General features: G+C 24.6%; 1 pseudogene; it reads left to right on the top strand.

Annotated features, from left to right (window-relative positions):
* Nucleotides 1–51769: 51769 nt before the first annotated feature.
* Nucleotides 51770–52462, top strand: LOC145846554 (E3 ubiquitin-protein ligase arih1l pseudogene; annotated as a pseudogene).
* Nucleotides 52463–63666: the final 11204 nt, after the last annotated feature.

Genomic DNA, 63666 nt, shown 5'->3' with positions numbered 1-63666 from the left:
CTGAAATTGTCTAGTTAATGTTTATTTGCTCCTTTCTAGTTGAGCTCTTTACTGGGATTATAACTCAATATAAAGTTAATACAAAACAAATTACTCACTTTTTCCACTACTTTACGGTACAAAGATTGCTGGAGATGAAAAGAGTATCCTCTTGTTGTTCCATGAAAAATAAATTGAATGCTATTGATCGCAGCCTTTTCAAAATCTGATATCCACAGTTGTGGTTTAATTCTATTTAGTGTAGTCAAAAGCCTGGTGTATGTTTTTTGAGTTTCATTTCTAAGTAATGCAAATACCAATGGAAAAACTGCAGATTTTTCATCTGTAGTGGTTACCATTATTTCGCCGTGGATAGTATACAGCTGGCAGAAATGTCTAGGGGCGGTGCTGAACGTACCATCAGACATAACCTTTTTATACCTAGAAAGTAACTAAAGGTTTTTACTTGTGGCAAAAATTATTATTCTAGGGCCTTCTTCACCATCAGAATTATACTGCAAAAAGTTACTGCCATCATCTAGCTTGGTTAGAGACTCCGGCAAGACTAAATCACCAGGTTTTAGGGTTCGGGATCACATTTCCAGCTGTTCTTCTTACCCGTCTGTTCAATTGTTTTAGGGCGTTTCTGCTTTGAAGTTGCATACCACAATTTTCTCCAGCCACCTCCAGCGATCGATTAACAAAGCTTTCTGTTCTGACAAGTATAAATAATTTACTATCATTACTCTGAAATACTTTATCATATTAACAACTGATTTATCTATTTTGACTTCAAAACTGATATTTTTTCATAACGCTCTTGTAATTGTTGAAATAGTTTAATTCTACTTTTATTTATTTTTTAAAGCAGTTTAACAATATGTTACAATAATCAAAATTTTTCTTTAATTATTCTTAATTCTTAATTATATTTAACTTTTAGAACTTGAGTTATAGCGTAACCGAGCGAATTTTCTTTAACAGAGGACTAAATTTTCGTACTCATTGGTCGTAATATAAAATATAAACGTGCTCTCGAGTCACTTTTTTACAAGTATGGGCCACAGTTTGCCAAACCCTTGTGTAGATCATTAAATAATAGTTATCTCTGTGTAGCAGAGACATTTCTAGGCCTTTCAAATGGAAAAGCAACATCTTTTGTTTAGTTTAAAATGACTCTTCTTCTGATTATACATAAAAGTTGTCTTTTAAATATATAAGCATCTACTCAACTGTCAACATATTTGTCAATCATAGTATTTAAAAACATAATATTAAACTATCAATAACGTTTTGCAGTCAAATATCTATATTTTTTTTTGTCTTTTAGTTTCTCACTTAATAATCTTGTTAGTTTAAATAAATTTAACAACTATCTAACTCCTTTAATTTATCAAAACTAATAGCAATACATAAAGAAAAGACAAAATTGATTTGTAATATAAAAGAACGAGAGATAATTGAAGTTAAATGGCAAATTAAAGAACATGTAGTAATGTCACTACATAGAGGTCGTGTTTGAATAGTTTTGTAAAGTCTAAAGTCTTTTTTAACGTATAAAAATTAAAACTTGAATAATAATAAAAAACACACGTTTTAAGTATAACATGCTAAAATATGTGCTTGAATTAGCATGTATAACTTTAATAAATATGTAGTTAGAAGTAAAGTTGCAATATATAGTTGTAAATAACGCATAACTTAATGAAAAGTCTTCTTTACAAACAAAGTTTCAAAAGTTATAAGTCGTTTATGACACAATGAAAAGAAAATAAAGCTTTTTCTTATTAGCGCATATCACAAAAACAAACCTTTTTTACGATAAAATAAAAAGTTTGCGTTTTTTATTGCATTTAATCGTAAAAGTAGTTTTAATGCTCGTTGTTTTAACATTTACAGTTTTGGAAATAAAGCACAAGCTAAACAAGTAAAAGTTTATAAATAAACGGCTTTTTTAATTAATAAATGAAACTTTCTTTTTTTCTATATCGTCTTTTTTCATAGTCGCAAAGGCTCCAGGTATCCAGTCTAAACACGCCCCTGCAGTTAGGTACAGCTTATTGAAAATGAAAACAATAAAAGTTTGTTAAATTAATAATTTCTCTCATTAAAAGTTATTATAATTTTTTTTTATTAAACGTTATTAAAGAATACATTTTTTTTCGAAATATATGAGTTAAAATAAAATTTTAAACTTAAAAAGAATGGAACTTGACTGAAACTTATAATCAATTTTTCTTCTAAACTTTACATGTACAAAATTTAAGCGGATTAGAATTTATGCATAAAACTGTTAATCTGAACTAACTGTATAACATAAATAAGGGTTGATAATTATTTTATTTGAAATATCTATGAACTGGATTGAGTCAAATGAGAATTCATTTGAGTGATAATTTACCTAGATGGGAATTGAACGTGAGGGAATTGATCGGGTGGGATTTGATTTGGCCGGTATTTAATTCGTGTTGGAATTGTGCGGGTTGGATTTGATTTGGGTGAGATTTGATTCGGGTGGGATTTAATCGAGTTGGAATTGATTTGGGTTGAATTTGATCGGGTGGGAATTAATTCGGGTGGGAATTGATTCGGGTGGAAATTGATTCGGGTGGGAATTGATTCGGGTGGAAATTGATCGGATGGGAATTGATCGGGTGGAATTTGATCGGGTTGGAATTGATTTGGGTGGGAATTTGATCCGGGTGGGAATTAAGCGGGTGGGAATCGTGTGGGTTGGAATTGAACGCGGGTTGGAAATGTTAGTATACACTCCTACTGAGATATATTTAAAACAGCTATTATAATAAAATAACACAGTCTATAAAACGTAATTAATAACCATACAAAATAGCACAATTTTAAAACGGTAAAAAAAATTCTTTGTGAAAACAACTATTTTAAGAAATCTTAGTTGAATAAAAGAATGTATAAAGTCGACGGCTGCAAATCAAGGCAAGGGCTACTTAAAATTTGCTCAAAAAATAAAACTGTTTTATATAGCTTCGTAAAAAAATTAAAGAAAGTATCATAAAGATTAATTTTATTTTTCAAGTTCAAAAAAATTACTATAAAAATAACTATATAGGTTTAATGTTAAAAAATTACTAGCTTTTATTTTTCTGTCAAATTAAGGTTCTATAGACATTTTCATTTAAGTTGTCATTGTTTCAGCCTTTGCTAATATTTATGCAATATTGGTACATATTTTACAAAGCATTAAATTACAGTAAACTGAAATTAAAAATCAACTACATTTTTAAATATTTTAACAGAAAGTTTTAGTAAAGTTTTAAAACATTATAAAGATAAAACATTTAAATACTCGTTTATAAACAGTCGACAAAATTGATAAAAAATTTTATTACGTTATTTTTTAACATAAAAAGATACTATTCTTTGTTCATGGAGTAGTATTATTTGGAAGTTTGGTACTTTGTTATTAAGCAGCCTAATAACTACTATTAATATTCTTTTAAATTAAAAAACTGACTTTTTTTTAAAACTGCAGCTTTAAAAAACACAATAAACAAAAGTTTGTCTGTAGTCATATAATTAGCTGTTTGGTAAGTTCTATATTTCAAATTCGGGTAGCTGTCAAATTTTCACGAGCTTACAAAACTGCACGAGTAAACAAAATTACATGAAGGTACTTTTGCACGAAGGCACTTTTGCTCGAGTAGACAATTTTGCAAGGGTTGAATTTTTAATTTTTTATTTTATTAACTTTTTTTTTTTTTACTACCACTGACTGTTACGGTTACCCTTAACAAATACCCTCGGTTGGTAACTTATTTTTATTTTAGTATATATATTTATTATTATTGTTTTTTTTTTAGTTACGACTACTTTTTTTTTACTAACGCTGTTACCCCTAAACCTTACCCTTGATCAGTAACATTTTTTTTTTCTTTTTTTTTTTGTTAATTTATCTTTTAATTTTTTTTCATGTATTTTATTACTCTCTTCATTAACGTAACTCGTGCAAAGTTGACCCTTAGTCCAAAATTGTTTTCGTGCGAAAGTATCTTCGGTCTCGGTTTTATTAAGTTTTTAAATTTAAATGAACTTAAAAAACAATTTGTTTTCTATAAAAAATGTTTTGCTTAATTATGTATATAATTAGACACTAACATACAAAAAGATCAAATTTCAAAGTTGAATGAGCTGTTTACTGAACATAAAAAAGACAACAACAAAACGTCACAAAAACCAAAAGTTTATAAAACAAAACAATGTTTTCATTAAAAACAAAAAGTATAATTTACGCGTAAGTGAAAAGTTCTACTTATTTCTTTTACTTTTTAACAATTTTTGCAACATATCAAGAACTAAATTATATATGTCTGAAAATAAAAAAAAAATCAATAACTTGATTAATTTGTTTTTTAGATTTAAAAGTCTGGCAGAAATATAAAAAGATAAACATTAAATCTTTTTTTTTTAGATTAATTTTAATTTTTTTATTTTACAGAAACGTTCATGAAACTATTTGAAAGCAGTTTTACAAGCAGTGAACAAATAAAGTGTAACAAATAAAACTACAAAGTAAGTATTTTGTTTAGGTTATTTACTAAATAAGGTAAAAAGAATTAATTTCAAGTGTTATGTAAAAACGAAAAAAAAAGTAAAAAATAACTTGCTTGCTATGACATTTGCTTAATTTTTTGAAACTTAATAGGTCATTAGAGTTTATTTACAACAATATATTAAATTACTTTGACGCCAGCACATAAGCAACTGATAATAATAACTGTAATGTAGTAACATGTAAGCAATAATATTAAACTATAAACTTTTTAAAGTAAAAAATAGTATGTACTGAATCATTCACTATTTCTATGTATACATTTACTAGACTGCTGATAGTAAACAACAAATCTATGAAAAGGAGGTTAAGCTTTTGAACACCAATAAGGAAGAAGTTATATTTAAGAGTGAAGAAATTAAGTTTAAACCAAAATCAAAAAAAATATCTACTTGAGATAACTAACAATTGGAATGTTTTAGGAAAAGCATACAGCCAACTTGTTTTTGTTCCGGTAAAACATTGGTATAAAGTAATCTATGCATGTTTATAAGTTTTTTATTAAACTATTAATCTATATTTATATTTAAGGAAGATGATAAGTACCAACAACAGACATGTTATCTGGCAATCAACCAAATAAATTTAGATAATATTGATGATGTCACAATTATAAAACCTAACGATTGCGTATTGTTCAGAAAAAAATAATGACAAGACTGCAAGGATACAAAAATAAATTCAATTTGGATCGATGAAAAAATTTGCATTCGATTGTAGTCAAGCGTTGTTTATAACTTTGTAACAAAGTTTGATTCAATAAAAACTTCACATTCTTATTATAATTACGCAAAAAACGTTGAAAAGAAACTAAGTCTTAATAAAAGTTTTAATTTAGTTTCATATATCTACTTTTGTCGGTTACTCAAGTAAATACGACATAGCGTTTTTATTTAAGTTATTAAATTTTATTTTGCACCTGGCGGAATACTGTTTTATAAAGTTTAAAAAAAATCTAAATTCTACGACACAACTTGAATTCAAGTTTAATTTAGTCTGCTTAAAATAATTATATGTCGTTATTTTATAAATCAATCACTTTTAATTTTAATTTCTACCTTTTTAGTTACTACTGTATTAAAAATAAAATGCACAATATATAATTAATATTTTACTTTACTTGACACAAACTTTTTAATTTTGTTATTGAAAATTTTCCTAACTGTATGATATTTTTATAACAAACAGCTAAAAATACTTTTTCTCCTCAATAACTATATTTCTTTATTATATTGACTATATTGACCTTGTTAATTCAATTGAGTTGAAAGCATATTTAAACATAAATAAATTTTGTAAATCTAATTTAATTTTTAATAAGTGGAGTTCCTAAATTTAGCAAAAAATATATGAAATTATGTGATAAGGTTAAAAGTATTCTAGATACTTAATAATTTACCTATTATCTTTTGTGACAATTTTTTGTCTAATACCGCTATTCATAAAAGGTAACTTAAGTGTTTTAAATGTTTTAAGAGCTTATAAATAGTGAAGCAACAAGCTTAAATTTATTAATTCAAAGTGAAAAAGTTTAAACATTTTTTTTTCTAGTTTTTTATTTACTGTTTGGCTTAAATACAGTACAAGCGCTAAGTATTGAACACATAGTTCTTACTTTACTACCGTATTAGGACAAATGAGATATTTTTTAAACTTTAAAAAATGTCCTTAATTTTTTTATCTCTATGTTTACAAGATAAGCTGTGATAGTTGTTTGTTACAAGTTTGTATAGCACAACGTTTTAGTAACTATTATTATATTTTTACTCTATTATATGCAAATTATATGCTACAAAAACCGTAATTTAAAATAAAAAACAATTTTATTATTGAGTAGTTAGTGCCTTTTATTTCTAAATAAAGTTTTGTTTTAAAGCACTTTGAACTGAATAAAATTACTAAAGAAAATTTTATAAAGAAATGTTATTCAATGTATAAAAATGGTTTCACAAAAGCTTTTTTTAGTTTTATATGAAATTATAGTATTTTTGTTGTTACCAGATATACTAAATTGTATAAGTTTTTCTAAAAAATACACGTTTTATTAGGTACTGAGACGAAATAGACAGTAGAGATCTTACAAATGAACACTATAACTTGTTTAGTTTAATTTTAAAATTTGAACGTGACTTTGAAAACGTAAAAACAATACTATATAAAACTTTAAATTAACTAATTACCATAAATTACTAATAAAGAATAAAAGATAGACTTCTAAAAAATTCGGTTGAATTACAAAACTAAAAAATAAGTTTATTAAAATGATTAACTCAAAAAAGAATTGCATGTTTATATTTAAAGACTTCTTTGTCTAATCTAAGAAAAAAAACTATTCTCAATTTGAGTAACATCCAAAAAACTTGAATTCGAAGTTTTATATATAACTGAAAATATTTTAACTTGATAAATATAAACTTTAAAGTAGTAAGTTAACTTTTTAAAAAACTTATCTAAGTTTTTTTGGTTTTATATCTAACTTTATTTTAATTTACTTTAAATAAATAAAAATTTTGCAAATTTGATCTATGTTTTAGAAAAAGTTTCGAGAATATAAAAGAGAAGAGAACTATTTACAACAGAAAAAAAATTGACACTAGTTTGCTATATAGAATAGAAACAAATTAAAAGTTAGTAAGGTAATTATAGCGCATGTTATTTTTAACACAAAACTCAGATGTTAGCTGTGTTCATAGGTTAATAAATAGTTTAAATATTTATTTTCATAAATGCTTTTTAATAATTTTTTTTTAAATAGTAATTTTGATATATTCGAATATACTAAATTTATATTTTTAATTGGTGTATATATTTTAAATTGCAAAAAAAAAACAGCATTAAAAGCATTTAGTGTATTCTCATTAAACTTTTAAACTATCTCACACATCTGTTATCAAATGTTTTGTAAATTTTTATAGCTTTTTTAAACGTTTTTGTTATCAACATATGTTATGATGAAAATAGTTATAAACCGCAAAACTTGTGATAAGCTTGAAGTAATTTTATAAGTACAATTATAAAATTTTACATAGATGATAAAAGTTTATATAGAGTTTTTTTCTTGTATTAAGCATGTTTTTATTTATTCCTGTCAGTTATTTTTTAGTAAGTTAATAATATGTTTTATAGTATATATTATAAATTATTTGTTTCAAAAACAGTTTTAGAAAAACAACTTACTGAACCTATATATGTTTTTAAATTTATAATTTACAACTATAAAAAATTATGTGCCTAGTTTACCAAACCTTTTTAGCTAAAATCTGTTTTAGTTTGTAGACTATATTAAAAATTTTTGATTAAAAATACCAAGCAACTTGTTCATGTATTATTTTATGTTTTTCAAGCGAATATTTCTTGTTTTTTTGAGAACCATAGTCAAAAAGTATATGTGTTTGTGTTGAAAATACTAATTGTTTATTGTATATACATATAAGCTTAAATGTAAACAAAACTTTTAGTTGTGTTTAATTACCTTAACATTAATTGTAATTGTTTATATTATGTTTAACGATACCATGCTATAAATTTCACTTAAATGTTTTGCTTAAAGTGAAAAAACAAATGACAAGATAAATAGTTTTAAACAGCTATTTTAGTTACGTTTTATTTTTATGTGTAAAATTGTAGTAAAAAAATACATTTATAAAATTGAATTTAACTATGTTTATATCATTTTGATTATTGATTTTAAATAAATTGATTCATAATAAAAATAAGTAAATATTTTTTTTCTTATATATTTAATTTACTTTGCTAAAGAAAAATTAGTTAGAAACTAATTTATGTGATTTTAAATTATGTAATAAAGTTAAGCTATTAAGTGTATAAGTTTATAAACAGTCTAATTAGTATTTTAAACCGTTTAAGTATTTAAAATTATTGTATGAAATTAAAAACAATTATCCTATAATTCTAAGTAATTAGTTAAAGTGAAAAACAACTTCTTTTTTGTGGAACATTTTGTTCATTGACTGAGCTTAATTAAAACAAAAAGTTTAACATTTTTGAATAAACTTCTAGTGCGTAGTAAGATTATTGCTAAGTAAATTTTTTCTAAACTTTTTAATTAAATTTATTTTTTTTTTCAGAAAATTTATGTTTCTTTAAGCAGTTTATGTTCTTAGATTAAGTTTATAAACAAAAAAATGAAATAGTTTTATTTATTTGTACTAATTATTAAAAAATTACTTTAATCTTAATATGCATACATTTTTCATTGTATTTTTAATGAGTGTTTGTTTTGTTTTTAAGTTTTTACTATTTGAACTTCTTTACTTTATTGAAAAACAAAAACATGATGTGCAGTCTTTGAAATGTTATAAACGATTAAGACTGTTTCAAAAGTGTAATTAAAACAATAGTAAAATGTATTATGGTACATACTTTTAAGTAACTTTGTTAAATCTTTTATTTCAGTTTTTATTTGCATTTTCATTTTGTGTTGAATTATTTGTTTAAGCTTTACTATGACTTCTCTGCTTATTTTAGAAAATTATTCACATAAATGGATGCAAAACATCGTAGGCCAAAAAGGGAAGCGTCCAAAAACGCTTCTATGAAAGTAAATTTGCTTATGAAAGAAGAATTTTACAACCCTAAAAAGTGAGTTTTTGTTTTATATAACTATACACGTTAAAAACCGTTTAGACAACCCATTAACTAATTTTAAGAATTTTTTATGTTAAGTAAAGTACAATAAAACATTCTTTAAACAAAAAACTTTCTTTATACAAATTATTTTTTGATTACTAACTTGAAACAAACTATTAACTACTATTTTTCCGTATACTTTTTTTTGTTTAAAAAAAATATAATAGCATACAGTATTTTTGAACTTAGTTTTAAAATAAAGATGGGCAAACTAAATATTTTATTTACAACCAGGTTTTTTGCACACCTCTTTAGTTTGCACACCTTTATTTAATTAAGCTCTTTACATTTCAGTAAATTGAGCAATCTTTTTTAGTTAAGACAAAAATATAGATGAAGTTAATTTTAGAAAAAAGAAAAAATTTAACACTGACTACTTATTTTAGGGTCTTAGATTATCCTACAAAAACTGCAGTTAAAACAAAATATGAAACTATATTGGATAATAAATCAAAATGTAATTTCCAAAAACTAAATAGCCAAGAACATCCAACAAATAAACAAACTTATTTTTCAAAAAGTCGTTCATCAAAACGAGAAGCATCGAAAAACGCTTCCATGAAACTAAACCTACAGATTGGAGACCAGTTCTACAAACCAAGAAATAAAAAGTTAGTTTTATTTAGAACTTATGATAAATACAGGTAAAAACTGTTCGTTAAATGTTTAATTATCAATAAACGTAAGCAGCTTATAATATACAACTAAGCAAAAGTCGTATGAATGTAAAAATAATAAGTTTTTAAGTACATTTCTTAATATCTAAATAAAAATTTTTAAGTTAGATATCTCAGTTTTATTTTTACACAAATTTTATTTCTTTTAACTTTTTTTAAGGAAATCGAAAAATACTTTGACTACAACAACTAAGGATACAAATAAAGTTGTTTCAAACAATAAACTAACATGGAATTCAGACCAAGAAAAATTGAAGAGTTCAAAGTTTCTGTCAACAAAACCGATTGGTGCTGTAGCTCCTATGAAACGAAAACATGATAACTATAATCAAGACGAAGCTCAAAATTCTGTTCGAAAAACTCCGAAAAATACAGAAAATCTATTTGTTTCACAAAGAAACCAGCTGCTAGATACTAACAAGATACAACAAGCTTTTCCAAAGCCATCTTGTGAAACTGTTAATTTGAATAGAAAAGTAGCTCAAGTTAAACCATTTAACATGATAGATGACCAAGCGCTTGACTTAACATTAAATAAAACGATGTCGTTTAAAGAAAGCGATACAAAAGCTGGAAACGTTTCTTACTTACATGATGAAAAACCACTCATAAAATGTAAGTTAGAGTTTTTAACATTTTTTAAAATTACCTAAATTTACATGATTTATTTTTCGAACACATACATTTGTTTGAAAAAAAAATGTAGTATAATTAAAGTACTACTTAAATAAGCTTTTTACAAACTGAATGTCATAATAGCTTATAACTAAAAGCTATTCAAAAAATTATTTGCATTTAAAGTAAGTAAAACCTATAAAGTATGTTTATATTTTTAAATTTCGTTTTGTGACATAAACTAAAATTCTCAGTCTTAAGTTAAAAAACAATCAAACTTTTAATAGTTTATTACAAAAAAAAGTTACTGTTATACGTTTTAAGACTACTTAGCTAAATTTTAATCTTTTATTTTATTCCTAACAATTACTTGACTTTTGTTCTTTTAAAACAATTTAATATGTTTTTTAAAGTGTATTCGCATCTTATTAAACTTAAACTTGAATTATTCTTCAACAAATAAAGTTTTAGCATCAAATTAAAAATTTTAAGTTTATAGTACGGTAAAGGTTTGAGATAGAAATTAATATTTTATGTAGAACATACATTTTAGCAATTTTCATTGAGTTTACAATATAATCAATTAAATTTTTACTAAATTATAACAGCAAGTTATAAAAAATTTAAAAACTAATTAGATACTAACAAACAAGCTGATCAAATTTCAAAGTCTAATGAGCTGTTTACTAAAAACGAAAAAGACAAAAACAAAATGTCAAATGATTATAAACTAGAAGCACAAATTAATGTTTGTATTGAAAACAACAAGTATAACTTACGCGTAAGTTAAATATTTAATTTTTTTTTATACTTGAAAATTATTTTGAAAAAAAATACAATGTTTAAAGCGTTACCTTCTAAGTTTTTTTTGATAAAAACAAGTAGAATTAACAATGTTTTTACTAAAAAATAGTTTTTTAATTTTAAATTATCTATTTAATAATTTACTAATCAGAAATTTTATTAATACAAATAGAAGGAACTATACAACTATAAAATTATAACTTTACATCAAAAAATTTAAAAATACTTTTATTAGCTTCAAAACATTTTCTAAAGTTATTATAAAAATATTTTGTTTAGCTGATTTAAAGGTAGTAAACAATAATTGAAACTAAAAATGCCTTTATAAAACAGAAACGTACAACAAAATATTTAAAAGCACATTCACAAAGCGATGGAGAAGTAAAAAGTGTATCTTTAAACAACAAAGTAAGAATTAAGTTTTTCTGAATGTACATTAAATAAAATAAATTACAGTTATTATATGTAACAAACAAAGATAACATTTTTAAGGTAATTTTTTTTTTGTTTTCCATGACGTAGCTGAAGTGCTTAAAACAGTTATTTAAGTTAATAGAGTTTATTTACACAAAAGTATCAAACTGCTTTAACATTAGCGCATAAGCTGCTTATAATGACAACTATAAAGTGAAAACGTTTACGCCATAGTATTGCAAATTAAAATAAAAAAACTTAAAACAACGTTCACTTCATAATAAGTAAATTAATAACAAATTATTATGCATTTTTATACTTTTTTAGACTGCTGGTTGTGAAGAACAAATAAACGAAAGGAAGAATTTGTCGAGTACTAAAACTTTGTCTACCAATAAGGAAGAAATATTGTTTAAGAGTGATAACGTTGTGTTAAAACCAGAATCAAAAAAACTTGCGTTTGAAAGAAACAACAATTGGAAAGTTTTAGGAAAAGCCTATAATCAACTTGTGTTTGTTTCGGTAAAACATCAATATAAAGCAATATATGCATACTAAAAATATTATTTAAAACATATATTGAAAAATTCAATGTATTAGATACACAGTTGATGTAAATATTTAAAGGAAAAAGAAAAGTACCAACCACGTAAATGTTATTCTGCAATCCGGCAAAACAATTCACACAATGATGTCACAATCATCAAAGTAAACGACTGCGTGTTGTTTGGAACAGATAGTGGAGAAAATAACTTTGTCGGAAAAATTAGTGCTATCTGGGTCGACAAACTAAATTATATTCGAATTTCATTGTTTCGATTTTATCGGTTAGCTAGTTTTATTGAATTAGTTAAGCGTTGTTTATAACTTTAAAAAAAAAGTTATTTAATAAAACTTTCTTATTCTAAATAGACTTACGCAAAAAATATTTAAAAAAAAAGTGGCAAATCAATGCTTAAGTGGTAAATCAAAGGCTTTGAATAATTATAAAATTGTTTACAATTTAAAATAATCTCAAGTTTTTTTGAAAAATTAGACTGAAATGTTTTGTCTTAAAATAAAGTTAAAACATCGAAGAACTAATACTTGGTATAGAAAACTTTCATTTAAAGAAACTAAGCTTATCGAGTTTTAGCTTGTCCTTAGGAAACTGTATTAGTATATTTACAAACTTCAATAAAATAATGTACCAATGCATCAAATTTAATTAAAGGAAATCTCAACTTCCAAAGCTGAAAGGCTGTTGCAAACATGTTTACGATCCGTACAATCCTCATAATGAAATGTGCAGCCATTCTGATGTTAATAAATACAAAGAAGCTAAAAAACAGCAATTACACTGCGCTTTACTTGAGTTGAGCAGAAATTACGAGCTGTTTCTTTCACTCAATCCGGAATGTATTTATGTTTCAGCTGTACAAGAAAAATGTTTTGTTTTTTCCGACTATAAACAGTGGCTTTTGTAAGTTTTTTGCAATTTTTACTGCATTTATCAATTTGCTAGCTAGTAGTATGGAACAAAAACTCCTTTTTTTAAACATGTTTAATAACAAGTCCTAAAACCCTGCAACAATTCTATAGTGATAACAAAATAAACGAACAGGAAATTTGGAAGAACTAAAGCAAAAACTGAGAAATTAAACAGAAACATTTTGGCTTCTGAATCTAACTTCAATCAACTGTTGGATAGTGCAATTAAAATTCCAACTACTGAAGAAAATGAGTTTAGAGATAACAGTTTGTATTTTTACTGCTTTTATTTTGATGTTAAAAATAAAACGATTTTACCTTTACCAAAATATAAAAGAATTATAAAAAATAAATTTCTTAAAAGTGTAAATATAAATTGATTTAATTTAATGTTCAGTAAACAACTGTTATCTAAAATTTTTAAGCTTTCAATCATTAAATTAAATACTGGTTCTCTCCTTAAAAAAAAATTATGTGTTCAATTTAATATTTCTTTATTAAAAACTTGATTTTTTATTTAAAACATTAAAAAATTGTAAGTTTTATAAGTTTAATTATTTTAAGTTTAAAAAAGTTATTTTGACAAGAAAATATATTTTAGACACTTTTTAATTTTAATTTTTATCTTAAGGCTCAATTTAATACATTGTTTTTTTAAGTATTTTAAGAAAACTACCTTATTTTGTAACATAATAAGAAGTTGTATATTTTTTTGAATTTGTTATTGTTATCATTAATTTTCTTTTATTACATAGCTAATTTAAGAATAGAAAATGTTGCAGCAGGTTTTTACTTTTTCAGCTAGCATGTGTTTTTATATTAAAGTCTGAAATTTAACTATTCATTTTTGAATACGATAAGTATGTAAATATTTTAGAATGTGACAAACTATTTTCAAAAACAACTCTATTTTAAAATAAAATTTAAAACTCACGTAAATATTGTCCACATAATTTATGTTACGGTAGAACTTATTTATTTTAAGTGATTTCAAACATAATCGTTTATAATTTAGACAAATACTCATAAAAAAGTAGCTTTAAAAAGTAAGATAATATTGTAATATTGAATTTTACATTATACATACTTTTACATTTGTTAATTTTTTTTTCTTGAAAACAAATAATAAAAAATATTTTAAGTATAGTTATAAATATTTACAGCTAAGCTAATTGATTTTATACACAAGTTCGTGATAACAAACTAGCGGTTCCCAAGAACTACGGTATACTTACAATTCCCACACGCGCACAATTACTTCTTTTTCCTTATTTCTTTATTTGTTTATTATTTTATTTAGTCTTTTGTTTTACTACCATTGTTACCCCTAACCCCTTACTGTTAGTCAGTAAGCGGTACTCAAATTTGATCAGGTGGGAATTGTTTGGTGTACATTAACTATAAACTATTTTAGACATTCAAAACTAGCTTAATTTTAAAGTTTATACTTTTTTCAAAGCTATTCTTAGCTATTTTTTAAAACAAAATAATAATTGCGAAATAAGTTAAGAACTAATATAAAAACACAAAAATTGTTTCATAAGCTAGATATAAATCTAGACCAAACTGTCGTAAGAATAGTTTAAAAAAAAACAAACAAAAAATCACGTTCTGAAACTCTATAAAAATTTCAGAGTTGGTAGAATATTAAACAAACTAAAAATGAAAACTAAAGGGATTGATTTATAAAAAATAGCTGTTTTATAAATTATTTTTTGAAACAGATAATAACGCGTACTAAAGTTTTTCTGTTAAGTTAGATTTTTGGTAGGAAGCTTTATTCACTTTTTGTAAAGAAAATCAAACATGGAAGCAAGTTTTAAAAGTATTAAAAAAACTTATACTGTAAAAACAAAAGAAAGATGAGAAGTAAAACTAAAAAGTTATAAAATGAATGTTTCGAATGAAAAAATAAATAGCAGCTTTATAAAAAATAGTTTTAATTAAATAACAAATAGTTTTGAACTGTTTTAAGTAAAAATATCGACTAAGTTTTAATTTATTAAAAGCAAAACAATATTTTAATAGAAGCTATACTTTAATAACAGTTTATTAAACATTAATGACTGTAAATAACATTTGTTTTAATAAAGTAAACAATATCTAGTAGCAAAGCTTATAAAAATAACAAACACTCATTAAATTTTCATTCAAACTTGTATACAGATTAGACTTAAGTATTTTATTTCATATTCAAAACAAATAAATCAAAGTATTTTAAAGTTTTGTACTTAAAACTTATACTAGTGACATAAACTACCCAATAAAAGGTAAAAATCTCTTTTACTTAAATAAAAAATGTAGAAAAAAATTAGTTAGTTGTGCACTATAAACTGTGCACTAGAAACATATTTTGAAAAGGTAAAACTGTGTATTTAGTTCTAGCTTAACAATAACATAGTGAACAATAATAATATACAAAAACGGCGTTTTTTTACTTAAAACTATAGCCTAAGTCAGGGGTCGGCAGGCAGTTGGTGCTCGCGGGCCAAATTTCAAGTTTTCAGAATCTTCGCGGGCCACAGTTTTAGTTTTAGTGATATTTGAATAATCTTTAGGCTTTAGTTTTTGTCACACCAGAGATAGTTTTACTTTTATTCAATTTATTACTTTAAATGACTTTTAGCTACAAAAATAATGCCTATTTTATATATAAATATCTATTGGAATAGAATTTACATTGTTAAATATACTTCAGTCTTGATAGAATATATACGTTCTTAAACACTTAATGAGTTAAACTTAATAAGTAATTTTTATTGTTTTACTTTCAACCTAATTCTCTATAAAAACCGAGCTTGAAAAAACATTTATGGGTCACTTTTATACATTTTTTATGTTATGAACCACCTTTTCATATTTAAAAAATGTTAAATACTGAAAATAGATTTTGCGTATTAATAGTTTTTACTCTTTTGAAAACTTAGTAGTTAGTTAATTAAATAAAATTAATACCTATTTCTACTGTAGATAAGCTAAATAAATTTTTGAACATAGGTAATGCTCGAATACTTTAATAAAATACTTTATTGGTATTTAATTAGTCTTTTAAACGGTTGCCACTTCAAAAGCAAAAATGTCTAAATTATACTAAAAGTTTAACAAAAGTTAAAATAGCTAAAATTTCTAGCTTTAGTTCCAAAACAAAGCACAAAAATAGGTAAAACCATTTAAAAGCAAAGGTGCAATGCACAAATATAAAGTTTTTAAAAGTTCTACTTTTTGCTTCTATTTTTAGTATAAAATTAAATTAAAGGTAAAAAACCAGTCTTAAATAATGTGGAAAATTTTTATAGATACTGTTAATCTGCTTTAATTTTTTAATTAAATATAATTATATTGTAGATTTTTGTGTCAAATCGAAATTTTATTACTTTACATGTAAAGATTGTTTAAAATTCCAGGTTTTTTCGATAATTCTCAAATTTAAGGCTTTTTCAGATTTTTTAAGCATAAATTGTTAGATTCCAAGCTTTTCAAGGATTTTTTGGCAACACTAGTTGTTCACAGTTATATGTATACAATTAATATAAATAATATTTAAATTATATCAGCTGCAAGAATTAAAATTTAAAATATATCTTAATTCAAACAAAGACTGTGCATTGTAAAAACATACATAATAAATTTAATTTACCACACTTTAAAGCGAAAAAGTCAGTCCGAGTGATCAAAACTAGCCTGATATTTAGCATAAAAAATCAATTCAAGCCAAAAACTGAAAAATGACTAAATTGGATTGAGATTTGAAGTCTTCAAATAGTCATAGTCTGAGTGTGTGGCAATTTTTATTTGTTTATTTGATCAAATTTTAACTATTTTGATAAAAAATGTTTAAACTTAATAAATTACTATTTCTCAATCTAGTTTGAATTAAATAGGTAGTTTCAAAAAACAGCAACTGTTTATATTAGTATGCAACGCATAAAAACTAATTTATTTTGCCAAAAAACATTGTTTGAAAAATCAAAAAGTATACCTAACAAAAACTTTTTTAATTTATGTCATATATATTGTTTTAAATGTGTCAGTACACACTTAGATAATTACATGTAGAAACAATTATGTTAGAAAATTATGCATAAACTAAAGTTTATCTCGTTAAGTATTAAATAAAAAGTGGTTTAAAATGTGAGCATCTTTGTACACTGGTTTGCATAGGAATTAATTCAAAATGCAAAGAAAACTTCTAAAAAATTAAAGGTGTCAAAACGAAAATCAAATTGACCTTATTTTATGTTATTATGTTATTTTAAATGTATTTGTGCACACTAAAATATAACATTTAGTAACAAAACATCTGTAATAAGAATTTAGGTATAAAAAACGTGTAAAAAAAACTAAACTGTAAAGAAATGACATTTTAGTTAATTACTGTGCATTACTTTTGTACAAAACGGAAAAAATTTACGTTTAGTTTATTTACAATATAGGTATCATATAATTATCTTACTAATTTAAAGCACTTTTTATACTCTTTTTATAGAAAATAATTTGCTGTTGTAAGAAGAAAGTTATTATGAAATTGAGAAAAAAAGTAGTGAAATGCTAACCTGTTTTTTTCACATTTTTAAACTAAATAAGTAAAGTCTTTTAATTGTTTTAAAATGTTATACAGGGACTTAAAACTAAATTAATCTAACAAATTTGATTCAAAATACAATTTTGCTCAGCGGGCCACATTTACATGCTCGCGGGCCGCAAAATTTTCTTTCGCGGGCCGCATTCCATTCTAAAGTAACGTGCTCGGGGGCCGCAGATTTACCCTTCGCGGGCCGCATTTGGCCCGCGGGCCGCAGTTTGCCGACCCCTGGCCTAAGTGTTTCTATTTTCATACACTAGTTTAAAAAATTAAATTGTTTAAAGTGCTAATTAGACCGTTTATAATATTTAACCTGTACACATAAATAGCTTTAGGTTTAATTGACAATCAAACATCACGTAAACTGTTTTTTAGTTAATATGTGTTTAGCAAAATGAGCTTAAGATGTATTAAACATTTACTTTGATCAATTTTTCAAGTAGCTTTTTATAAACTAATTTGAAAAACAAAATCTACTTTAACATAGAAATAAATAACTTAATATAAAAACATTTAAAATTCATTTTTATTTATCTTTTCAATTTGATACAAACTTACACACAAAAAACTAAATTTTAGTAGAATCGTTTTTGAAACCATAGACCAGGGTTTCCCAAAGTTGGCCAAGTTGCCCCCTTGGGGGCCATGACAGATACTTAGGGGGCCACGAGCAGCAAAGGTGTAAAAGGGGGGGGGGGGCATGAGCAGTAAATCAGCCACAGGGGGCGATGAAGTCATAATATGAAACTTACACTAGATATTCTCGAGTTGCAGATAAAGAGCAAAAAAAAATCTTAGGTGTTTTTTGATGGTAGCTTTCTAATAACCTTGCTGAAGGGGATCATTGCTTTTTAATTTATTTAAAGGGGTCCATTTGCAAAAACGTTTAGGAAACCCTGGTTTACAGCAGCGACTAAAAGTTAATAATAAAACTTAATATAAAATCGTTTTTAGTTTGCTTAAAATTTATTTGACTTAATACCAAATGAAGTTGTATATATGCATTGAAAAAATTATGTATTTATTAAACTACCTTTATTTATTTAAAAAACATCATGATCACTTTAGTAAAAACCTTAAATCACGCTCGTATTCGAGATTAAGTGCGTACCTTTTAAAGTGCGTACCTTATTGATGTCTCTTATGTATCTCATGTATTGATGTCTCTCATGTATCTCATGTATTGATGTCTCTCATGTAGTTACTCATGTATTGATGTCTCTCATGTAGTTACTCATTCGTGCAATATGCAGAGCAATGACTAATTTAAATATAAAAAAGATTTTTTCAACATTTCAGTAATTAAATAAGATTTATATAAGATCTAGGTAGAGTGTTTGTAACAACATGTAAAGTATTTTAATTTAATATTTACTGTATACGTGTGCAGTAAATGTGATTTTACCTGATAGACTTTCGTCGATATCTTGTTTTATCGAATCAAAATTACTGACTATAGATCTTGCCTAGTAAAAAAACATCAAATGTTACTGATCATACTAGCAAACGGTAGCTTCATGGTTAATATTATAAACTCCATGTAAATTGAAGACTGCGATGATGTTTATATGTAACACTTATAAATAGTTGTTAAGTTGATTGAAATAAACAAAAAAGTAATTCGATCCTAATTTAACCTGGGTAAAAAGAATGCTTAAAAAGTCTGGTTGAATTTTAATAACTTAAGTAAAACAATAAAATTTTCACAGCACGTATAGAAGCTTATATATATTTTTAAAACGGTTGTTAATTTTTTGATTCATATAAAGTCATTTTGAAAAATAGTTTGTTTGATTTTCTATTCTTAAGAAATTGGATTGATATATTTTTACTAAGTTTAACAAATTATTTAGTCTAATGTAAATGTTTAAAATATACTATTAAAAGTTTTTAACTGCATATATACATCGTACATTTTTTTGGAACGAAAATAGGTCATTTTACGCATACAGAATTTTTTTATTCTAATAAGATTAACATTTTTCTTTGTAACATACTTTTCTAAGACTAATAATAGTGATTTTTCTTACTGAAAATTATTTCCTAACTAAACTAGTACATATTTTACATATAGTATTTAAACAAGCTTGTTGAAATCTTAAACACTTTTTTTTTATAACTTTCCTAACTAAACATGTTATTTTGGTTATTGAATTTTAGTTTCCTCTTAATTTTTTTAAATCAGCTGTTGTAAGAGTTTATTATTTGTGGCTAAAACGCAATAGTTTTGTGTGTTTAAGACTTGATTCCTTATAAACTAACTTAAAGTAGACGTTTTATGTTTTGACCTAAATTATTTAATCATCACACGCTAAATACTAAAATTTTAAACTCTACAGCGTTTAATTTCTAACAAAAAGCAAACTGGCGAATATTACTATTTTTTATAGAAGAAACAACAACTATATAATTTATAAAAATAAAATATCGGTGTTAATTAAACTTTTAACGATTTCTAGCGAAGTACTTAACAAACATTTTGTGATTGTGAGTTTAAATACTTTTAAACTTTTTTAATTTTTATAATAGAAAAGTTTTGATTTCAATAATAAAATTTGTTGCTAAACTTTTATTTTAAATAGTTGATCTTCGATTTGCTATTTACTGTAGTTTAAAGTACTGATGTATTGTAAAGTATATGTAGGCTTTGTCTAACAAGTAGCAATGGCTAAAACAAAACCATTTAAAATAATTTTATTGACAATCAAAACATAACAAGAAACTTTTGTTTTGCAATTTAAATATTCTAAAATTAATTTTACGCCGCTATTGATTCTTTTGATAAGATTAGTTGTCAAACTATTATTTTTTTATAGTATATTTTAATTTTATACTTTTATTTTAATAAACGTTTAGTTTCTTCAGAACTTATGTGTTTTTAAACTGTGCTCTTATTATTTTTTTGTTTTGTACTTTACAGTAGTTATAAAAAAATAAGTAGGAAATACTGTCTATATAAGGTTGGAGGAGTTTGACCTATTTTTGCTACTAGATTGCATAAGTTTAAATTCCGTCGGCAGTAAAGCTCAGTAACTGTTAGAATTTTTCGATATGTATATTTTAATACATGAATCATCATTTTCAATTATTATTTTTGAAGTTTTTTATCAAACGAAGGACCTAGGCATTAAAACCTAAGCCACTTAAACTGAATGACACTAACATAAAAAGAAAAACCAAATTACAGTGTTAAAACAAACATAAAACCCATACAAGGTACAATTGATTCCTTTGTTAAATCTTTTTCAATCACACATTTAATTAATTTTCATACTTATGTCTATGATAAGTGCATAAGAGATTTATCATAAATTAAAAAAAAGTAAAACAATAACACCAACACGAACATAAAACATTATAATTTTTTATATATTGACCTGTTATATTTGCGACTAGCGCTAAGTAAAAAAGTTTACGTAAGTTAAAAAAAGTATAAAATGATTTTTTATTTATTTGGTATGTATGTAAGTATTACGGATAACCAAACGGTAAAATTTTTAATACTGCTTTACAGTTTAACTTAATAGAGAAAAAAAAAAATAATAAAATAAAAAAAACGAATAAAAATATAGAAATAAAAGTCTAGTTTTATATTTAAAAAAAAATTATAAATTTGTTTTCATTAACTTAATTTATTTTAAATCCTTTTTAAAGTTTAAATATTAATAAATAATTAAGTTCATATATTATTACAGAATTGTTTTTTTTTTATAAAGTTTTTTAAAGTTGATTAAAAATGTTAATATTTTTCAATACAAATCAAAAACAAGCTTGTTCATTTAGCAAAATAACAAATTTGTTTACTTTCAGTGTTTTTTAAATATAAATATAACATGTATGTGTTAAATTTGTTACTTGTTTTATAAAACAAACTTTTTAGATAAACAGTTTTAAAATTTTATATAACATTAAATTTGCCAGAGTAAGTTTAAATATAGAAAATCTTTTATAAATAAATGAAAAATCAATTAAAAAAAAAACAATGCATAAACGAACTAAGCTATATCTGGTAGCATTGTTAATTATGTCGACTCTCGCCATAGTATTTTGTTTTTTGTATTTCAATAAAAGTACTGGTGAAGAAAATGAAACAACACCTTTCTCTAAAATTGAAACCAAGGAACAAAATATAAAAGGCAAAGGTATTAGTTTTGGTTAATTAAGATATTTTTGTTGCATAACCTTATTTGTTTAAGTCAGTTTAGTTAGCTATAAAAAGTTTGTTTTAAGAAGAGAAGTGATACTTTTTTTTTATAGTTTTTTAAAAAGCTTAATATTAATTAGCTATTTTTGTTTAGAATGCTCAAAGTTACCATATACAATAACAAATGGAGAAGCGAATAAAATTAGTATAAGACAAATTACTTACAAATGTAACCCAGGTTACTTCCTATCAACTAAAACTCAACATTTTATTTGTAAGAACGACGGAAAATGGAATAGTGACGACTTGAACCCACAATGTATCAAATGTAAGTGGTTTTTGTTTGTTAGACATAATCTAGTCATTTTCATCATTAATTTTAATAACAATTTAACGATTGTTTCTATGAGCTATATTAAACTTTAATGCAGCTATTTTTTTTTGTCACAATAGTGTTAATAGTGTGAAATTATGAAAATAACTTTACAAACAGTTTGTGGAAACTTTCCATCGATTAGTAATGGTGATAAAATATCAAAAAGAGAAATTTTTCTTAATTCTAATAATAAAATTGACGTTAGCGTAGAATATGTTTGCAATAGTGGATTTGTTTATATTTTCGACAACCCAATCGTTAATTGCACAAAAGACGGCTTGAAAAACCAAGTTGGAAAGTGCGTAAAAGGTAAAATATAGGACTAATTAAATTAAAACTCAATCAAAGTTTTAAAGAAATCAAACAAAATTTAATTTTTTTTTCCTTTTTTTTTAAGTTTCTCAAATAAAGTTATTGAAATAAAAACTCATTTAGTGTAGTAGGTTTAAAAGTTATTTCTAACTAAAGTACAGTTTCGATTTATTAATAAACAATTGTCATTTTTCATCATAAACAAAATCTAAGATTAGGGGTAGGCAACGTAAATAATCGACGGGCCGGATCCGGAAAAATTTAGTCCTTGGCGGGCCGGAACAAGAATGAAAACTGTAGTCTTAATTTTGAATGTTTTACTAACATTTGAAGTTGAGCAGTATGACTAAAAATAGTTGTCAGCTATTTAAAAAAAACTTTTCTTAACATTTATAAAAACAACTCACTAACTTATCTGGAAAAGACATCAGTTGTTGACAAGACATTAAAAGGTATTCGTAGTGTGCAACTAGATAACCGATAGAGTTTTTTCGTGCATTAGGTCCTAGGACCAAATATTTTGAGCGCTTTTTTAGTTGTTCAATAAACTAAATAAAATTGAAACCTCCATTATTTATGAAAGTCATTATGGTAAGTAAGATCATCAAAGTTAGTTAAGTAAACAAATTTTTTTGGATAATTTTAGAATGGAATATTCCAACTGACTTGAAATAGATCAAAATACAAGAACAATATGGAAATTTTAAATCATTTATAAAAATAAAAACCATTTTTAAAACGTTTTCAATGTCAAAGATTTACAGTTTTGTTTTATAAAAATTACGAAAAAAAAGATTTTGTACAAATTTTGTAGCATTCAAGTTGCCTGGCCGGATTTTATATAAATTTTAAAATGCTTAGCGGGCCGGTAATTTTCGGTTTGCGGGCCGGATCCGGACATATGCCCACCATTATCTTAGATAGTCATTAAAATTGATATAAGTATCTGAATATTCTAATTTTCAAGTTATTAAAAAATTTATATCAAGTTAAAATTAAAATAATAAAAATTTTGATGATTTTGCTATTTTTTTGGCAATATTTTTTGTAGTATTTTGTGCTTGTTAAAGTTATCTTTTGTACAGGCATCCTTTTACTAGCAAAATAATTATTAATGACTTTTAAGTGGCAAAATATATATATTTATAATTATCACCAGTTTGTCAATATCCACCAAAAAGCGTTTTAAATGGAAAGTTTTTAATAAACTACAAACAAAGAAAAGATGAAATTGTTTTTGGTACAAGTATCAGTGTTAAGTGTGATGATAAATATGAACTGTTAACAAACAGTTCTGAATATATTTGTCAAGAAGACGGAACTTGGAACTACGAATTTTCGGATCTAAATTGCCTGAAAAGTAACTTTAGATCAGACTATTTAAGTGTTTTATAAATTTATTTCATGTTAAGATTACTTAAGTATGTTTAGTAAGTTAAAATTAGAAACATGTATAACCATTGTATATAACTATTTTTAAGCTAGCTTTAAAATACGGTTACTCGAATAGTTAACAATTTAATAAAGTATTTAGCAGATTGTATATAATATTATACATAACAAGCTAGTTTTATGTATATTATCTAGTAGAGGTAACTTACAACAATTAAACTTTGAAAATAAATTTAATTAAACAAAAAAACTTACTCAAAAGTAAAAAATTTTAAAGAATAAAAAAACTTTGTTTCCAGAAAAAAAGCTACTTAGAATAAAAGTTAAATGCTTTCAGTAAACAAACTACACTGGAGTTTAAACAAAAAAAAAAAATACCGGCCTTTGAAAACAACTATTTCTTTTTATTTGCATTATAAATAGTTAAGCTCTTTGATAAATTATTTAGTTGAAACAAAATACTGAAAACTGAAAAAAAAAATATTTTTCTACTGCTGCTAAAATATTTGTTACAAATGTTTGCGACCTGATTAAGGTATATTAGCTTCTGAAGCAAGTTGCTTTGCTCTGAGGAGTTAACTTATTTTATTGCTTTTCAACATGATTTACAAAGTATTAAAATGACGTGATACTGTTGTGGTGTAGTTAAAAGTTTCAATTAAATTAAAGAAAATATATAGTTAAATTTACAAAACAAACGAAACTGCGCATAAATAAAATCCTTAATTTCTATAAATCAATAACGTAAAACTATAAACTTTAATTTTTATGTAAGTTCTGATAAATAAAAATTATTATTACGGGTAGGCATCACTTTTGCACCATTTAGAATGAAACTTTTTCACAATTCTTCCTTTTCGCACGAGGTTAGTGTCAGAGCTGGTATCAGATTTGTAGTTAGGTGTAGGTTAGAGTTATGGTGACGTCCAGGGTAAGGATTAGGATGAACACATGTAATTTGACGCTCTGTAAAAGTGTCTCTGTGCAAAATTGATACCAGCCCGTAATAATAACTTGTTTTTATTTAACAGAATTTACATCAAACTAAAGTTTATAACATTACGTTTAAAAAATTTATGGAAAGCAAAAACTATCAAAGTTTATGTTTCATTAGGTTTATAAACAACTAATAACATTTAAAAAAGTTTTTTACAAAGTTAACTACAAACAAAATAACTTGGATCTCATTGTTTTATGTTGAACAGAATGTGTACCTCCTCCAACAAATGATTTTGTGTCATGGAAAGTTCAAGCGAGCCACAAACAGGATCAACTTTTAACAGACACGAAAATAAAATACACCTGTGGTTTTGGTTACAGCTTGGAATGGGGCGAAAATAGCATACCTGTTTGTGGAAAAGATGGTAATGGGACACTAATGTAGCCCCTAAATGTGTACCTATTTAGTTGTAAACAGGTTCAATTATTAATAGTTTACTGCTATTTGTTAACTTAAATTTTAGCATTTATCTTTGATAAGTATTTTAGTTAAAGAATATTACATATAAACATATCAACTAAACGTTAGTTAAAAAGTAAACTTAAAAGTTTAGATACTCAGAAAACATTTAGTACAAAACGTATAGTTTTATAGAGAACTGGCTTCTAAAACTATATATTTGTTTAAAACATATCGGAACAAAAAATATTAAACTATTTATGATATTTAAATTTCAGGATGTGAAATACCTCCGAAGTTAGCAAACTCTGAATTGGTAGTAAACAAGAAAAAAATATTTGATGGAAATTTTTCTGCAATTAGTGTTGAGTACAAATGCAAAAATGGATACTTTATTGACGAAGAATCTAAGAGCACAATTAATTGTGAATTAAACGGAAAATGGGATTTAAAAAAAAATTCTAGTGTGTTTTAAAAGTATGTAAAATATTAGTTTTTCAACATTATAAATACTTATTAGCATTTAAACATTAAAAAAGTGTTTTTAGCTTGCAATGAAATACCAAAAGTAAAAAACTCAAACATTGTACAAGTATCTATGAACTCAAGAAATAATACCATCATAGAAGGATCATTTATTGAGTTTGAGTGCCATGAAAACTTTTTTCAAAAAAATAGAAAATCAACTTGTGATTCTAATGGTAAATGGAAACCAGTAATTTGTTACCCAGGTACAAATATAATTAATTTTGTTTGTAAAGAAAAACAACAAAAAACAGAAAAAAATAAAACAATAAATTAAAATAAATTATAAACAAACAGTTCATACTGTGATTACAGTTTTAATCTTACTATACAAAAAGTATTATCAAAATTATTTAAACTTAAAGTTTTTATTAAATATAGTCTCTTTTTTTATCAAAATAAGAAACAAATCAAACTTTGTTATTCTATCAGCCATAAAGTTTAAAAATTAAACAATTTTTGTAGCAAGTTATTTTAAAATTTCTTGAGTCACATCATGAAATAATTTATAGCAACTTGTAAAACAAAATTTTTACAATCAATTTTTAGTCTTAAAGACATAACAGATTAATTTTGAATTTAGATTTATTTAGTTTTAAATCAAATTTTAAATGGTTTTTTAAAAAAATTATTTCTACCAACTGTTTGTAGTATTTAAAAAATGTTGTTCCCTAAAGATCTTAGAAAAACTTATTTTAAGATAAATGAAAAGTTATATTTCTTGTGAATTTTTAAAAGTATTGAAAAAGTTGACCTTAAAAAATTTATCTTTCAAACATTTTGTTTTGTATCAAAAACATTTAGTAAAATATTTCCACACACTCAGGATAACTCAGGATTTTATGAAGTTTTGGAAAACTTTAGTATGTCTCAGTAAAAATCAGGACAACTCAGAATGTTTTAAGTATTTTTAAGCTCAGGCTGACTAAGGATTGGTTTTTTTTTTAACTCAGGGTAGATTTAGTGGTTTTAAAAGCTTTGTTATATAGCCTAGTTGCTATAAGTTTAAAAACAGTAAAAAAATTCTTTAAACGAATTTTAAATGCTTTTGATGACACATGACATAAAAAACTAACTCAGGACAGTTATTTTGACTCAAAGAGTGGCAAGGCAATCCTGATATCTTCAAAGTTAATTGTTTTTTGTTTTTTTTTGTAAAATATGTTTTATTATACTAAAGAAAAAGTAAACACTTGTTTTTATTAATTTTTAGTATATTGTTTAAAAAAATATGCAAAGTGATATTGTATGGAATGTTGCAAGTCTAAAAATATGTCAGATAGTAAAATTATCTGAAGTTCCAAAGCTTGAATTGAAAAATAGCAGACCAACATCAGTTATTGCTATTATTCTAGACTGCAGTTCAAGTAGTAAAAAATTTTTATTTTTAATTTTGTTTATATTTCAGGTTTTCTTCATTTGTTAAGATTTATTTTTACAGTTTTATATTGTAATATAAGTAAAAATGTAGAAGTTAAAAAAAATACTAGAGCTTTAGATTTCTTCTACAAAAAATTTAAAAATTTAAAACTTTCAATTTTAATACTGAAGATATAACATTTTTATATATAAGATTAAAATAGTATATTAAAAGCTGCAACAAACTAAAAGTATGAGTTATTTTGAGTTTAATACACTTTTATTTTGCTGATATAAAATAGATATTGAACATTATTTAGAAATTGCACAGAGAAAAATGTTTTGAGGTATTAATTGTTATACTTAGTTGACTATTTATTTGTAGTTTAAGGCCATAGGGGGAGGGAGGGGGTAAGCCATGTTTTTTAGAAGTTGATCTTATTTTAAAGATTTTCTTCAAGCTTTAAGATGGTTTGGTTGTTTTAAAAAATTCGAACTATTTTTTGAGATATGACCAGTCAAAGTCGGGCCGCATAATAGGCTCCCTATGGGAAGGGAAAACTAAAACAGCAAAAAAAGGTTAGTTTGTTTAAAATCTATCTCCTAATACCTTTTTCAAACAATCTACTTCAAACTTTAACAGTTTAATCTTTATAAAATAACAAAAAAAACATTACTTGTGAATTTAAAAATTTGTAGTAAAATATATTTAAAATTAAAAAGACTATTTAAAAATTTTTTTTTTTAAATTTTTATTTATTTTAATTATCTAAATTCATAAGTAATTTTTTTTTTGTAATGTAAGGAACATTTTCTAAAATTTGAAGAGAATTGCTTGAAAAATGAAGTAGGAGATAGATTTTTAGTAATTTCTTAAAATTCCGAGAAAGTTGACCCCGAAAAATTTGCGGCCCAAAAGTTTTAATTTAGGGAATTTTTTGAGAAAAAATTTTCGCTACCCCTGACCAAAATACCACGCTACGCCACTGATATATATATGTATATATATATATATATATATATATATATACATGTATATATATAATTTGTTGAAATGAAGATTTTAAAAATACTGGAACATATGTTTCATAAAGACAAAAAAGATTGTCTTTAATCTTCAGCCAGTTCAAATTTAAAATAAAAAGCACTTTGGTAAACAAAGATGCAAAATTTTACAAAAAAACAAAAACAATATGACATAAGAATTAAACATTGTACATTACAAATATTCAGTACAAAAATCGATCAACCATCTAACTAATCAAACAACTAAAATTAACGAAAACAGGTAGTTGACTATAAAATACTTCAAAATTTGTTGTATTTAAAGAGGAGCTTTTTCATATGTCGACAAGACGATATGAATTCACTCCTCTTATTTAAACAACCTTCCTTTTATTTTTGTACTGAATCTAGTATTTTATAGTCAACTACCTGTTGTTTTCGTTGATTTTAGTTGTTCGATTAGTTAGATGGTAGATCAATTTTTGTAATGAATATTTGTAATAAACAATGTTCAATTCTTACGTCTTATTGTTTTTGTTTTTTTTTGTAAACTTTTGCATCTTTGTTTACCAAAGTGCTTTTTATTTTAAATTTAAACTGGCTGAAGATTAAAGACAATCTTTTTGTCTTTATGAAAAATATGTTCCAGTATTCTAAAAATCGTCACTTCAATAAATTATTCAAAAGCCCTTCAAGTGGGCTCAGTAGAAGGTGTTCAAGTTTGAATATTAACCTTATTTTATATATTAGAGGTTTTAAAAAAAAGTTCTGATCGATAGTGCTCGACAAATTAAATTTGAGCTAAATATTTATCTAATTATATTAAAACTATAATTTAAACAGCTGTTTCACACATTGAAATGTAAAATTTCATGTGATCGTCAGTAAGTTACAGTTTATTATAATAATAAACAAAATTTTTGATTTTTAAATTTTTATAATAATAGTGACGTAGTAATGGTACAGCTTATTGTACAATTAGCTGAGTTTGAAATAATACGCTGTGAATGTTATTTTATGCTTTTTAGGAAAGTTTAAAAAGGTTATTTTGGAAAATTTTTTTAAGCTATTAGAAAATTTTCTTCAGACTGTTGGGAAAAATGTTATAAAATACTGGTGTTTGCCGCTTCGATTTTATTTTGTTTTAATATTTAGTTGGTTTTAATTTTGTTAAAAAAGTATTTTTAATAATGGATGCATATGTTTTGTCTTTTGCTTTTCTTGTTTAGTGTTACGTTCTTATCTGATTTTTCGATTTATATTTTTTCCAAGTTACAAAGTTTGCAGCCGAATTTAGTATTGAATTTTAATTTTGTCCTGTTTAATATTTCCCATTTAATTTTGTAGTCTGTATTGTTATCTTTTAAGTTCCATATGTAATTCGCTAGTTCTGTTGTGTGTCTTTTGTTAATGTTGTTGAATGATGATTTGTGGTTTCTGTATCTTTGTTTAAAGGTATTTCCTGTTGATCCTATATACTGCTTTGTTGTTTTACTTGATGTTACTGTTGCTTTATAAATTATATTTGACACTAGGCAGATTCATAAAATTCGATATCACCAAACTTACCCTAGTATAACCAAAAATAATTTAATTAAAGCATTAGAATTTGCTGAAAAATTTTACCCAATAACAGACAAAGAAATGAATTTAATTATACACTCTTGTAAAGCAATAACTCATATAAACCAAACCTGGGAAAAACAAATTCAGACCAGTTATTTAATGTAAGTATGGGATCATTTAACGGGGCAGAAATCTGCAATTTAATAGGGTTATTTTTACTAAATGAAATCAACAAAAGTAATATTTTTATAGATAATGAATTCGGATTAAATAGAGATGACGGACTAGGGATAGTAAGAAGCAAATCACCGAAATCAGCTGAAAACACTGCTAAATATTTAATTAAATTATTCAAACAAAACGGCTTTAAAATAACAATAAATTCCGGATTATTCCAAACAGACTTCTTAGATGTATCCTTCAACATATCAAACTCAAGTTACTAACCATACAACAAAACAAACTCACCAATTTTATACGTAAACTACAACTCCAACAACCCCCGACAAAAACTAAAAAAACTACCCGAAACAATAAAAAGAAGACTAATAAAACAATTTAATAACGAAGAATCCTTCAACAATGTAAAAAGTAAATAACAAAAAGCATTAAATTCGGCCAATTATAAAAACACCTTAAAATACTATAAGACCACTTTACCAGAAAGAAATAAAAAACAAAGAAAAAGAGACATAATATATTTCAATCCACCATTCAGTCTAAATATAAGTTCCAAAATAGGCAAACAATTCTTAAACATGATTACTACTTCATTTGACGAAAAACACCCATTCCATAGAATATTCAACCGAAACACAATTAAAATATCTTACAGTTGCACAAATAATTTCAGAAGTAAAATTATAGCTCACAATAACAAAATATTAAGCAAAAGCAATATAGACGATAAAAGCGCCATAAAAAATAAACTTTGTAATTGCCGTAAAGAACCTTGCCCTATAAATAACGAATGCCTAGTGTCAAATATAATTTATAAAGCAACAGTAACATCAAGTAAAACAACAAAGCAGTATATAGGATCTACAGGAAATACCTTTAAACAAAGATACAGAAACCACAAATCATCATTCAACAACATTAACAAAAGACACACAACAGAACTAGCGAATTACATATAGAACTTAAAAGATAACAATACAGACTACAAAATTAAATGGGAAATATTAAACAGGACAAAATTAAAATTCAATACTAAATTCGGCTGCAAACTTTGTAACTTAGAAAAATATAAATCGAAAAATCAGATAAGAACGTAATACTAAACAAGAAAAGCAAAAGACAAAACATATGCATCCATTATCAAAAATATTTTTTTAACAAAATTAAAACCTCAAAATTAATTAGCTAATTCATATTTAATGCAAAACAAAAAATTAAACACTCTCTCAAGTTTTTTCTGTGATGGTTTATACGTATTACACTACTTTTCGTCAGAACTTAACAGTAGAACCAATTTTAAAACTATGAAAAGTTTTTAAACAAAAACACAAAAGTTAAAACTAACAAAGTAATAAGCACAATAAATAATCAGTGTAAAGTAATATATAATTAAACTCAAATACTACTAACGGATAAAAAATAGATAATTTAACTAAGTAAAGACACTTTGTAATCAAATTCCTTCTGTTTACACAGTTCTGGTTTCTCCAAAAATATAGAGATAGCCTCCAACTTCACGAGATCAAACACACTATTGCAATGATGGATTATTCTAAATCTGGATATGTCATATTTCCTAGCACAATCTCTACTATTTATTAAATGTTCTGCAACTGAAGATCTTCCTGCTGCGTTTTTTGTTGCTATTGTCTTAATTTCAGGTTCTTGTTCAATATATATCAATACACAAGCAGGTAGATGTTCTTTTATTCTGGTTTTTAAGTGCCTAGAGGTCTGACCGATATAGCTCTTTTCGCAAGAGCAATTAAACTTTAATACAAGTTTACTTATATACAAGTTTATATTTAAATTAAGCATGTGAAATATTTCTATTAAAATCTCTTAAGACCCAATATTTGCTGTTTTCAAATTTGCTGCATAAAAACAAATGACTGTTATTACGTCATAGTGCTAATTCACATAAATACTTTGCATTTTTTTCTGTTTTAAAATACTTATGATAATGTCACTAGCATCAATAGTTTTTGATGATCGGTTTTTATGGTCTACTTAAAAACAAAGTTAACAAATCTCCGTCTATTCGTTTTGTAACTATGTACTGATTACTACCTGCTAGAATTTCTGCCATACTGTAACAATGGTATTTCTTAAAATACTATTTAATGTTTAGTGTTAAAACTAATGATTGAAAGTGTATAGTTTATTTACAGTAACTAAAAATTTTTTGAGTTATTTTTTATAAGTTAATTCAAACTATACTGTGTAATTGAAAAAAAAAAGTTTCAAGTTTGAACTTTTTTTTAATGCTTAAAGAAGCTTTTTTAATTAAATATACTGAATTTTGTATATTTGAATAAAGTTCCGTCTATTTGAAATGTTTTTCAATCATTACTGATTACTATTCAAAACAAACTTTCTAGTAGACTAAAAGATTTTTAGTGTTAGTAAAAGCATGTTTTTACTGTTTTCATAAGTTTCTGGAATTAGATTTTTATTTTGATTTAAACTGATTATAGAATTGGTTAAAAAATTGTATAATAAGCACGTTAGATTTAGCTAGTGTTTTTATTTACTCTACTTAATATAAGTTAATTAAAAATAAGATTTCAAGAATTTAAGCATCAGACTAGTTTTTATTTTACTGAATAAATTAAGTACTTTTTAGTAATTTAAGTTAAAAATGATTAATATAAAGTTAAGTTATCGTCGAAAAAATTATTAAAGCATCATATGTATTTGTTAAACAAGGGTTTTAATAATAATTATTTATTTTTAACTTTATCAAAATTTTTTATTTTTTTATACTTAAACAAAAACGTAATATTTTACGTTATAACTTATAAAAGTTTTCGAAGCCATTAAACGAAATCATTTTTACATTTTAAAAGATATCTAACAGTACTAAAAACGCAAGTTTGTTAGCTATATTCAAAAGTCTAAAGATATTAGAACGTTTTTTAATTAAATTTTTGAAACAATTGTCAAAAATGTCATTATTTAGTGGTGTTACAAAATAAACTCTGCTTAACATAATTTTGTTTTCCTTTTTTTTGGTTAAATAGTTCAGAATTTAACTTTAAGCTTTAATTTAGTTTTTCTAATGTATGTTGATCAAGTTTATTAAATAATAATGTCCAATAAACTTCAAATGGTTTTATTATTCGTTTTGATAATAATGAAAAGTATTTTATAATAGACTATATACTTACTTTTATTAGTTTTATACAAATGTGTAATGTCTTACAAGTACTGCTTCTAAAAAACTATCCATTTAGTTGTATTTTGTTATAAATAAGTATTTACGATGGATATTTATTTATAAACAACGTTATTGCTTTTTATTTTAACGAATATATTCAAATATTTTGGTTTAACTCTTTTTAAATCTAATTGTGTTAATCTTTTGTTTATGTTTTTTTTTCTTAAACTGTTGAATACAAGTTTACTTTATTCTATTTTTCTTCTTGTAAATCCATTTTAAGTGGCTCAGGTTTTGATGCCTGAGTTCAACATTGCACAATAAACAATACAATAATAAAAATATTAGTTCATTCAAAGTTAAAAAAAAAAACTTTTAAAGATTTCAACAAGATAGCAAAACAAAAAGTGTACTTAACTAGTCAAAAAAGTAAGCAATTGTTTAAACATTATCAATTTTCAACAAATCCAAATCTTCTTTATATTATTTTTATGTGTAACATTATGGATAGATGCTAAGTTAAATAAAATAAATAAAAAAGTAATAACTTGCTCCTAATTTAACCTGGGTAAAATGAATGCTTAAAAAGACTGGTTGAATTTTTAGTTAAAATAATTAAAGTAAGTTATAAATTTTTCACATCATTTATAGAAGTTTATAATTTTTTTTAAGACGGTTCTTATTTTTTCGACACATTTTTAGTCATTTTGAAAAATAATTTATTCGGTTTTCTATTCTTAAAAAACTGAATTGATATGGTTTAACAAAGTTAAACAAATTATTTAGTTTAATATAAATGTTTAAAAAGTACTATTAAACTTTTTTAATTGCATATATACATCGTACATTTGTTTTTGGAACAAAATAGGTCATTTATGCATACAGAATTTTTTTTTTTTTCTAATGAGATAAACATTTCTCTTATAAAAATAAGTAGCTATCAATATTGTAACATAGTTTTATAAAACTTAGAATAGTGATTTTTCTTACTAAAAAGTCACGAAATATGTACATATTTTACGCTTAATATTTAAACAAGCTTGTTGAAGTTATAACCATTTTTTTTAATAATTTTCTTAATTACAAATTTTTTTTGGTTATTGAATTTTAGTTTCCTTTACTTTAAATTTTAGAAATCAGCTATTGAAAAAGCTTATTCTTTGTGGCTAAAACGCAATAGTTTTGTGTGTTGAATACTTCATTCCTTATAAACTAATTAAAAGCAGACGTTTTTAATATGACCAACATTATTTAACATTACATACTATTTTACTGGCAACATAAGTTCTATCACACGCTAAACACTAATGTTTGAAACTCTACAGCGTTTATAATCATTTATAATCAAAAAATAATCATACATTAAAAAATGATAATTTAAAAATTGACTTTTTGTTCTAGAACAAGGTATTGAACACAACAATCACGTTCCCATAGAAAGTTGTAGAGATAAAAATATTATAAAAACAGAAATTAATGTAGGTAATAGTTTCATTCCCATTAAAAATAAAAAAGACAACAGTTCTTTCCCAATAAAAGATACTGAAGATATAATGACAAACACTAGTTTCGTTAGAATAAAAAACAGCAGCTCCATCAATACCATACAACTTGCAACAAGTGAGAACAGCATTTCCACAATAATAGATGGAAAATCCATTAAAAGTGCAAAACCAGAGGATAATTCTAAAAGCAACACTGTTTGTAAGTCATTTAACTACCTTTCTAATCTCATTTTGTCAAATAGTAATAATTTGTCTATATCATTTATTAAAAGCTAAATAATAAAATAATTTTAGATCTCCTTCACCAGTGATTCCACTCACTCAAGCTATATAATTATTTTTAATTTAATTGAAAAAGCTCAAGCTTTTATTATGTTTTTTTTTTAATTCTGGTTAGTTTATAGAAATGCTTCCTAAACCTCAGGCTAAGCCACTCTGATTTTTTATCTAGAATTTTTTTCAAAATAACAGCTCTTTTTGTTATCATTTTGTTATCTTGATAAACACAAGCTTAAATACTTTTTTTGTTCAAGTCATTTGTTTCTTGTCTCAAAGAGTGGCAACTCTGGTATTGTATACTTTTAAGTTATATTTTGTTTTTTTTTCTTTAACAATAAGTAGTTTTTATAGTTTTGGGTATTTAAAAATAATTACTTTGTGATAAGATTTGTGATAAGATGCTTTTAAATAAACAAAATGTGAATTTAATTTATTTTAAAACAAAAATTATAAACAACTTTTTATTTATTTTCATTTTTATGGGAAAAAAATCTGAAAAAATCTTAAACTTTTGACATTTTTTTTAAGAATTTTAAATTTTAAATTCTTAAACATTTACCTAATTGTTTTTTTTTGTTAAGCATTGTTAACTAAGCTTGATACATAATTGGTTACTATGAAATTAAGTATATCAGTAACCTAAAGAACAACTACCACCTTTTTGTTAATAAAATAAAAGACAAATTTTTATTAAAATCATTCTTAAATTCATATAAATGCTAAATTTTTAAGTTTATTTTAAACTAGAAATGTTATATTAAACAAATATCAAATTATTTGATGTAGCACTGCTATATACATATTAAATACATGTATTTTTCCACGAGTAATGTAGTTTTTTAACGCATTGCAACTTTTACAAAACATCCTAGTAAACTTTAAACAAACATTTCTACTTCTTAACTTATCTGAAAAAGATACAAGAAAGTTCGTACTAAAAAATCTGAACTAAAATTAGTTATCATACATAAAATCATAAAAAGCTATGGCCCCCTCTAACAAATTTCTCAAAAAACTACCATTAAAATAGCCTGAGGTTTTTTTTTCATCATCAACTCTAGAATATCTAGTGTAAGTTTCAAATTAAGGCCTTGTGGTTCCTCCTTGGCTTGTTGCCCCCTAAATTTCTTAACGTTTTCCTGAATATCTAGTATAAATGTCAAAATTTCAAAACTACTATTAAATTAGGGGTAAGGAGTACTTAGGTGATGTTTGCTGGACTTATGAGTCATTATGATTTGGATGTGTTTTTGATTCATTAAGAAGAATCTCAAAAAAAAAAAAAAAAAATAATTGCTACAAAAAAATCACATACTTTTTGATTTTTTGACTTAATCAGTAATAAAATCACTTATACATGTCTATAGACTTATAATTTATGTCTTAAATAAAAACTTATACTTATTGACATATATTTAAAGACATATTAACTGCTTTGATGTATTATGACGTCATAATCACGCTAAATGTGCAAAGTTTGTCTGTAAAATGTAGGGGCAGGGGCAGGGGCAACAGCACATTTTTTTTGGTCATATTGTAAAACTCAAAAAAGTACATATGATTCAGGTGTGTTTTTGCTTAGTTAAAAAGAATCTAAAGAAAAAATATAATTTGGCAAAAAACTGCCAAAATAACTGACTTCAATCTCAAAAATCACATATTTTTAGATATTTTGAGTTAAAGAGTAATATAATTACTTTTACATGTCCTAGACTTATAATAAATATCTTAAATAAAACTTAATAATTATAAACATAAATTAAAGAAATTTAAACTTGTAAAATAATAATGACGTCATAATACAACAAAAGCAGTTGAAATGTATTTAATTTATGCCTATAGTTATAAGCTTTCATTTAAGATACTAATTATAAGTCTAGGACATGTATAAGTAATTTTATTACTCAATAAGTCAAAAAGTTTGTGATTTTTGGGGGTTGAAATTGGTTTTTTAGGGAAGCAATTGTTTTTTTTTTTTGAAATGTTTAACTTTTTTTTAGATTCTTCAAAATAAAGCAAAAACACATCCAAATCATAATGATTTGAATGAACATTACAATATGATCCAAAAAATGTGCTGTACAACTACCCCTAATTAAATACGCCTAAGACCTTAACTTATTTATTTTACTTTTTTTTGCTCTTTATCATCATTTACAGTATATCTAATGTAATAGTGAAGTTACTTCAATGTAGTTAGTTTAAAAAAATTATATAAAAGAAATATTAATTTTTAGCCTTAAAAATACTTAATATTGGATAACGAGGTTAAAGATAAACAATAATATTTTTGTTAAACTTAAAATATAGTAAGTGTTCGTTTAAAGTAAATCTATTTTTTACATTAAATCTTATGTTTTGTATTAGTTTGTTTATAGTAATTTTGTTATATTAAACTAATATTTTAGATAAAAGTAACTTTTAATATAATTGTTGTTTATATGTATATAATCTACTTAATTTAAATCACATTTTTTAATAATACTATTCTTCTAGGTCTCCAGACTACAAAAAAGACAGAGCCTGAAGATTTTAAATGCAAACTTTGTTCCCAAACATTTTACACTAAACATAAGCTTCAATACCATCGCATCATAAAGCACAAGCCCAATAAAAACGTATGTGAGATTTGTACTAAACACTTCAGCACTAAAGGAAACTTGACAAAGCATATAAATATGGTTCACAAAACACACCAATGTAAAACGTGTCACAATACATATCGTACTTTTTACAGCTTGAATCAACATGTTAAAAGTTGTCATAGTAATGGTGGAGGTGATAGTTTGAGTGTAGTGGTCAATAAAAGAGAGATCAAGGATGCACCACTAGAAAATAATAGAGGCAAAAATACTACTGCTTTACTAAACAATAATAACAGCGACTTAAATCCAACACAAAGTAGTGAAGACATCTATGCTTTTCCATCGGAAATTGACAACGCAGACAACGACCTTAAAGTAAAAGACAACAGCAACGATAGAAGTATAGGCAGAAAAAACAACAATGTCAGTGCAGAATTAGAAATAAGTGGCAATATTCTCAATAATATGAAGAAAAATAGGGAGATTAAATGCAAAATATCAGATAAAATTAGTGACTGTAACATTAAAACCGTAAAAAATTTTAAAGACATCAATGATGATCAATTAAAAAATAACAGAGGAAAGAATATCATTGCTCTACAAAGCAATAATAATAATAATTTCATTTCAATAAAAAACAAAAAAGACAACCATCTCATTTCAGTTGAAAGTAAAAAAGACAACAACTCTATCCCAACAAAAGATAGTGAAAGTATAACAAATACAAACTCTACTGGAACTGGAAACAGCAGCTCTATCAATCACATATCATTTGAGAAGTTTCAGGACAATATTTTAATGGCAGTAGATGACAAGTCCACTAAAAACATAATCCCTCAGCAAAATTCTAACAGAAATACTACTTGTAAGTTATGCCTTTATATACCATTCTTATTGCATTGTGCTTAGTAAATTTTATCTCTGTTATTTTTATTAGAAGTTAATTAACTTTTTTTCTGGAATATTGTTTCAGGACAGTGTTGCCAAAAAGCCTTAAAACCTGTAAAAATCTGAAATTCGATAATTTAGGCTAAATAAGCTAAAAAAACCTTTAATTTAATAAGTTTTGAAAAAAAATGAAAAACTTGGAAGTTTGAACAAAAATCACTATAAGAACCTTGTATTTTTATCATTTTTAACAGGTTCAGTAATAAAAACTCAATTAAACACAAAAAAAATTATTATATCGGTAAAAATTTTGATCTTCATCAAAAATTTCTTTATTAAAAAACACATTTAAAGTACCTTTACAGTACCTTGTAAATGTTTTTGTATTATTTAATGCATTTTCTTACCTTAAAATAAACTTAAAACTAAACATAAACCCAAAAATTGTACTTTTAAAATCCAGTAGGAATTTTCAAAAACCTGGAGAAAGTTTGCCAAAAACACTTGGTAACCCTGAGTCCAAGAGTGCCACACACTTAGTCTACTTTGAACATTTCAGGATGGTTCAGGTTACTTTTAACATTATGGAAAAACTCAGCATTTTTTTTTTAATTGTTAAAGTTGTTATTACTAAAAAAAAAATTTTTATAACTTACAAAATATTTTTTTTATTCAGGGTTGTAAAATAGAATAGTAATCAATATAGTTGAAATAGTACTGAAAATAAGTTTTTTATAGATTTTAGAATTTTAAGTTTGAAATATCAACGTTGTAGGTAAGCATAAGTATTTTTTCTATTATATACAATTTATTAAATTTTTTGTTACAATAAATAATCATTCATACAATTTTTTTAATTACATACCTATTTAGATAGAAATACTCTCAAAATGCCTTGTTTTCAAGATTTAACAACTACGTAAAGTGAAATTACTTTTTAAAACGAAACTGTTTTCCAGGTTTTAGAATTTCAAAAAATTCAGAGGAAAATGCGTTGAAATGTGAAATTTGTTTCCAAACATTCATGACCCACGGTGGACTTTCCTATCACAGAAGGTCGAACCATGACAAGTCAAACAAATGTAAGTGAATCTTTGACAGCATTGCGGCACTGAAATGGTTTTGAAAATGCATGTGGAACTGAACCATTCAACGTGAATGGACACTTCATGCTTTCATTTTGTGGCTCAACATATAAATAGGTAACGTACTTAAGTGTTCCTAAAATCGATAGAATTTTTAACTATTTGTGAACTACTCATTAGCTACTCTTATACTTTATTTAATTTGAGATCTAACATTCGTAGCCGTAATCAGTACGTTTTTTTTTGTATAAAAAATACATGAATTTGAATTGAAATATTTCTTATTTCAGTAACTTTAAACAATAACATTAAATTTAAATCAAGTGAAAAATTTAAGTTAAAGTTATTTTTCTTTTAACTTAAAAATTTTTGGTCGCATTCTGTTTTGCACTTTTTAATGAAAGAAGATTTTTTTTAAGGAAAATTATAGAAATTTAAGTACCGTTTGTACTGATAAATTTTCTGCTTTATTTTGTATACTACTTTAATTCTAGAAAATTAAAAAAAAAATTTTAAAGATTTAAATATAAAAAAGTATACTTTAAGTATTTTTGATATATATTGAATTTGTATTTAGCAAGTAAAAATGCTTATTTCCAATTGATTTATGATAAGTGTAGTAATAATAATATACAACATCACTTTATACCTTTTAACAATTGTTCAAACACATTGTAGCACAATATTTAAGTTTACAGATAGCTTTTTTCTTTTACCAAAATAAGTCAAAATAAAATGTACCATTATTATATCAACTAAAATTATTATAAAGTTTTCAAACTGTTATTTTAACATATGCTGGTTGTTTTAATCAATTTGAACTATAACTTTCATCGTGTTAAAGTACATTATCCACTATCAAACTTTTAACATAATATTTTAAAACAGTACCACTTCGTGTTGCTATTTTTTATTACTTTTTTCCTATAGCTGGTTATACTTACTTTTAAACATTTCAATTTTGATTTATAAAATTTTTTCAACTTTATTTCTTTAAGTTTAAAAGTGATTTTGTGTGAATATAAAAAATGGTTATCGAAAAGTATAAAATTTATTGTTTTGTGTATTTTTATAAAATTCTATCGTTAGTAAATTGTTGCTACTTTAAAAGTTGAAGTTTTTTTTTATATTAAAACAATAGAACTACACAAGTCATACGAAAATAAATAACTATAGTTTTTACATTACACATTTAACTGACTTGAATACGAAATTTTATCTTTTAAGTATTTAATTAATTTTGTACTATTATGAAAAACAGCAACCTTAGTGTACATTACGATTTATATTCAGTAGTACTTAAGTTGACAGTAAAGTTTCTTTCTTAGCTTATCACGATCTAACTTAAGATTTAAATTTAAGGTATGTCTTAGCAAAATAAATTTTTTTTATATTTCCAGCTAGATTCCAACACTACAAAGTCACTCGTAAAACTTTATTCTCAAATTGTAAGAGCTTTAAACATGGTTAAGTGTAGTTAAGAAGAAGTTTATAAGTTTTTTTTATACTTCTTACCCGAGGTAATTTCGAATTATGTATAATGTTTTACATTTTTAATATATGCTTTATTTTTCATATATGTAAATTTCCAACTAAGAAATATCAAACAATTATCTATAAATGTTTTATATTTAATGGTTTTTTTTTTAAAGAGCAATTTGCCAGTTTGATAAGAAATGGACCAGGCATCAGCAAACTAATAAAATTAAATCTTAAATTGTTTGCCGTAACCGTAATTTTATTTTATAAATAACCTACATGAACTTTTTTTTAAAGTAAACAGTTTAATTTTATTCATTTTATAGCTTAAAGTATTTATTACATAACTAGTTTTTTGTTAAAAAGTTACTGCTAACTGATTACTACCACATAACTTTAAAGATACTAATAAATTAATTCTATAAATCTTGCACGTCATCTATGGAAAGTCCTTATAAACAGCTGTTGATTCCTGACTCACACAACAAGTTGGCTTTCAACTTGTTTTTTTTTTTTGCGCGTTAAAAAAAGCTCCTTTTTACAACAATCACGTAATTGAAAAACAAATTGGCAGCTAAAATATTACTTTGATAAAAATTAATACTTTGATTTTTTTTCAACTTCCGATAACAATTAGAGAGGTTGTTCAAGTTATCAGGAAAACTTTTTTACATTTTAATCAATATGTATCGTAACCACATACGTACATGATTCATATGACGTCATTATTACATTTGTACCATTTATATAAATGTTTCCCACTCAAGCTTTGCCCTTGAAATTTTTCATTGCTTTTTTGATTTTTCTTCAACAGAAAAAAGAAGTTTTACACGTAAATTTTAATTACATGTAAGTTTTTAATTGTAAGCATTGCGAAATTAGTTTAAGAGATATTAATCGATAATTACAATAAGTTTCAGTTAAAATCTTAAACATTTTCCTAAAACTAACAATTTGCTATAAAACACTAAGAGTAATTTTGAAAATATCACCATATTTTGTATAATAGTTCTTAGAAAAACACAAATGTATACAATAAGTTTAGTTTTTTTATTTAAAAGCGGTGACGATGATTGTTTTAAAAGTAACACCGGTCCAAGGTTATTATACACTAAAATATCATTTTTCTTTAATTTAACTTTTAAAAAACCATTTTTATTTAATTGTTGTTTATGGAAACTTTGTTGAAATAACTGAAGAGTCTATCTAAAAATACATTTAAGTAAGTGTTTTGATACTACTAAGTAATTTTATTAATTTGATTGAAACCTGCGATATTTTTTACGTTCACGGACAAAACTAAACATGAGAGTTTGACATTAAAAAAACTTGTGATAAAATCTTTTATAACTGCTAAGCAGCGCTAAACTAAATTTTAATCAAATATTTAACATAAAAGTTTTTACATAAAAAATTTTGATAACTCTATTGTTTCTGTTTAAACAAAAAGAAAGAATTCAACGCCTTTATTTTAATAAATTTTAGTATGATTGATCTCATGAAATTCAAAAAGTGTTCGTTTTACTTGAGTAGTTTCTTTATTTCGTTCCGCTCGACTGGTAAGTTTCGTTAAGATAACGTCACACAATTTAGCAAGTTCATTTTGAGCTTTAAACAAATGCATTAACTAATAAATAAACTTGTTATAAAGCGAGTTTTAGAGCACTGTTAGAAATCTGTTAAAGTTACGTTGTAGTAGAGATGTGTTATTAAGGAGATGTATGTAGTTTGCTTAAAATATTTTAAACAGCGGTTGTTCACTTTTCAAGTGTTACAATATTTCTTATTAAATTTAAGGCGAAATATTCCTTATTAAAAAAATAGCGGAAAAAGTTGTAAAGAGCAACAAAACTTTAACTAATTTGTAAAGAATTGCTATAAATACTTGCATTGTTTATCATTGAACTCTAAACATTAGGAGAATATTTAGAGCTTGCTGGAGTTATGAGAAATAAGGGTTAAAATCAATGATGCAACATTTCATCAAAAAACTTTTACCTAGTGATTTATAAAAGTTTTAAAAGAAACTTATATTTGTTGAATATAAAATTTTGTAATATTGTTGTTTGTTTTTTTTGTATAATAGATACATCACTAAAACTATTTTGCCTAATTAGTATGAAATAGTCTTGAATAGTCTTTAGTATTTATATATAAAATTCACAGAGACATTATAATAAGTTAGTATGGAAGAAATTTTTTTAATTTGTAAATAAAGAAGAAAAGCTTACTTCAACTTTTATTTTAGACTTTTTCATCTCAATACTTAAAACTTAAATATTTTGAAAATAATGCTTATTACTAAAAAATATTCAATATATGTTACATACTAATTAAATCAAGTTAAACATTTTATGTTTGATTAAACAAAATTGTAATCAAAAGGCATCTTGAAACTATTTGTAGGATACAAAAACAGTAATTTTCGGCTTTTGGGCAACTAAGTGTGACTATAGTTATCTTTAAATACAAAAAAATATATGAATTTAGGTAGTATAAACTAAAAATATAAATAAAAGATAAAAAATTGATAATAAATGAATGATAAAGTTAATAAATCTGAAATTGTGTTTTACATAGTAAAAATTCTATTCTGTTAAGATTCATAGTTATAGAGGCTCTAAAAGATTCGAAGTATTTAAAGTAATTAATCTCTGAATCCGAACAAAGTACGTCCTTGACTCTTCAATGCCTATACAACGATTTAGATTTTAATCTCTTTTCGCGTCCTAACATGATGTTATGATGATTGTTAAAATTAATTATTTGATAGAATAGATGATAGATTGACTAAACATTAGCCGAAGTTCGTAACTACTAATACTTATAAAAAAATTTGAAGATATTTTAAAATATGAATATATGTACTAGTGGTTACGAACTTCTGCTAATGTAATTGCTTATCGCCCACAAGTGGTCAAACTTTGTTGGTGAGCTTCTAACAACTTTACTTCTTAAATGATTTTTTTTAAATACATTTTATTTTAATTATATATTGCAATGAACTACGATTTAACGAAATACAAATTATGAACAAACCTATAACTAGCTGTATTATTTTTTTTTAATTTTAAAAAAGAATTCACTATAAAACTTTATGTTTTTTTTATAGTATTTAGTACAACTTAATTTATTTTCAGTATAAGAAAAATCTAAAATATGGTTGGCTGTTAAAAGGGCCTGATTTAAATTTTTACCAGGTTTTTAGTTAATTGTTTAGAGAGTTTTAATTTAAATCGCATCGTTACGAACCTCGTCTAATGGTTAATTATAACACCAACTAGTGGAATTTTTAGAAATCTCTAATTTCCTTTTTTCTTTATTTTACGTTTTATAGCAATGCTTTATTTCGTTCTAAAACATAAAATATATTTAAAAGAAAGTAGATATGTAACATACTTTATAAACTTAACATTGTAATAGAATTAGATTTCAATACGAAACTTACTAAAGAAAAAAAAAAAATAGATTGTTATAACTGTTTATTTAAAAGAATTTTAACTTTATTATTCAACATATAAGTTAAACATTTTTTATTTGTTAAAAAACAGTCATTTAATGCTATTATTACCTTTAGTTAACAAGCAAAGATTGACTGTAATTAAAAAAATTATTTTTTTATTTAGTTAATTTTTTTCTAGTTTTAATTTTTGTTGTTTTCATAAAATATTTGATTTTTAGAAAACAGTTAAATAAACACTGTTTTTATCACTATAGTATAGATTTAAAGTGGTAAAAATTAATTGATATTGTTATAAAAACTATAAGCTTAATAATAAAAATCTACATTAAAACTTTTGTATGTTTTCAAAACACCTTTATGTTAGGCTAAATGTTTAACATACTTTAAATATTTTTTAGAAAAAAACTTCTGACCACTTTAAATATGTGCTTGATGAAAGTAACAACCCGAAAGTGTGCAGTTTGTTGTTTTGTGTAAGCTTTTTGCGAATTAGTTTCATTTAAAGTTGTACCTTTGTTCCGTAGAGATTTAAGATATTAACTTTTTGATGTTTTAGTTATACTATAAACTCAACAGTTAGTAGATTCTAAAATTTAAGCAGTCTACTTTTAATTTCTACAAAAATAAGTTTTGAGCTATATTTATATCCTGATATTTATTTTTTAGATATTTCATTGCAACAGTGATTCCAGCACTCCTGTATTAAATGAGTTCAACCAACCAATTACAGCCCAAGTTTTTAGATTAAATGCTCATACATTTAAAACTCGCATAACGCTCAGATTTGATTTTCTTGAATGTTAATTTTTATTTTAAGAAGGATTTTACTGTCTATTCTGTGTTAAAAATTCTTTAGTATTGTAAATTTTTTGATTGTTTGTAAATAATTTGCTTTCTCAACCTTGTGTGTTTGCGAAAATCAGAAAGCCTTTTCTTTCGACCAAAAAAAAAATTAGCTTAGTTGTACAAAAATGTATTAATAAAACAAGTACTAATTTTCGAGTAATTTGCATTAAGAAAATTTTAGGTGTTTAAATAAATTTAAGTAAAAACAAAATTAATTAAAAACGAACGACGTAAAAGTTTATTAAGATTCAAAATTTAAGCGTTTTAAATCATGTTTTTTTTATTAACTTATTAACAATGTACTACAGGTCTATGTGTCGTTTTGCTACACATACATATATAAAGGATTTTGTGATTTTAGTAAGGTAACATTTATAATTATTTATAGTGGTTATAATCTATAACTTTTCTTTTATGGAACTGTATTTAAACTTATAAAGTCGTTTATTTATAGTATTTTTATTAAGTGAGCGTAGTAATGTAGGAGAATTAGTTTACTTAGATTGAAATAAATATATTTACTTTACTGACTACAGTTGAGTTTAAATAGCAAGATGGTAGCAAAAGTTCCATTAGAAGACTATTAAGTAAGAAATTCGTTACAACACGAATTATTATCTAGATAAAACTTTATCTTGAGGCGTTAAAATCACAAAATTTAAAAATTAGTTAATAAAAAGTTTTTATAATACCAGACATTATTCTTGTGCAAATACTTGACTAAACTAATAGACACATAAAGCAACTATAAACCCAACATATTTCTGTTGAAAAATATTTAAATTATAAGTTCTCATTGACTACGAACTAAACAATAATCGTCAAGGTTTAAAAAAGATACTATACTAGGGTTTTAAAACGGTTTTATTAAAGAGTTTAGTTTGCAAACAAATTGATTTTTTTAGTTCAATACACTGATTATCAGATGTAAGTCTAGTAACACATTAATGCTTTCTTCTTAAAATTTTTGAAAGTGTAAAAAATTCTCTTATTATTCTTGATAAATTACGATAATTTGTTAGCTTTGTTCATTTGAAACTTATTTTGTTAAACTTTATGTCTAATTGGTCGTTATTTGACAATAAGATAAAAAGTTTAGCATTAAAAAAATATGTATAAACTACTAGTAAATAAATACAAAAACATTTAAAAAGTAATTTTTAAGTAATTTATTTAAAACTTTAAATATAAAATCATAGGGGACTTTGAATCTTATAGCTTAATAACTATATATTGTAAGCTTATTGGTTTACAAACTATTATATGTATATAAAATATAAATGTTTTTGTATAATATTATTTTTAACTTTGTGTAAACTTTACATGTTAAAGCAAAGTTTTTATTTCTTGAATTAACAACGAAAGATTAAAAGTTTCAATTAGAATACAAGTAGAAACTTAACAGAATAAAATCACAGTACATTAGAGCGTTTTTTTTTCTTTTAAGTTCTTTCGTACAGCTACTAAAATAATGGTACATGTGGTTGGCGTTGTTATCAGTATTATGAATTTATATTTTTAAATTAGATGAATGTTTGTTGGTAACGTTAGCACGATATTTAGAATGATCTTACGTTATGCAAATACAATTAACTAAAAATAAACTATAATTAAAAGATAAGCAAAACTATTAGACTTCAAAGGAAAAATACGTGCAATAGAAATAATTTTCAGTTCATAAGTGACTTGTTTGTTATACAAAACTTAACATAAGTAATGACACTTTTAATAAGTAAACTATAGTTATGATCTGTTTTTTACAGCTATACAAACTTTTAAATAAATTAAAGATCCTGTTATTTAATTTGTGAAATATTTATTATAACATTTTAGCATATTATTAAGTTATATAATACGTAATTTAGAATACTTAATATTATATCATATTAAAATTAAACTCATAATAGTTTATAGGTGATGTCAGTAGAAATTACTAAAAACAAGTAATGTTGCGTAACCAAAGCTAATTAACAATAAATTATGTTAATTTTGCTAAACAGTTAAAAACTTTAAAATAGTTTTGAAGTGAACATATTAACGATGTACTTATATTCAAGGTGTCATTGTTTTACTTAAAATGTATTCTGGCTTTTTGTGATTTTGATTTTTTGTAATTTTTTAATGTGACATCTATGGTTAATGACAAAAGTTATGCTTAATATTACTGCTTTTTTTTTCTAAATTTTTTTTTTAAACTTATGAAGCATTTTACTTACAGTAATGATTTCTAAAAGTTTTTTAGTGAGCTGTAGGTGATTAGGTTTACTTAAAATCAATTAAAATTATTTATTCTACTGAGTAAACTAAGTCTAGATAGTTTAAAAAGTTTCATAAGAGTACTACAATGAGATAATCTAGCATGAAATATTTTTTTGTTTTAAATAACAAAATTAAATTTCAAAAACTAAAAAATTTGTATTAAAACCAGACTTTACTTTGGTTGAAATACTATAGATATCTGCGAAGGTACTTCATAATTTTATAATCTTTTAATGAAAAAAAATCGTTAACTTTGTTTTGCTTTAAGGACCTGGATACACAAAAAAACCTCTCGGTCGTCGAGTTGCATACCTAACTTTAATCAAAATTATAATGAGCTAAAAGATAAATAAAATAAAACTAAGAGCTAAAATTTAAACTGTGAAACAAAAACTTTATGGAAAATGAGACTATTAAATTATAAAACATTAAATATTGTTTATATACAAAAATATCCATTAAAAAAAGTTATTTAACATTATACTCACAAAAATGTATATAATGACTAGACTTAGTACTCAAGTTAGCCTTAAAGAGTGGTATATACAAGCAAAAAACTAATTTAAACTACAATGAAACTTATACATTAATAGATCTTAGATTTTTTAAACATTAAAAATCAACCCCAAATAAAATAAATATCAAATAAAGCAGCAGTTGAAGATTTTTAAAAGATATAAAAACAAACCAAATATTTTCAAGTAATTTATAACTAGTCTCTGACATGCTGAGATTTTGTAAATATATTAAAACTAGCCTCAGTTGGTCTAGGTTTTTCATAATTTAAAACTAGACTTTGTTTTTCTTAGAAAGCTAAGTATGTGACAGCCCTGGTGTTATTGCCCCTTTCTACACTTTAATTTTATTATAAGTAAAACTTAAATGACTTTTTATGGCCAAACTAATTTTTTGTTTAAAAACCAACTGAGTAAGCTGATTAATATAGTGATTTTTAATGTAGCAAAACGATTTAAAAAAATAAGAGTTAATAAAATTAAACATTAGTAGAATACTAACCGTTTTATTTTTAGGAATCTATATGATTTGTTCACTTCATTTTTTCTTTACGTGACTAAGGGTGATAGAATTTTTACGTAAAATAACCGAATAAAACTAGCAGAGTACAAATATGGTCGTTTTATTAACAACAAAGTGGTCAATTAGATATCAAGGTTGAATCTGTCTTAAATGTAGAAAGATTTAAAAAAAACTTCAGTTTAATTTCTTCACGAAAAAAAAACATGAACCCAAAAATAAGTTTCATGCACCCAAAAGTCTCGTGCACACTAAAAAAACTACATGTACACTAGTGTGCCCCAGTGTACACCGTGCCGACCACTGGTTTAAACCACCATATAAGGGTTAGAACTTAAAATGAAAATGTTTCTAAAACTTGCTATGTTAGCCAATTTTACTTAATTGTTATCAAAACAAGTATAAAAAACTTTAAATGTAATTGTTTAAATGTAATTTAATGTAATTTGCCATGTCTTTCCATGTTTTGCCATAAGTGCCATATTTGCCAATAATAGTTATATTTACATGAAATAATGAATTAAAAATTGTTATTATAAAATGGTCCTAAAATATTATTGTACAAAAAGCAATAAAAACAACTTTAAAAAAAAAAAAGCATCAAACTACAAATTTATTACTACAGTTTGTTATCTTTGCTCAAGTAACTATTTGCTTCAAATAACATTTTGGCTTTTATCCTACGAGAATAAAAAAAAGTCTATATATTTGTAGGTAGTTCATATTTATTTTATTAAGAGCATTTCAGTTTAGTGAAATGTTATATTGATAGCTCAGGAGTAGACAGGGATTTTTTCTAACCACCTTTATAAGGTTATCTTTTTAGTTTATGACATATAATCTATGGATAGATTTATGGTGAGATTAGTAGCGAGGTTTAGTCTTAAAAAAATCATTTAACTTTTTAAAGTATATTTTGTTTGTATAACATTATTATAGCATCCATTTAAATATTTTTGGTTATTTGTTAAATTGTTAAGTAAAAGACTTGTGACAAGGACTGAATGTATTTTTAATTTTTTCTCGCTTTTTTTTAATTGACTGAACTAATTAAGGTTAATAAAAAGACACAACAAGCCAAAAAGTACATAAAATAGTTTTTATTTTTTTATTACTTTTTTAAAATTATTTCCATGCATTTTAAATATCATTTTTACTCCTAACTTTCATTATTGGTTAGTAACTTTTATTAATTATTTTAATTTTTTGCTAGATATAATGAACTTTTAATGTAAACTATAATGTCAAAGATAAAACTGAAAATGAAGATATTTTTAAAAATTGCCATATTTGCCAAAAATAACTTAATTGTTATTAAAATAAAATATAAAAAACTTTCAATGTAGATGTTTATTTAAACTTTCCTTGTTTTGCCATATTTGCCAATAATACTTATAGTAACATGAAACAATAAATGAAAAACTTTTGTGATAAAATGGTACTAAAATATTATTGTCAAAAAAAAACAATAATTACAACAATTAAAAAAAAATTTAACATATGTAGAGTTTGACAATACAATTTATTATATTTGCTCGTGCACCTATTTTGATTCAAAAAACATTTTGGCTTTTCACCTGCGGGAATTTCAGAAATAAATATCATTGTATGTAATTCATCTTAATTTTAGTAAGGTAAGGAAGATTTATCAAAAACATGTTAACTATATTTACACAAAGAATGTTTATTAAATTCAGTTAGACCTAGGAGTATTATAAAGTTGATTTAAAACAGAAATTGCTTTATTAATACTAGGTATAGTTCTATTATCTAATAAAAAAATTTTAGTAAACTAAATTATTTTTTTTTTATTTCAGGTGTTAGCATAAGTTTACCTTCATAGTTCATAACAAAATGTCGCAAGTCTGATTTACTATATTATAATATGTTTCCTGCCTTGTCGCAAAACAAGTAAAAACATTTAAATGTAGAAGTACCTAAAACTCAATGATATCATTAGTTATATTTTATATTTTGACAAGCCGAATTTATATTTTTGCTAGGACAATTTAAAAAATTTAAAGAGTGCAAAAAAATTTTTTTTTTCATATTAAGTTCAATTTTTGATTTTAAGGTACCTAAAAACACTAGTTAAATTCTGACATATTTGCATGGTTTTGTAGATCTCAAGATTGTTTTTAATCTTTTTTAAACCTACAGATTAAGTTTTAACGTTTTTGAGACAAATATTGGAATATGATAATTTTTCTTAATATAATAAAGTTAATTACTTATTCGTAAATTAAATAATTGTTTTGTTTTTATAAATAGTTTTATTGTAAAATCAGGTAGACTTTTGTTTCCTAGAATCAGCAAAAGTTTTTCAAAAATATACATTTTAAGAAATTAGAAGCTAACTCGTAATTTTTTGAACCTTTTTAATCCTTAATAAAAGTACTAAAAATTTTTTAAAAAATATGTTTTAATAAAGCATCGCAAAAACATTTACGATAAAAGTTATAGATTATTAGTAATACTCATTTTCTTTAACTACATCCTAACTATAAAGTTTTTGATTCATCAGAATTCAACTTTTCAAGTTTATTTTATATGCTGAAAGTAAATACAGCTGCAAAATTATTTTAATAAAAATTGGAATAATAAAAAATTAAATTTTTATTTTTTTTTTCTGGCTGTACTAGGTACATACGAAAAAGTCTTAGTTTCTTATCTACATACAATTTGTACTCAAAGTAATAGATAGTTTAACAAAAAGCTTTTATACTTAAAAAGGTAGCCACAAGTTATGCTAAAAGTAAACTTGTTCTAATTATAGTTAAAAAGTAGTTTAGTGGTTTGAGTTTTAAGTAACTTTAAAAAATAATCAATTTATATATTAAACTAATTTACTTAATTCTTCTAATGAAAAACAGACTATTAAATTGTTTTAAGCTGACAAACTCAAATCTGGTAAAAATTTATTTATATTATTATAAAAACTAAAAGCTTAATTATTAAAAACTATACTAAAACTTTGTTATGTTTTCAAAAACCTTTATGTTAAACTAAATTTTTATTGATTTATAATTTAGATGAAAAAAGTATAAATTAAAAGTCTAAGTTACAAAGTTAAAACAACCAATGGAATGTTGATAAAGCATTTATTGCTCTGAATAAAGAAAGGAAAAGAGAATGAAAAAGTATACACAAAATGGCTTCGGTTAAACGCCAATGTGTTGAAACAAGCTGTTCCGCTTTCGAATGCGAAGTTTGCATGGATGATCTCTGCCAAGGTGATGTAGCAAACCTTGAATGCAGCCATGTGTTTTGTAAAGAGTGCTTTAAGGATCACATCCATGAAAACATAAACAACAGGATTGTTGATATCGAATGCCCTGGAGAAAATTGTGAACATCTTGTAGATATAGAAACTATCTTAGATACCTTGGCAGAAGAAGTGCTTAAATCAAAGTTTTTGCGTTTGTTAGGTCAGTCGTACGTGGACAACAACAAAGACACTGTTTGGTGTTCCGGAACCGACTGTAATACAATACTAAGTTGTAAAGAATTTCACAACAACTACAACGTAGAATGCTCCAAGGGACACAAAAGCTGCTTCAATTGCCAAGAGGCTTGGCACGACCCATTAGATTGCGACATGCTTAAAAAATGGCTGAAGAAATTCGAAGACACAGAAAACGGTAACTGGATTTCATCAAATACAAAAGAGTGCCCAAAGTGTCACGCTAAAACTGAAAAGAACAGCGGATGCAACCACATGATTTGTTCCAAGTGCAAGTATGAGATGTGCTGGAATTGCATGAAAGGATGGGCAGGATCGCACCACAATTGCGAGCAAAAGATAGAAGGTAGCAAAGTACAGGAAAATGGGAAAGAAACTTAACGCTACATGGAATACCACAAGTTCTACCGCAGACACAAAAAAGGCCTTGAAATTGAGAGCAAAACAAGCACAGAGAGGGTGTATGACAGATACCAAACTCCGCAACAGTTGAAAAATGGTATTAAAAACAAAAAGCAAAAAAGAAAATTAGAAAAGGATGCTGAAGAAGATGACGAAAAAGAAGTTCCCAAGGTCAATGATAAACTTGCACACTTCTTCCAGAAAAATGTCATGAAGAAAGCGTGTGAAGTGTTGAGAGAATGCCGTAACACTCTCATGTACTCTTACGTGTTCGCCTACTACCTTAAGGACGACTATACTAACAAAATGATCTTCGAACACACTCAGGGATATTTGGAGGCTAAAGTTGAAAGGCTGAGCGCAGCTTTGAAATGGGAGGTTCACAAACTGAACGATTATAAACTTTGGGTGGAGTTGAATGCTACGATCAAGTTTTGCGAGAATCATTCGAAGAAACTGGTTTGTTACGTCAAGGAGCAGAAAACTGAAAACATGTGGCAGTATGTAAATATTTGAACTTTTAATTTGCAATTTGCTTCGTAACTTGTTTTACTGAAATAAAGAAACAAATTTTATCTTATATTTTACTACATTCTCGGTCTTTTACAGCATACTTTAGTTTTATATTGACGCCAGTACACTATTTTACAAGGAATGTATTATAGTTTATCGTAAGAATTGGTTTTAAAGAAGTAAAACTTTTTGGCTTTAAAAATTTCTTTCAGAACACTACCAAATCAAACTTAGACCATTGTTAAGTTTTGCCTTCCTATACAAAACTTAATAATTTTAATATAACTTGGTAAACTATTTTTTTTTAATTTTTAAGTTTTAACCAAAATTATATATACTTCAAATTAGTAATAAAATTTTTAATGGAACATTTTAGTTGTAAACCGCGATCATTTTCCATCCCTGTTAATCTTTTACCGACCAAGGGTTAGTGTTAAAAGATTGAATTATAAACTTAAAAAAGATATATTTAATACTAATAAATAGTATATCTGCCTTAGATTTTCTAAATTTATTTAAAAAACGTTTAAATCTATAAATTGAAATGTAATATTAGAATATTTTAATTCAGTTTTTAACTTCTACAAACTAAATTTAAAAAATACTTAACTAACATTTTCTCTAAAACCCTGATTTTTATTTTCGTGTTTATATGCATTATAGTTTGCATTCTCGTTTTTAAAGTAGACCAATTTTTTTTTAAATTAATTGCCATTGAGATAGTTTAAAAATAAACAAGCAAAAATTTGATGTCTTTTAAAAAAACTAATGCTGTTTTTCTTCTTTTAAGAAATATTTAATAAGAAGAAACCTTACTATTAAGCAATTATTTTTATTATTATTGTTATTATTATTATTATTATACAAAGCTTATAATAATTTTTAGCTCTTTTTAAGTACATTATAACTAGTTTGTTACAAGATAACTTTAAAAATTAATATGAGAGTGTAAAAAGTGTCCATAATTTTTATACGAGGTTTTCGGGAACAAATGTTTTCCTACCTAGATTCAACAGCAAAGTAGGTCATAAATCGCTATCTTACCAAGGATTAAAATAACTTATTAAGCTACGATTATGTTTAAAAAACATAAACTATTTTGAAAAGTTCCAGGATGAACTTAAAAGTTATCTTTTTAAATAGTGATTCCTAAGGTTATTAGTGATCATCGCTACTCGTATACTTACTTTTGTTGAAAGAGTTAATAGTTTTATTTTAAGGAGTAGTAAATACTTGTCATTTAATTCCCAAAGATTTTATCTACTTTCTACTAACATTTTTATTTAAATGTGACTTGTTAGGTTACAATAGCAGTGGTTTATTCCATTTTGTAGCAATTTCTGTCTAGTTATTCTTTAGATATAGTTTTACATGATTGCATTTTGAACTAAGTTCAGAAGACTTACAAACTTTTTTTAGCATGCAAACGTACAAAAAATAGTTATAGATGTCATATTTTAGCATATAATTAAGTATTTAAATAGTAAACTGGAATAACTGTTTCAAGCATTATTATGTTAAAAAATCTCTTCTTTTCGGGAAGTAAAAAAAAAAAATTTTCATTGAAAATGTTGTTTGCTTTATGTTATTACAATTTTAGACAAATATTCAAAATATAAAAAAGGATATTTCAAAAATTATTTGCCTATCGAAAAAAATATTGGACCTCTTTTTGTACTTAAAAGAATTCCTCGTACCATAATTAAAAAAAATTTACTGATAAACTTATTAAGTCAAAAATGAAGTAAAATATGCAGTGAAAAAGCACAACCACTATTAGTTTCTTGCTGCAAATTTAGAGACAAATGGTAAACCTGTCACACCTGATAATTTGTTACACAGTTATTTTCAAACCTCATTCAAACCTCTCAATATTTCAAATTTTTTGAAACGTAAATCTTTTACAGAATAACAAACCAAGTTTAGAAGTGTAGTTTTCTCATTAGTTAAGTCAATTAATACATAATGGGCCAACGAATATTGGCTGATTTTGAATACATAGTTAGTTAGAATTTGGGTTCTTTGGCGTTTTTTTTAGCACATAAAAAGGTAGTTGTATTGAAGTTACAACTAAAATATAAAGAAAAATAGTTTAATTGTTCAATGAACGTACTTTAACACACTTACAAAAACAGAACATAAATGTTAAGAATTATCAATAATTTACTAAGAAGCTTTGAATACACTTGATTTTTTTAAAACTAATTTTAGGTTTACATGCTTAGCTTTTGCTCATAGCTTTCTTAACTACAAATAAACAAACCGTAAAATATAGTTCTGTTATTTTTAATTTTTCAAATTGTTATTTGGTTTTACTTTTATTTAAGTAATAAGATTAACGTCTTCTGTGCTAATGTAGATGAAAACAAGTAAATATAGTTTAATACTGTCTGATAACTATTTCATTTATTTAAAGATATTTGTTAAATCTTATCTTTTAATTATATAAATGGTTATTGAGTTATGTTATTTAATAAACTGCTTTTATTGGCAAGTTTTTTATTTTTATTTCGTAACTTTTGTTATTTGAGGTTTTGTCGAGTAAAATTTATATTTGGCTAAAAACGTTAAGTTCTATAATTATCTACTTTAAATTTTCGTTTTATTTATGTAAAACAAACTTTTAGCAAACGTACTCTATAAAGTTATTTAGGCAAGTTTTTTTTATGTTTTATTTGACTTAAAACATTTGTTATATTTTTATATTAAAAAAATTAAAAGAAAACCTTAATAACATAGTCAAAAGTAGTTCAGCTTATTCAACAGTTGTTTAAAAAATAAGAGCTTATAGGCTAAACTTTAAAAAAAAAAAAAATTTAAGTAACTACATATACAATATGATACAGTAGTTTACTGTGTACAGTTTAAATTATTTAAAATCATCAATTAAATATAGTATGAATGATTTCAAACTATATATATATTAAGTTATCTAGGAAATATAACAGTCTACAGCTGTTTAATTTTACTTTAACTACTATCATTTTTTTCTTTTTAATAAAAACAAAGTTAAGAGTCTAAATTTAATACAAATAGCAAAATCAATTCACTTTATTTCTTAGAATTTGTAAGAACATTTAGCAGTTTAGTGTAAACCAATCTAAAGTTTAGTTTTAAATAGCTTACCGTTTCTTTATATCTTAAAGAAGCTTCTTTTTGAGGTTTCCTTTTCCTAGGAAAATTTGATTTTTTACATAGTTATGAAAAGATTAGAAAAAATTGTCATTTATAGTTGTAACGTTCAAAGTTTTAATTTATATTTTTAGTGTTCTAAAATATGTATAAAACAAAATTAAATACTAATATAATGATAAGCCCACCATGCTTTAAAACTATATCAAAATGTTATTGAATTTATAAATCAAACATGTAAAACAATAATATTAGATAAATTATTGAATTATTTTAATGAAAAAATTTAACGACCAACAAACTTTAGTTTTTAAGGTAAAACTAGTAATGATGTTGCTGTCTTCAAAAGGTTTTTAAGTTTTGATCAGAAAAAATAATTAAAGTCTGTAATATTTAGTGTGTTTAAAACTAAGCTTAGTTAGTAAATATTTTTTTAATAATACTTGTGAATCAGTTAACAGTTTTGTAAGTTTAACATTGCAAAGTATCAATAAACTTTTTCAAGATATTATTTTTACATTTGACTATCAAACAAATCTTTTGAAACTTTCAAAAACATTTGAAGTTAAATTTAGTGGTTTTCTTTAAGTTCAAAAGAAGAAAAAACGATGCAAAATAGAAAAAGTTTTGATTTTCCACCAAAAGTTCTGTATGAAAACAGGTATTGCAACCAAGATGAGTTCGGTGTATTAGTTTGTGGAGGAAGGAATAAACTCTATAAAAGTTGGAAAAGTGTTTTCAAACTTAATGGTTTTAAACTTGAATATAACCATTATGCCCTGATGCCAAATGCACGTAAAAAATGTAAAACTGCAATTATTAATTCTGAACTATTTGTTTTAGGTGGGTATTCAGAAAACTACACGTATGACGAATCTTTTATAAAATTCTGTGATAAAAATAAATCTTGGTCGAGCAATACACAAATGGATCTAAACGACAACAAATTTTGTTTGTGTTCCTTCAAGAAAGACTTGTATGTTATTACTGGAACAAGTATTAACTTATACAATTTAAAAAACGACTATTGGATTCGAAAGGCTAAAATGAATCAAACTAGAAATTCTGCAGCTTGTACAGTTTTTGAAGGAAAAATTGTTGTTACTGGAGGTACAGATAACTGGTACAGATTAAAATCAGTAGAAGCATATGATTACTTTGAGAACAAATGGACTTCTTTACCTGATATGATTGATAGGAGATGCTATCATTCTTCAGTTAGTATGGGTAATAAAATGTTTGTTATTAGTTTTGAAAGTTATAGTGACAGAGTAGGTTGGGAGATGTTTGACAGTTTTTCAAGAAAATTTACTAGTATTAGTTCTGCTACAACAAAAACTCGTGGTCAATTAAACCCTGTAGCTTTGTGTCTTGGTGATAAAATTATAGTTTTTTTAAAGGCTCTTAATTATAATTGGAAATCAATTGAAGAAACAAAAGTATTTGTTTACGACGTTATTAACGACTGCTGGGCGGAAAAAAAGATTGACATTGTCAGTAATTTGACTTATTCAAGTTTTATTAAGTACACTTCAGTTTAAGTTTGAGTGAAATACTTCTCTACTTGTGCGATTTAAAACTTCTACTTTTGTATTCAGACTGCGTTTATTGATTTAAAAACTTTGTTACGTTTATAAAATGTAATTCGTTTTCAATCACTGTCAAAAATATCGCCCTGCTATTTTGTTTAGTTTTTATTAAGAATTAATTTGAAATATAAATTATCATATATATTATAGTCTTAACTTATAAACATTGTAGACTCAGACTACAAACAGCAGCAAAGTGAACTGTTACTTTAGTTAGTTTGTAATATATTTATGTTTTGTAAGTTATTTTTAATTCATATCAACGTAGTTTAATTTGATTGTGATAAAATAAATATTTCTATATTGCAAGGTTTAAATAACTTGAAAGTTGAAAAAATTTAAACTATTTTATAGATTTTAGTAGGTAACAGTTTGAAAATTCGTTTGCATTAGCTCAGCGGGCCATATTTACATGCTCGCAGGCCGCAGAATGTTTTTGACAAGCCGCATTTCATTCAAAAAAAAAAAGAATATGTTAGCGAGCTGTAGATTTACCCATGGAGGGCAGCAATTGGCCCGCGATCCGTAGTTTGGCGACTCCTGATATAAACGATTATGTTTAAAATCGGTTAAAACAAACAAATTCTAGCACAACATGAATTACGTAGAAAATATTCAGATTAGTTTTAAATTATTTTTCAAAATATCGTTGTTTTTGAAAATTGTACATCACATTTTAAAATATTTACATACTTATCATTATCGTAAAGAAAAAGTTAGGTTTAAGATTTAAAGATAAAAACACATGCTAACTAAAAAAGTAATATAAATGAGCATGTTAGATCTAGCTAGTGTTTTTATTTACTCTACTTAATATAAGTTATTGTAGAATAAAGTTACAAGAGTTTAAACATCAGACTTGTTTTTAATTTTACTGAATAAATTAAGTAAGTATAAAGTAACTTAAGTTAAACATGATTAATGTAAAGTCAAAACGTCGTCAATAAAGTTATTTAAACATCATAAGTATTTGTTTAACAGGGTTTTAATATAAACATTTATTTAAATTTTTTATTGTATATAGTTAAGCTAAAACGTACTATTTTACGTAATAATTCATAAATTTCTTTGAAGCTGTTTAAACTAAATTTATTTTAGATTTTGAAAGAAAACTAATAGTACTATAAACTCAAGTTTGTAAGCTATGTTCAAAAATCTAAAGATAATAGAACGATTTTTTATTTAATTTTTGAAATAATTGTCAAAAATATCTTAACTTAGTGGTGTTACAATATAAACTCTGGTTAACATAATTTTGTTTTCCTTATTTTTTTATAAAATTGTTCAGAATTTAATTTTAAGTTTAATTGTAGTTTTTCTATTGTATGTTAATCAAGTTTTTAAATACAATGTCTAATAAATTACAAATATTTCATATGCAGTTATGTAAATACTTCAAAATGGAATGTTGAAGTATGAAGTCAGTTATGCAAATACATAAAACTGTATGTTTGAATTTTGAGAAAAAGCTACAGCTTCCATCAGAATCAATTTTCGACAAATTAAATCTTTAATGCGCTAAATGTATAATGTGGAGTCTTTTTAAGCTGTAATAAAAGCAAGTTTTTTTTGCACATAAGTATACGTGCTTGCAGCAGTTCATTACAACGGGCGAACATAAAAAAAAGAACGGTCATCCAAAATGCCGAGACTAAATGACTTAACTATGTGTTTAATTTTTTTTGACAGTCTAAATATATCATAGTTTTTATATTGTGTGAAAAACTATTTTTTTAATTTTTGTAAAATTCAAAAAGTTTAAAGTATCCTACTGAATCCAAAGTTTCGGATTCGGTCGAATCCGAGTCTGAGTCTTATAGTCTTATTTTGAAATTTGGATTCGGCCGAATCTAAAACTTTGGATTCGGTAGATTACTTTAAGCTTTAAACTTTTTGAATCATATTTTTAGCATCTCATATTAGTTTGATATTACGTGTAAATAGGTAGTGAATTTTAATAGTATTGATGTTTTTTTAAGTTTTTAAGTTTAAATAAACTAAAAAACAATTTATACTTCATAAAAAAGTTTTGCTTAATTACGTATTTAATTAAATACTAACAAACAAAAAGATCAAACTTCAAAGTTTAATGAGCTGTTTACTGAACACAAAAATAAACAAAAACAAAACTTATTAAAAACTAAAATTTATAAAACAAAACAAAGTTTGCGATAAAAACAAAAGTATAGTTTACGCGTTAATGAAAAGTTCTACTTATTTACTTTACTTATTAATTATTTTGCAAATATATCAAAAGCAAAAATATAAAATTTTTAAGGATTTATGCAACAAAAAATATGGTTAACAAATTAAAAAAAAAATTTTTTTTTTACATTTCTCCCTATTTAGTTTTCTAGCTAGTTGTTAACTTTTTAAATACATAGACTTATAGCTAAAGATAAAAAAAAGATAAATAACTTAATTGCTTTGTTTTACCGATTTAATAGTCTGGCCAAAATAAAATAGTTAAACATTAAATAAAAAGTTTTTTAATATAAAACAGATACGTACTATAAACTATTTGAAAGCAAATTTACTAAGCAATGAACAAGTAAAAAGTGGTTCACAAAACTACAAAGTAAGTGTTTTGTTTAAGTTATTGACTAAATAGGGTAATAGAATATGATTTTAATTACTTTTTAAAAACGAAAAAAAGCATTAAGTAAAAAATAACTTGCTTGCTATGACATTTGCTTAAGTTTTAAAACTTAATAGGTCAGTAGAGTATATTTAAAACAATGTATTAAATTACTCTAAAGCCAGCACATAAGCTACTGATAATAACTGTAAATAGTAAAATTAAAGCAACAATATTACACTATAAACTTTTTAAAGTAAATAATGGTATGTACTGAATCATTCACTACTTCTATGTATACATTTATTAGACTACTGATAGTGAACAACATATCTATGAAAAGGAGAGTAAACTTTTGAACACCAATAGGAAAAAGTTACGTTTAATAGTGAAGATATTAAGTAGAAACCAGAATCAAAAAAACATCTACTTGATAGAACTAACAATTGTATTGTTTTAGGAAAAGCATGCAGCCAACTGTCTTTGTTTCGGTAAAACATTGATATAAAGTAATATATGCATCTTTATGAATCTATTATTAAAGTATTAATCTATACTAATATTTAAGGAAGATGATAAGTACCAACAATAGTTTTGGACCTGACTTTAAACTGTATCCTGGTGTATGACTCCATAACTGAAAGGTTTTTTCGTACACCAGGTCCTTGGACCAAATATTTGAGCGCTTTTTTTTTCGTTTAATAAACAAATTACAAAAAAAAAACAACAGACATGTTATCTGGCAATCTACCAAATAGTTCAGATAATATTGATGACGTCAAAGTTATAAGACTAAACGATTGCGTATTGTTCAGAAAAAATAATGACGAGACTGCAAGAATACAAAAATAAGTTCAATTTGGATTATTGAAAAAATTTGCATTCGATTGCAGTCAAGTGTTGTTTCTAACTTTGTAACAAAGTTTGATTAATTAAAACCTTCATATTCTTATTATAGTTACGCAAAAAACCTTAAAAGAAACTAAGTCTTAAATAAAAGTTTTAATTAAGTTTAAAATATCTACTTTTGTCAGTTACTTAAATAAATACGACATAGCGTTTTAATTTAAGTTATTAAATTTTATTTTGCACCTGGCGCAATACTGTTTTACCAAGTTTAAAAAAATCTATATTCTACGACAAAACTTAAATTTAAGTTTAATTTAGTCTGCTTAAAATAATTATAAATGTCGTTATTTTTTAAATTAAATACTTTTAGTTTTGATTTCTACTATTTTTTTACTTGACACAAACTTTTTAAATTTGTTATTGAACAATTTCCTAACTAACTGTATGATTTATGATATAACTTTCTCCTCAACCACTATATTTATTTATTGGTAAAATTGCATATATTGACCCTTACCCTTATTAATTCTATTGAGTCAAAAGAATATATAAACAGAAATAAATTTTGTCAATCTAATTTAATTTTTAATGAGTGGAGTTCCTAAATAAAGCAAAAATATATGAAATCTTGTGATAAGGTTTAAAGTATTGTACATAATTAATAATTCACCTATTAATTTTTGTGACAATTTTTAGTCTAATACAGCTGTTCATTAAAGGTATGGATATTGTCTTTTTAGTACATTTATCTTTGCTTTTAGAACTTTTAAAAGTAAAGTTAACCCTTATTTGTTGTTGAACATTCGTTAGGTTTTTTAACAATATTGTTAGTGTTTGGTCTAATATTATTAAACTTAATATATTAAATAAAGATAATTAGATGGTTAGTAGTTTATGTTGTTAGCTGTATATAACTAGTTACTTAGTTTCTAGAAAACTTGCTAGGTTTTTGTTTTATATTGATATTCGTCGTGCAATATTATAAGTATATTGTTTATGCAATTAGATCACAAAATGTAATAATCACAAAATGTTTAAATTTTTATAATAAGTTTTATAACATAAAAAAGAGTACTTATCATACATATACCATTTTAAAACTTACATCATTTTACTTCAATTAGAAAAACAATAAAATTTAGCTATTTTAACTTTTTTAGACTATGCAATACAAATAAAACGTTTAAATTTTATGCTCCAAGATTTTGAGCAATATAATCAGAAAAAACATTCAAGTGTTTTAAAATGTTCTAAGAGCTTATAAACAGTGAAGCAACAAGCTTAAATTTATTAATTCAAAATAAAATATTTTAAACAGCTTTTTTGTATTTACTGTTTGGCTTAAATACAGTACAAGCGCTAAGTATTGAACACATAGTTCTTAATTTACTACCGTATTAGGAAAATGAACTATTTTCTAAACTTTTTAAAAACATCCTCAACTTTTTGCTTTCTATGTTTACAACAAAAGCTGTGATACTTGTTTATTACAAGTTTGTATCGCACAACTTTTTAGTAACTATTATTCTAAAATAAAGAGTAATAAAAGGAAATCGTGAACTGTAAATGTTTTAATAAAATATTGTTGGTAGAGTTTTTGTTTCATTTTAAGTCGTTTTAATTAAAGACACAATAGTTTTGATCATTAGTGTCTGAATATTTCATTCTACTGTGAATTCAGTTTTTGAATTTTGCTAAAAATAGTTACAACAACTTTTTTGTTGAAGCAAAAACGTTATTGAGTATAAACATTGAAATTGTATGCTACAAAATACGTAAATTAAAATAAAAAATAAGTTTACTATTGAGTAGTTAGTGCCTTTTATTTCTAAATAAAGTTTTGTTTTAAAGCACTTTTAACTGAATAAAATTACTAAAGAATTTTTTTTAAATAAATGTTATTCAAAGTATAAAAATGGTTTCACAAAAGCTTTTTTTAGTTTTATATGAAACTATAGTATTTTCGTTTTTACCAGATATATCAAATTGTATAAGTTTTTCTAAAAACACACGTAAATCTAGGTACTGAGACGAAATAGATAGAAGAGATTTTACAAATGAAAGCTATAACTTGTTTAGTTTAATTTTAAAATCGAAGTCATATGTTTATTACATTTGGAATAAACATATGACATTGAAAACTTAAAAACAATACAATATAAAAGTTTAAATTAACTAATTACCATAAATTACTAACAAACAATAAAAGTTAGACTTCGAAATTTCGATTGAGTTATAAAACTAAAACAATAAGTTTATTAGAAATAAATTAAAAAAAAATTGCATGTTTATATTTAATTTTTTTTTGTTTAATCTAAGAAAAAAACAACAATTATCAATTTAAGCAACATTAAAAAAACTTCAATTCGAAGTTTAATATGTAATAAAAATATTTTAACTTGATGAACATAAACTTTAAAGTAGTAAGTTTACTATTTAAAAATCTTAACTAAGTTTTTTGACTTTATATCTAACTTTATTTTAATTTAGCTTAAACAAATTAAAATTTTGCGAATTTGGTC

The sequence above is a fragment of the Thalia democratica genome, unplaced genomic scaffold (genome assembly GCF_965202585.1).
Source record: "Thalia democratica unplaced genomic scaffold, ktThaDemo2.hap1.1 HAP1_SCAFFOLD_509, whole genome shotgun sequence".
Lineage (NCBI taxonomy): Eukaryota > Metazoa > Chordata > Thaliacea > Salpida > Salpidae > Thalia > Thalia democratica.
Note: the sequence above shows the minus strand (reverse complement) of the source record. Positions and strands in the feature narration are given on the sequence as shown.